Here is a 72089-nt window from a genome sequence, read left to right on the forward strand (position 1 = left end):
CTTTGTCATGAGTCTCAGCTGGTAGGGCACACAATTCTACCAGGAAGAATGAGTTCTGTGGGATTTTTATGCCTTTATTATAGAAAATAGAAGTTTGAACTTGGGGATACTTTCCCCTTTTTTATGACATTGTAATGTTCTGGACAGATAAATTCCAAACCCTAAGGAGCTATCTAAAACCTTTGAAACATAAAGACGGAAAGTAACAGTAAGTTACAAACAAAAGGAGCTTTGTAAACTCTACAGTGGGAAGTCAGTTCATCACATTACCTTTCATATTTCTCTTCAAAGCAGACGAACCTTCCCAGTCTGAGTATATTGTTAAAAATATACAGCACAAATTCCCATGACAGTTATTGATCCACACTCACCTCTATAATTACCAAAAGAGTTTTCAGAAAACTTAAAGCCCTGGTGCAACATGATGATGGTGATGGAGGTGGGAACTGGAATAAACGGAAATGTGTAGGAAGTAATAAAAGCTCTGAACAAGGACATGACTTATTCATAAGTTAATATTGCCCAAAGCAAATTATAAGTCTAACAGGATATATTAAGAAGCTTCTTAGTACAATACAGTATACCTCTACTGGTATTTAAGGATGTTGTCACATTTCTCTTTGGAATAGGAGGAATTGGTATAGGTATAAACAGATCTACTTCTGGAGGTAACAGACAAATGTTTTTTGGGGAAAAGGCCATTTCCAGAGATACGCTAGCCCCTCAATTATTGATTACTTTTGGAATGGCTAGAAAGCATCTTTGGCAACAATCCAGCATTCAAGAAATAAGAGAGAGAAACATTGATGAGAGAGAATCATTGATCTGCTGCCTTCTGCATGCCCCACACTGGGATTGAGCCACAATCCAGGCATGTGCCCTGACCAGGAATTAAACAGTGACCTCCTGGTACATAAGTCAACACTCAACCCCTGAGCCATGCTGGGTTGGCACAGGTAACAGGTTCTTGACTTGGTATATTCAGAATAGAAAGCATCCTTTTTGGAATTACCAGATTTAATAAAATTACAGATTTACATTTAAGACTTGTAAGAATAGAAGCAGGAAGACCAGTCTGAAGGCCACTGCAATATCCACTTGGAAGAATGTGGCAGCATGATTCAGAAGGGTTGCTGTGGACATGGAGACAAAGGAATAGATTTAGGATGAATTTGCACATAAAATTAACATGATTCTCTGATGGATCAATATGTGGTGTTAGAGACACAAAGGGACCCAAAATGACCCTCCCACACACACATTTTTGTATCTGAACATGTAGGTGAATGGAGGAATCTCACATGGAATTGAACACCATCTGAGGAGGAGGAGATTTGGGAGAGAGAACATTCAAATATTTTGTTTCAAACATAAAGTTTGAGATGCCAGTTACAGATTTAAGAGAATATGTAAGCAGGTAGAAATATGAATGTGGTATCTGGTGATAGGTAAATGGTGATAGGTGGAGACTAGAGAGAGATATTTGAGTGCCATCAGAAGAAAGATATTTATAGTCATGAGACTGAATGATAATAGGAGAAAGTTTGTGGTAAATACTTTAACTTGTGAGTCAAAACCCTGCCATGAAAATCTGTCACAAACACGAACATTGCTACACTTCCCCAGTACCAGTACCAGGCTGATAATTCTGCTGTAATTCTATTTTATAATCTCTAATGGTGTATTTTGTTTTTCTTAACTGAATACAATTTTATTCAACAGGTAGTCAAAAACTTTAAAAATTAGCCAGCAGTTTTTCAAGTAAAGCCTCATAAGCAGAAGTCAACTTTTTATTGATTTACAGACTTGGGAACCTGGCCATATCCAGATACATCTGAGATATGCCCATGTTGAATTACCTTCAGACCTCTAGGAAACCGATGTCTCTCCTAAACAATGAAATAAGATCAAGGGTTTAGGGCCCTGTCATTGACTTCATGAAAAGTGAGCTGATTGTCCTCGCAGAGTGGCTTGGGTGGTTGGAGTGTTGTCCCATACACCAAAAGGTTGTGGGTGTGATTCCGGTCAGGGCACATATCTAGGTTGTAGGTTTGATCCTTGTTGGGGTGCATACATGAGGCAACCAGTTGGTTTCTCTCTCATATCTATGTTTCTCTCTTTCTCCCTCCCTTCCTCTTTTTCTCTCTAAAAATTAATAAAAACATATCCTTGGGTGAGGATTTTTTTTAAAAAGTGAGCTGCTTGATGTTATTTACCTATTGCCCACTCTACCTGAGAAGGTTGGAGACATGCGGAACTAGGAAATAATGTCTCCCACCACATCTTTTTGGTATAGAAATAATGCATTTCATATGAGTGGAATGGGGAGGAAAAGTAATTTCCCCTCTTTCCCTTTAAGTTTATGGGATTTATTAATCCTATAATAAAAGGCAGATTAATAAAAGAAAAATGTAATTTTGTTAATATGTATACCTCATGTATACATGGAAGATACCCCAGGAAAATAAGCAACTCTCCAAGGTAGCTTAGAATTCAGGATTAAATATCATATTAATAGGAGAAGGAGAGGGGGGATATAGGACTGTAAAGGGAGAGTAAAGGATTTTTAGGAAAAATGAATGGGCTCCTAGAAGCATATATGGGAAATATGATAGTTTGTGACAAAGTTTTTCTGGGTGTGGTGTTGACTTTTAATCTCCTGTCCTGGTATAAGAGTCAGTCTCCCTTGTTGATAAAACTCATACAGAGAGGATTTATGACAATTGAGTTCCTTTTGGAAGATCTATCTTTAGGTCAATAAGGATAGTTTAGAGAAAGCCTCTCTCTACATTTACTATTTTTTGAGTGATTACAGCTTTAAAAAAATCAGTATATCAAAGCTGTGTATTTTTGGGTGGCATGTCCTGATACCCTTCAAGGTTACCAGAGTTACTGCTTATATACAGTGTCTGAATGGCTTTACCTGTATGCCCCATATAGAAAGGACTTCTGGGAGCATCAATGTTGGTGCTAACACTTACCAGTGTGCTGTATGGTAAATGTTTGATGTTCAATGTCTGAGCTCCCATAGGAAAGTGCTCTGAGCATCTGAGCATGAAACATAAAGACACTTTGATTCAAGACTGGGCTTACTTCTATTGTGGAAAACATTTTATGGTCCTGCGCTTACATTGTCTAGGAACTGAGACTTTTAGTAAGTTTTCCTGGTTCTCTATTACTGTAGAACAAAATGCCACAAAAATTAGCTGCTTAAAATTTAACCCTTTTATTAAATTCTACAAATACGTGGTCAAGAATTTGGGAAGGGTTGGCCAGGTGATTCTTTGGCTCCACATGGCATGAGTAAGTGTCACAGACTAACCTGGATAGTCACAGGTCACAGATTGAGAGGTACTAAACAAACAGCTGATAGTAGTAATGAAGATTCTGGACTTTGAGCTGATAGTATAATGAGACTTCTGGGGACCTTGAAAGGGGATGTTTACAATTGTAAAGGACACAAATCGTTGGAGGCCAGAGATTAGACTGCAGTAGGGAGGCACTTAATATTACTTCCAATGATCTCCCCTTCCTATATTCCTGCTTCTGTGTAATCTCCCTTTGAATATAGGCTGGAACTAATGATTAGTTTCTAACAAATAGAATATGGAAAAAATATGCAATGTCATGTCCATGATGAGGTTTTAAAGACTATGACTTCTGTATCTCTGTTAGACTGTCTATGTTGCCTTCTCAGCATCCTATATAATAAAAGGCTAATACGCAAATCGACCGAACGGTGGAACAACCGGTTGTTCATTTGTTATATAGGGGGCAGACGTTCAATGCAGGAGCTTCCCCCTGGTGGTCAGTGCTCTCCCACAGGGGGAGCACCACTCAGCCAGAAGACGGGCTCATGGCAGTAGAACATCCCCTGAGGGCTCCCAGAGGGTGCAGGCTGGGCTGAGGGACCTCCTCCCACCCCGAGCACATAAATTTTGTGCACCAGGCCTCTAGTGTTTTTATAAAGCAAGCTGTTTTCTGGAGAAGCCCATGTGGCAAGGAACTGAGTGTAGCCTATAGCCAAGTAATGAGACTGTCATTTCAATGACCTTTCAGGAATGGAGTTCTGCCATCAATCACATGATCCTGGAAACAAGTCTTCACCAGCTGAGATCTGAGATGACTAAAGCTCAACTGACATCTTGCTATGCCTATGAGAGGTCCTGAAATAGAGGTCCAAGAAAACTTTCACCAAATAGTTGACCTATAGCAACTATGAGAGAATTACTGCATGTTCTACCCTTCTAAGATTCGAGGTAATTTGTTATGTAACAATAGATAACTAATACAGAACCTACTATCTTCAATATTTGGTTGTCTCTGATTGTTGGCTTAGTTTTTATAGTGGTTTGGCTTCCTCCACATGGTGGGGGACATGAGCTCAAACTACTTTTGAGTTTTACATACATAGTTTTTGCTACCAGAGGACTAACACATTGTGTCTTTGACTAATGAGGATAAGCATTTGGATATGTAAACCAAGTCATATAACAAACCTTCTAAAACCCCTCATTCCAAGTAGCTTTCCAATTATACTTTAAATGAAATATAAATGTTCCATAGACAGAGACCTTACATGAGCTGGGTATTGTTTTTCTCACTCTTCATTTCATATTTTTTTTTATTTCCCCACCCCCACCTAATCCTGTGAACTCTGTCCTAAACATTTTCTGTCCTATTGTTGTCCTTGTTTTCCCCCCTCAAACATGCACACTCACTCAACCCTCTCCCACCACATTAGACCATCTGAATATCTACATAACTGCATCAATTGCTGTTTTTCTCATCTTTGCTCAGCTGGATTTTTCCATCCTTCTGGTCTCAACAAAAATGTGGCCTCCTTAAAGAGCTGTCCCCACATTAAAGCTAAAGTAGTACACAATTCCAGTACAATCTGTATATATTTTACATAATTCAATTTTCTAGATAATATTTAACTGCTATGTGAAATAATATTATTTGTACACATATTTGTTACTTGTTTTTCCCCTATTAGACTGTAAATTCCACAAAACCAGAGGCCTATTTCTCTGAGTTTTATTGCTATGAGTTCAAGATTTGTTGAACAATGAATAAATGAATGAATATTGCAAGTAATATTGTGCTTACAATGATATTTACTCTGAGTTCAGAGAGTTATTATTTTTTGCATAAGAAGGGAAAGTTTGAGAAGCCAATATAGGATTAGAAGTGACCTGTCATGGAGATTTGTTAAAGGGAATATGATAGAGAGGAATATTGTCTGAAATATATCTTCTATAGAGTTCATAGGGATTCTCTTTGTGTTGGATAGAATTCCTTTTTGAATAGTACTCAAGTAATGCCGATTTGCACATCATTTTGCAATCCATTTCCAATGAAAAAGATTGCAAGTTCACTTTTGGGCATGGAAGCTTTAAAGGGCATTGGAGACATCCATATATATGTATATATGTGACAAATAATAGTGGTATGAAGTTTCTCATACGCAGAGGAGTAGTTTGGGATAATATTTGTTTGTGTGTTCGGTGTAGAGAATGAAACTGAAGCAATGGGATAAATGAGATCTCCTAGGGAGAGAGCACAGGGAAACCAAAAGTAGATAAGGGCCAACCTGTGATGCACACCATTATGTAAAGGTCTGGAGGAGGGAGAAGGAGGCTGAAAAGAAGACAGAGATATCCAAAGAAAATTATAAATGGAAGCTGGGGGAAATAATATTTCAAGAAAAAAGTAGCAGCAACATAAATTCACAGCTAAGATGGCAAATAAGATAAGGATAAATTGTTCATTTACTTTAAAGTCATAAAGGTTAGTGAAAGAAAATTCTGTGAAATGGGGCTAAAACCAGACTGAAGCGAACTGAAGAAATGGAAAAATGAGAACTAAAATTTTGTATCTGAAGAAACATTGAGAAAAGTGGAGATCAATGTGTTGGTGGTGATAATGTTATTGACATGATTCATATGTACCATCCTCATCTCTCCTTCAGGAGAAAGTCTAGCCATTTTATTTAATCTAGCATCTGAAGTATATTTTCACCTGAATTTTTTATTTGGTTGCATTTATTAGTCTTTCTTTCCCAGCATCTGTTTCTTCTTCTTTATCTATAATATAAAAGTGTAATATGCTAATTAGACTGGACAGCCAAATGACCATTCTGGTTGTCCTTGCGGGTGAAGCCCCTGCGGCAGGGGCTGAGGCAGAGGTGGTTAGGGGTGAGCAGGCAGGCAGGCAGAGTGCTTAGGGGCAATCAGGCAGGCAGATGAGCAGTTAGGGGAGATCAGGCAGGCAGACAGAGTGGTTAGGGGCGATCAGGCAGGCAGGTGAGCAGTTAGGAGACAGTGGTCCCATATTGTGAGAGGGATGTCCGACTGCCAGTTTAGGCCTGATCCCACAGGACATCCCCTGAGGGGTCCTGGATTATGACAGGGTGCAGGCCAGGCTGAGTAACCCTCAACATCCGTGCTTGAATAGACTGAGAATATAAATCATCCAGGAACTGACACAAAATTAAAATAAACCTAGAGGTGAGACTCTACATTCAGCTTTAATATAAAAACAGTGTTCCTTTGAAGAAATTACCCATAAAATAAGCAAATTTTACAAACTCTCTTAGCATTCTTCATTCTTCCCAATTCCTTGTGAATATTTGAAACCACATTTTACTTATAAAGACTGTGAGTAATTTGCATTTTTAGTTGTGAAGTACAGGTATAGATAAATAATTATCTAACCTTATAAAAAGCTTTTTAATTTAATTATTAGTAATATATTCACTTATTTGTTTTCAACAGAAAAATAATGAAGAGATGTTATATTTCTCATATAGATTTTAATTTTCTACAAATAAGTTTGACATTCTGTCTAGGTATACATCACAGGCATATCAAGATGAATTAATTCAAAGCATTTTAGAGTGTATTCTCTTTTAAACTAAATAATATATAGTTAATATTTTGTTTTAATATGTCTAAACCTCTCACTTCCTACATAGAGAATACTATTAAAAAAAACTGACATATTTTTTAAACGTAAAAGTTAAACCACAAAGTTGTCTTAACATTCAACAAAGAAATTTATCCCTAATTATGTTTCATAACAATTATTTTCTCCTGTAAGGAATAGAGACAAAGAAAGACTTGTGAAAGTACAGTTCAACATTTTTTAAATAAGTTTTTCAGTATGAGAGAAGAAAGACAATGCAGCCATCTATTTTTCCTGACACCCGCTGTGCTTTCCAAATGAGGATTTTTGGCATTTGTGTTGTTGTAGAAAAATAATAAGTAAAAGTAAGGTTCCGATAAGGTCTAATTCTATGATATAATCTGTAACTGGAGGCCCAGTACACAAAATTCTGCATAGTGGTGGTGGGGGGGGGAGGGGGGTCCCTCAGCCTGGCCTGTATCCTCTTGCAATCCGGGACCCCTTGGGGATGTCCAACTGCCAGTTTAGGTCCAATCCCTAAACTGGCAGTTGGACATCCCTCTCGCAATCTGGGACCGCTAGCTCCTAACCACTCACCTGCCTGCCTGTCTGAACACCCCTAACCACTCTGCCTGCCTTCCTGATGCCCCTAACTGCTCGCCTGCCTGACTGATCACCCCTAACCACCTCTGCCTCAGCTCCCACATCTGGGACCCAGGCTTCCCTCCTCCAGCTAGCAACAGGCAACCAGGACCTGGGCTTCCCTCCTTCTCGCTGGCTGCAGGCACCCAGGACCACGGGTGGCTTCCCTGCCTCCAGTCCGAGCCACAGGCACCAGGGACCATGACCGCGGGGTGGCTTCTCTGCCTCCAGGGTGGCTTCTCTGCCTCCAGGGTGGCTTCCCCTGGGCCTGGCCCTGACTTTATCCAGAAGGATGTCAATCCAGTCTAATTAGCATATTACCCTTTTATTAGTATAGATTTCTAAATGACCAAAATAAGGCAGAAAAATGTCCACATTAATATGTGACACCTAACTCATAATTTCTTCTCTAGACTCGATGCTGTAAAGATGGCACATTTTAGAATCAAGTCTTTTTATTACATTTATGCATATTAAGAAGATGTTTAGGTGCGTTAATAAACAAAAATCAAGAAATCTTGCTTGCAGAGTAAACGTAGATTATGTTATCTCTTTGATAACTTTAAAAAATCATTTTATATGATAGTGCCATAGCAAGAGTATTACAGCTCAATAATTTACTATAAACAAAGTTAAAATGTACCTTCAGTAAATACCTAGTTTATCTACCCAACTTCACCAATATAAAGGAAAAGCCTAATACTTTTCATAACTTTCTTGGGACCACACAGTTTTCTTGGAGCACATTCAGACGTTGTTCCAAATCTGAATCTTCACTTGGTCATATTGTGTATTACATATCAACATGAATTGTCCAGCAGAAGTTGATGTTATCCTTCAAAATACAAATGTCAGCCCGGGGTGGTGTGGCTCAGTTGGTTGGGCATTGTCCCATGCACCAAGAAATTTCCAGTTAGAATCCCAGTCAGAGCACATGCCAGATTTCAGGCTCAATTCCCTGTAGGGGGCGAGCAGGAGGCAGCCAATTGATGTTTCTCTCTTTATCCCCCCCTCTCTCCCTCCCTCTCTAAAAATGATTTTATCAAAATGTTAAAATATAAAATTTTTAAATTTAATTTAATTTAATTTTTTTTCACAGATTATTTTTGATTTTTGGAGAAAGAGAAAGGGAGAGTGATAGATAGAAACATTGATGAGAGAGGGACGTCATCGATCAGCTGCCTTCTGCAAGCCCCCTACTGGGGATCATGCCTGAAACCCTGGCCTGTTCCCCAACCAGGAATTGAACCAGTGACCATTTAGTTTCTAGATCAACACTCAACCTGAAGAACCACACAAGCTGGGCTGTTGTTTGTTTTTTATTATTGACTCTATTACAGCTGTCTCCCATTTCCACACCTTTGTCTCCCTCCACCCCGCCTCTGCCCCTCCTATGACTTCATTAAATTATTATCTGTGTCCATGGGCTATGTATCCTATAAAAGCCTAATATGCTAAGTATCTGACCATTCATTCAACTGTTCCACCAGTTGCTATGACACGCACTGACCACCAGGGGACAGACGCACTGACTGATACATTAGCTTGCTGCTGGGTTCTGGCTGATTGGGACTGGGCGAGATAGGCCAGACACGACCTGGAACCCTCCAGCAGTCCCTCCCCGGCCCTGATCATGCACCGGTGCAAGGGACCCAGCTAGGGCACAAATCGATGCACCAGGCCTCTAGTATATGCATATGTATTATTTGGTTAATCTCTTCCCATCCTCTCTACCTCTTGCCCTCTGAGATCTTTCAGTCTATTCAATTATCCATGCCTCTGGTCCTATTCTGTTCATCGGTTTATTTTGTTCTTTAGATTCCTCATATGAGTGAGATCAATGTGATATTTGTCTTTCTCTGACTGGCTTATTTCCCTTAACACAGTGGTCGGCAAACTGCGGCTCTGTTGACTAATGAGTTTGTCGACCACTGACCTAGACTCTCAATTCCAATAATTACAGGCTGTTGTTGTTCCTTGTGATTAAGCCCCTATCCCAGTGGTCGGCAAACTCATTAGTTGACAGTGGCAAACCGCGGATGTGGTTCGCGAGCCGCAGTTTGCCAACCACTGCCTTAACATAATAATTTCCAAGTCCATGCATGGTGTTTCAAAGGGTAAGAGTGCCTTCTTTTTTACAGCTTCTTAGTATTCCATTGTGTAAATGTACCACAGCTTTTTTATCTCCTCATCTACTGATGGGCATCTGGATTGTTTCCAGATCATAGCTATTGTAAATACTGCTGCTATGAACATAGGCCTCCCCTGATTTGTGTGTCTAGATTCTTAGGATATATACCCAAAAGTGGGATTGTCAAAAGGCAGTTCCATTTTTAATTTTTTGAGGAAACTACATACTGTTTTCCACAGTGGCTGTACCAGTCTACATTCCTACCAACAGTGCATGGGAGTGTTCCTTTTTCCCCATATCCTTGCAAGCACTTGTTGTTTATTGATGTATTGAGGGTAGTTATTCTGACAGGTGTGAGGTGATAGCTTATTGTATTTTTAATATGCATCTCTCTGATGTTTATTAACCTTGAGCAATTTTTCATATGTCTATTGGCCATCTGTATGTCCTGCTTGGAGAAGTGCCCATTCAGGCCATTTGTTCTTTTTTTTTTTTTTTTACAGGAATGTTTGTCTTCCTGGTGTTGAGTTGTATAAGTTCTTTATATATTTTGCAGATTAATCCCTTATTTGATGAATTATTGGCAAATATGTTCTCCTATATGGTGGGTTCCTTTTTGTTTTGTTGATCGTTTCTTTTGCTATGCAGAAGCTTTTTAGTCTGTTTCCCCACCCCCCCCCGCCCCTATTTGTGTTTACTTTTCCATTGGAGACATATTTTCAAAAATATTGCTCCAACATATATCTGAGATTTTACTGACTATGTTTTCTTCTAGGATTTTTATAATTTTACAGCATACACTTAAGTCTTTTTATCCATTTTGAGTTTCTTCTTCTGTATGGTGTAAATTGGAGGTCTAGCATTTTTTATTTTGCATGTTGTCCAACTTTTCCAACACCATTTATTAAAGAGACTGTTTTTACTCCATTGTATGCTATTACCTCCTTTGTCAAATATTAATTGAGTATAATGGCTTGGGTCGGTTTCTGGGGTCTTTGTTCTCTTCCATTGCTCAGTGTAATTGTTCATGTGCCAGGACCAGGCTGTTTTGATTACAGTGGCTTTGTAGTGTAGTTTAATATTTGGTATTGTGATCCCTCCAACTTTGTTTTTCTTTCTCAAGATTGCTGAGGCTGTTTGGGATCACTTTTGGTTCCATATGAGTTTTTGTAATATTTGTTCTAGATCTGTGAAATATGCCATTGGCATTTTAATAGGGATTGCACTGATTCTATAGATTGCTTTGGGTAGTATGGACATTTTATTTTTTTATTTTTTAAATTTATTTATTGATTAAGGTGTTACATATGTGTCCTTATTCCCCCATTACCTCCCTTATCCCCCCCACTCACCCCCCCCCCCCCGTTATCTGTGTCCATTGGTTAGGCTTATATACATGCATACACGTCCTTTGGTTGATCTCTCCCCCTTAGCCCCACCCTCCCCTACCTTCCCTCTGAAGTTTGATGGTCTGATCGATGTTTCTCTGTCTCTGGATCTGTTTTTATTCATCATTTTATATTGTTCATTATATTCCATAAATGAGTGAGATCATGTGATACTTATCTTTCTCTGACTGGCTTATTTCACTTAGCATAATGCTCTCCAGTTCCATCCATGCTGTTGCAAATGGTAAGAATTTCTTCTTTTTTACCACAGCATAGTATTCATTGTGTAGATGTACCACAGTTTTTTAATCCACTCATCTGCTGATGGGCACTTAGGCTGTTTCCAAATCTTAGCTATTGTAAATTATGCTGCTATGAACATAGGGGTGCATATATCCTTTCTGATAAGTGTTTCTAGTTTCTTGGGATATATTCCTAGAAGTGGGATCACTGGGTCAAATGGGAGTTCCATTTTTAGATTTTTGAGGAAACTCCATACTGTTCTCCACAGTGGCTGCATCAGTCTGCATTTCCACCAGCAGTGCACGAGTGTTTCTTTTTCTCTGCGTCCTCGCCAGAACTTGTCTTTTGTTGATTTGTTAATGATAGCCATTCTGACAGGTGTGAGATGGTACTGCATTGTCGTTTTGATTTGCATCTCTTGGATGATTAGTGACTTTGAGTATATTTTCATATGCCTCTTGGCCTTCCTTCTGTCTTCTTTCAAAAAGTATCTATTTAGCTCTGTTGCCCATAAACAACCCAATCAAAAAATGGGTAGTATGGACATTTTAATGATGTTAATTATTCCAAACTATGAACATGGTAAATGCTTCCACTTGTTTGTATCTTGCTTTATTTTTTTTCAGTGACCTATAGTTTTCTGAATACAGGTCTATTACCTCCTTCATTAAGTTTATTCCTAGGTACCTTATTATTTTTTGTTGTTGCAATGATAAATGAGATTGTTTTCTTATCTCTTTCTGAGAGCTCTTTATTGGTGTATAAAAGTGCCATTGGTTTCTGAATATTAAATTTGTATCCTGCTACTCTGCCAAATTAATTTATTAAGTCTAGTATTTTTGGTTGATTCTTTAGGGTTTTATATATACATTATCATTTCATCTGTGAACATTGACAGCTTTACTTCCTCCATTCTGATTTGTGTGCCTTTTATTTCTTCTTGTCTGATCACTATAGCTAGCACTTTCAGTACTATGTGGAACAAGAGTGGTAAAAGCAGACATCCCTGTCTTGTTCCTGTTCTGAAGGGAAATGGTTTTAGCTTTTGCCCATTGCATATGATGTTGGCTGCAGGTTTGTCATATATTGCCTTTATTATGTTGAGGTCTGATCCCTCTATTCCCGCTTTGCCGAGAGTTTTTATCAAAAATGGGGTTTGGATTTTGTTGAGTACTTTTTCTGCATCTATTGATATGATCATGTGATTTTTATTCTTCACTTCCTTTATGTGATGTATTACATTTATTGATTTATGAATATTCTACTATCCTTTCATCCCTGGAATAAATATTGGTCCTAGTTTATGAACTTTTAAATGTATTGCTGGATCTGATTTGCTAGTTTTGTTGAAGATTTTAGCATCTATGTTCATCAGGAATATTGGCCTATAATTTTCTTTTTGTGAAGTGTCTTTTTCTGGCTTTGGAATTAAGATAATGCTGGCCTCATAACAATAATCTGTTTATAGTCTGTTTTGGTTTATTTGGTTATTCCAAATAAATAAAATACCATAGCCCTAACCGGTTTGGCTCAGTGGATAGAGCGTCAGCCTGCGGACTGAAAGGTCCCAGGTTCGATTCCGGTCAAGGGCATGTACCTTGGTTGCGGGCACATTCCCAATAGGAGGTGTGCAGGAGGCAGCTGATCGATGTTTCTCTCTCATCGATGTTTCTAACTCTCTCTTCCTCTCTGTAAAAAATCAATAAAATATATTTAAAAAAATAAAAATAAATAAATAAATAAATAAATAAAATACCATAGTTTCTGCTTACTTTTTAGGAGTATAGTTTCTTATATGTTTAAAAAAAATGTCAAAATCTTACAGTAGTCCTGGCCACTGTGGATCAGTTAGTTGGGCATATTCTTGTGCACCAAAAGGTCACCAGTTCAATTTCTGGTTAGGGCACATGGCTAGGTTGTGGGCTGGATCCTAGTTGGAAGTATGCAGGAGGCAGCTAATTGATGTTTCGCTCTGGCATCAATGTGTCTACCTTGCATCAATGTTTCTCTCTCTGTGTTCCTCTCCCTTCCTCTCTCTCTGAAAGCAATAAAAAAACTTTTTAAAATCTTATAATATAAATTTTAATTATTTAACTCACCTTTTTTTTCCCCTCACTGCTTTTGTTTTCTCTTCTTATGCTTATTTTTTAATGTGTAATATATGGTTCTGTGGCTTGCTGTTTTAAATTCACTATCCATATACAAGAAGTTGAAGAGACTGAGCATCTGTAATTAGTTAAGTAGCTTCGATCTCTTAGAGTATGAAACAGGCTGGTTTGAAGTATACCTGACCTGTAACTTAGTAAACATGTAGGAATTGTAGCTGGAAAAGCTAACTCAGGGAGTGTGGGTGAGATTTCAGCATAATCTGAATTACTGATGCCTCAGTCACTTCCATGGAGTTAGGTTTCCTGGTAACTTACTGTGTATTATTGAGAGTTGCACTAAACTTCTTAAAGAGACATTTCCTTTATAAGACAGATAGTAATTTTAGGGAGAAAAAGAAAAGCTGCTCTACTGAAGTTTGTCTTGTAGGTGTAAAACAAAAAAAAGCAATCTCACACACACACGCGCACACACACAAATATATCAAAAAACAAAACGATGATGCACAAATATATATTCACTGTGATATATGGTTAAAAAAGAATTAAAGCAGCAGAGTAAGATCTATTTCAAGGTTTTATAGAATTTATTTTTAACATTTTTAAATGAAATGTTAATAAAATTGTTGATACAACCTCATTGGGAAAATGTAAAAATTCATATACATAGCGTGAAATTATTTTGGATTCAACAATAACTCTATTTGAATTTAGTTGACATTCCTGGTTCTGACCATATTAATGTCAGTTTAATACAGTGTCTTAAATGTAGCATTTAGTCTTCCTTAATTCTTAACAGGGAAAGTCTCTTTATTCCCTTCAGAGAAGAAATCTTGTGCCACTTAACCTATGAAAGAAAGAACATCTTGTAAATCAATGTGTGTCTTATATCTGTTGAGGAAGCATTTCTGCAGGCTCCATAAGGCCTTTAGTGGGAGAGGATTCTATAAGCATCATGTATAAAAGTTTATAGTTGAGGGCTTTATAGCTTGAATCTCTTGAGGTCTTTTTCTGAAGCCAAACACTGTGACATAATTTTCTCAGCCCTTTAAAGTGAATTTTTCAATGGCCCAATGTGCCCTTGATGAACAATAAGATAGTATATTAAATCACCCTGATCAAACCTCCTAGAGTTAATGGGAAGGCTAAATATGAACACTGACCCATCCAAGCTTTGATCCTCCAACCTTACTTTTCCCCATTCTCTGCAACAATACAAACTTAGCTACTGTCTTATTTGATGGACAGTTAGGTAATTTTCAACTAGTAAATAGCACTTATTAACAAATTAAATGGTTGGAATGAGTCATTAAAATATATAAAAAATATTACTGGCCTCATAACAATAATCTGTTTATATTCTGTTTTGGTTTATTTGATTATTCCAAATAAATAAAATATACACACATATATATATCCTATCTAATAAAGAGGGAATATGCTAATTGACCGTCATGCCCTCACAAATATGGCGGCACCCACAGCCAATAAAGAAGGAATGTGCTAATTGACTGCTACGCCCTGAAAGATGGCGGCACCCACAGCCACAAGATGGTGGCACCCAGTCCTCTCAGCCCTGCAGGGCGGCAGGCATGCGGCACAGCCAGGCCCGCCCCCAGGTAGGTCCAACCACGTCATGCACCTGCCTCTGGAGTACCCCAGTCCCCTCAGCCCTCCAGCCACCCAGAGCCAGCCTGAGGCACAGACAAGCCTCAGATGTTGGCTGCCCAGCCGCCCAGGGTGGGCCTGAGGCATAGGCAAGCCTTGGATGGGGGTGTCGCCTTCCCCTGATCGCTGGGTCACCTCCCATCCCTGAGAGCTCCCGGACGGTGAGAGCGGCAGGCTGGGCTGAGGGGGACTCCCTCTCCAGTGCATGAATTTTCATGCACTGAGCCTCTAGTATATATATATATTCTAGAGGCCCCATGCACGGATTTGTACACCAGTGTGTCCCTTGGCCTGGCCTGTGAAGATTGGGCTGAAACCAGCTCTCTGACATCCCCTGAGAGGTCCTAGATTGTGAGAGGGCACAGGACAGGCCAAGGGACCCCAACAGTGCACGATCGGGGCCAGGGAGGGACCGTGGGAGGACTCCAGGGTGTGTTCGGCCCACCTCGTCCAGTCCCAATCAGCCAGACACCAGCAGCCAGCTAACCTACCATATGGAGCGTCTGCCCCCTGGTAGTCAGTGCACATCATAGCAACTGGTCAAAAGGTTGAAGGGATGGTCAGGCACTTAGCATATTAGGCTTTTATTATATAGGATATACACTTCTTTGTTCTTATGAATAATTTGAAGATTGAGATTTAGCACACAGAAGACACTGCAAACTCTTTAACTTCTAATTGAAGGAACTTCTGTAGGGGACTGACTGCATTCTGGAACATATTTCCACTTCTACAAATTTTCATATCTTATTAAGCTTCAAACACATAGCAATAAAATATTTTAAAAATATATTATTGTCAATGAAAAGTTATAGCTTAAAACATAAAAAGAGTAAAGGAAGGGAAATATTCAAGTACTGAAAGTGACTTTTTAGCTGTGGCAGTAGGGTGGAAGTGGAAGCCACATGACTTACAGAGGTATTGGGGCTGGTACAGACCTGAGAGCCTAGGATGGTAATGTACTCAGGGATCCTGAGTTGTAATTTGGTATGGCAGAACCGTATATGGTCTTTCCTTATTGAAGCCAGTAGCTTGGAAAGCAATTCATACTCTCTGAAACTTCCAACAGCTGGTTCAATTATACCTATGAGAAAAATTTGATCTGAGGTATGCCATTCAAGGGAGTGAGTACAGTTTCACGATACCTGTGCAACTTGTATTAACATATTTTTGGTCAGAAGGGAAGACTTCATAACTCATGAATGCATTTGGAATTTTGGATTTTTAATTTCATTTTGTTTTATTTGTTTTTATTTTTGTTTTTGTGCTAAATCAAAAGAACACTGCTTAACACTGTGAAGGGACTATCCTAGAAGAGATTACCACTCAGGGTGCAGTAAGAACACCGAGCCACAATAAGTAGAGAAAGATCTGCATCTGTTCAGATGTTATCTTCTCAGAGAAGATTTTTCTAAAAAAAAAAAATTATATATATATATAACAATGGCTATATTATATAACGATGCTGTGTCACCTTATATTCTACCCTTCACCATGTGTTAATTTTATGTTCCTGGAATATATCCACCTGATATATTTCACATTTGTTTATCTCTCTTCCCTCATTAGAATATAAGCATCACACATCAGTATTATTGCTGGTTTAGACATTGCTACATATTCAGAATTCAGAATCTATGGCTGACATCCAGCATTCACTCAATAAATATTTGTTGAAATTATTGAATGAAAGTTTGAGCCAAAAACAGTGACTATAAAACATGTTGCCAGCCAGTGTTGATTGTAAACCCATGAAACAGAAGGTCACTGTTCAATTCCAGGTCAGGGCACATGCCTGGGTTTCAGGCTCCATCCCCAGTAAGGGGCATGCTGGAGGCAGCCAATGAATGATTCTGTCTCATCATTGATATTTCTATCTCTCTCTCCCTCTCCCTACTTCTATGTGAAATATAATATTGAATCAAAGAAAAAGATAATGCTCAACACCTGTATGTAGCTCTCTATGTTTTTCAGTATATAACATAGACTTGCAAAATAGGCAGAGAAAGGAATTGGAAAATTACACAAATTTAAATTAAAATGAAATTGGCATTTTAATGGGTATTTTCAAGTATTAATCACCTAGTCTGAGTTTTCATGTAACATGAGAATTGAGAATAGTCAAAAGAGCAGGTGAGAAGCTTTTGCTATGGAAAAAAAAAAAAAAAGTGATTTGTCAAACCTAGCATACATGGCTAAAAAGATTTCTCTAACATATTTTTCACCACAAAATGAATTTTTAAGCTCAATATGTATTATCTAGAGGCCTGGTGCACAAAATTCGTGCATAGGGGTGTGTCCCTCAGCCCAGCCTGCACCCTCTCCAATCCGGGACTGCTGGTTCCTAACTGCTGGCCTGCCTGCCTGCCTGATTGCCCCCTAACCACTCCCCTGCCAGTTTGATTGACCCCCAACTGCTCTACCATGCCAGCCCAATCGCCCCCAACCGCCCTCCCCTGCTGGCCTGGTTGCCCCTAAATCCCCTCCCCTGCAGACCTAGTCCCCCCCAACTGCCCTCCCATGTAGGCCTGGTCTCCCCCAACTGCCCTCCCCTGCAGGCCTAGTTGCCCCCAACTGCCCTCCCCTGCAGGCCTGGTCACCCCCAACTTCCCTCCTCTTCTGACTTGGTCACCCCTAACTGCCCTCCCTTGCAGGCCTGGTCCCTCCCAAGGGCCCTCCCCTGCTGGCCTGATCACTCACAACTGCCCTCCCTTGCAGGCCTGGTCCCTCCCAACTGCCCTCCCCTGATGGCCTGATTGCCCCCAACTGCCCTCCCTTGCTGGCCTGGTCAATCTCAACTGCCCTCACCTGCAGGCCATCTTGTGGTGGCCATCTTGTGTCCACAGGGGGACAGGATCTTTGAACACATGGGAGCAGCCATCTTGTGTGTTGGAGTGATTGTCAATTTGCATATTACTCTTTTATTAGATAGGATAGAGGTCTGGTGCACGGGTGGGGGCCAGCTGGTTTGCCCTGAAGGGTGTCCCGAATCAGGGTGGGGGTTCCCTTGGGGTATGGGGTGGCCTGGGCAAGGAGCCTGTGGTGGTTTGCATGCCAGCCACGCCCCCTGGCTACCCAAGCGGAGACCCTGGTATCTGTGGTTTATTTATCTTCTACAATTGAAACTTTGTAGCCTGGAGCAGAGCCAAGCCTTCTGCCTGCTCTGAGGCGGCAGCCATTTCTGTTTGGATTTATGTATCTTCTATCATTGAAACTTTGTAGCATTGAGTGGAGGCCTGGGACGGCAAGGGCAGGTGGAAAGCTTGGCTTCCTCCATTGCCAGGGAAACCCAAGCCTCTCTCCTGCTCTCTGTGGCCATAGTCTTGGTTGGGTCTATTTGCATATTCACTCCTGATTGGCTGTTGGGTGTGGCTTGTGGGTGTGGCTTGTGGGTGTAACGGAGTGATGGTTAATTTGCATATTACTCTTTTATTAGATAGAACAAGAGGCCTGGTACACAAAATTTGTGCACAGGGAGGTGTCCCTAAGCCCAGCCTGCACCCTCTCCAATCTGGGACATTCCTTTCACAATCTGGGACCACTGGCTCCTAACCGCTCACCTGCCTGCCTGCCTGATTGCCCCTACCCACCTCTTCCTGCCTGATTGCCCCTAACCCCTCTGCCTGCCAGCCTAATCTCCCCTAACTGCCCTCCTCTGCCTGTCTGATTGCCCCTAACTGCCTCTGCCTTGGCCCCCACCACCGTGGCTTTGTCCAGAAGGAGGATCGGACAACTGGAAGATGTCTGGTCTATCTGATCTAATTAGCATATTACCCTTTTATTAGTATAGATTCCCTATGCTGTACCTTACATCCCTGTAACTATTTTGTAACTGGCTATTTTGAGTTTTTAATCCCTTTACCTTTTTCACCTAGCCCCATAACCCCACTCACATCTGAGAACCAATAGTTTGTTCTCATATCTATGAGTTTGTTTCTGTTTAGATTGTTCATTTATTATGTTTTTCAGATTCAACATATAAGTAAAATAATATGGTATTTGCCTTTGTCTAATATATTTCACTTAACATAATATCCTCTACATCCATCCATATTGTTGCAAATGGTAAGATTTTATTCCTTTTGATGGACCAGTAATATTTCATTGTATAGGTGTACCTCATCTTCTTTATCCATTTGTGTAATGATAGGCATGCCGGTTGCTTCCATATCTTGACTATTGTATCTAAAAAAATCTCTCTTTGTCTCTAGCCTTTGTTTGAAAGTTTATTTTGTCCAATATAAATATTGCTACCCCAGCTTTATAAAAATTTTCATTTGCATGAAATATCTTTTTTCATACTTTTACTTTTAGTTCTTGTATGTCTTTCAATCTGAAGTGGGTCTCTTGTAGACAGCACATGTAAAAGTCTTGTTTTTGCTTTTATTCAGCCATCCTATGTCTTTTAATTGGATCATTTAAATCATTTATATTTAGAGTAATTATTGATAGGCATATATGCAGTTATTGTCATTTTTGTTCATATTTTTATGTGTTTTTTGTCTTCTTAAATAAGCCACTTTAACATTTTTCATAATACTGGTTTAGATACTGTTATAATAACCTGGTTATTAAATAACAGGAAGGCAAAGGGAAGACTAAATAATACAGACATTCCATTTATACAGTTTTGCCAGAAAGCTGCAGTTAAAAGTTTCCAAGTCTGTTCCCTGCAGATTGCTGGGGGAAGGGAATGGACAATAGATGCATACCCAGTAAGGTCTGGGTGACATGGGAAGATGCTTCTCTGTCAGTCACACCTGGAAGCAAGTCAGTGGCCAGAATCAGCATGGCCACTACAGAGGCATGAAATCTGAAATACTTAACTCCTGAACAAAGGAACCCTCTCCCTCTCTCTTGCAAGGGTCACACTCCCCTACATTGGTCCATGTGGCTCATTCCATGTGGAACCCATGTGGACTGAACCTAGCCTTATGCTATACAGAACAGAAATTCTGTACACTAGCCCTACTTTTGGCTCTGCTGGAGCCCAACTACATACTGTCCAGGACTGGTTTAGGGACAATGGGGCTTTGCAACCTGAGAAATATAATTCCACACCAATAAAAGCCATTCATTCTCCTATGTGAGTTTTATAAAATTCTTTTTCTGAAGCTATCATAAGAACCCCACTCTCACTAGCAATGGAGAAATCTATTTCTCTGGCAACAGCTTGGTGATGATGAACTCCTTTAGCTTTTTGGTATCTGAAAAGCTATTTATCTGTCCTTTATTCTAAGTGAAAGCCTATCTGGGTAAACTAATCTTGGTTTTAGGTCATTGCTTTTCATCATTTTGAATATTTTGTGCCAATTCCTTCTGAACTGCAAAGTTTCTATTGAGAAATCAACTGACAGTCTTATAGGAGCTCCCTTGTACATGACTACCTGCTTTTCTCTTGCAGCTTTTAAAGTCCTCTCTTTGTCTTTAACCTTTGGCTTTTTAATTATGGTGTCTCTTGGTGTAAGCCTCTTTGGATTCATTTTGTTTGGGTCCCTCTGTGCTTCTTGGGCTTATATGTATATTTCCTCCAAGATGTTAGGTATTTTTTAGTCATTATTTATTCAAATAGGTTTTTAATCCCTCATTCTCTCTCTTCTTCTGGCACTTCTATGATATGAATATTGTTATGCTTGAAGTTATCCTAGAGGTCTCTTAAACTATCCTTTTTTTAAAATTATTTTTTTATGTTTTGATTGAGTATTTATCAAATTGCTGATTTCATTCTCCATTTATCTAATCTGCTATTGATTACAGCTAATGTATTCCCCATTTCAGTTATTGTATTCCTCATTTCTGACTGCTTTTTTTTTAATGGTTTCTATTTCTATGTAATAAGTTCTCACTGATTCTATCAATTCACTCCCTAAGTTCATTGAACATTCTTATAACCAGTGTTTTAAACTCTGTATGTTAGGTTAATTTCCCCTATTTTGTTTAGTTCTTTTTCTGGACTTTTGTCTTGTTCTTTAATTTGGGATATATTTCTCTGTTTTCTCATTTTGGCTGCCTCCCTGGGTGTTTCTATGTATTAGGTATATCTCTTACAGGTCCTGGTCTTGGCAGGGTGGCCTTATGTAGTAGGTGTCCTAGAAGGCCCAGTGCTGCAGATTTCCCAGTCACCTGGCCAGTTGGTCCAGGGGTATCCCTTCTATATGCTCCAGTTGTAGTTGAGTCTTGATTGCTATTGGCACAGCACGTGGAATTGACCCTCAAGTTGATCGTGACTATGGCAGATGAGCTGTAGCGTAGGGACTGACCCCACATAGTGGGATTCACTAGCAGGTCTCTAGAGCCTGTCAAGTCCACCCTTTGGGTGTGCCATTTGTGGAGCCAATTGGGTGGTTCTCTGACATAGTCTAAATCCAACCACCAATTGTGTTGGTTCTGGGCCTCTTGGGAGGGGCTCTGGTCAGGCACAGGTCTGCCACTGTCTTTGCCCAGCCCAGAGCCACTGAGGCAACAAAGAGATATAAACTGGTACCTGCTTGTGCTGGACTTGGAAGTGCCTGGGAGAGGCTATACTGAAAACTGAGGCTGACTACCATTAGTACCAGGAGCTGCTTGGCAAGAGGTGCAGGGAAAGCTGAGGCCATCTGCTGACTAATGTTTAGGGAACTTTGAGAGACTTTTAGGAAAGTCCTGAGCATGGGCCGTGGTCAAAAGCTTGTGAGGAACTGCTGCTAAAATAAGTGTGGGCTAGTGTATGAGTCAAGTAGGGCAGGTGCTCAGGGAATCACCAGGGTGGGGAAAGTTTGATGGAGACTCGGAATTGGTGCCCACCTATGACTGCAGGCTAGATGGTGGGAAGGCCCAGCAAAGGAACAATGACACCTGCCTGCTCACTGTGTGGGGGATGGCTCAAAAAGAAACAATGGTACCTGCTGGCAGTTCACCAGACAGAGCTGCCCCTCAAATCCTCACTCTGAAGCCAGACATTTTAGTTCCTCCTGTACGTCTCCTGCACTTTTCAAACTGCGATGGAGCCTCAGCTGTGGAGCTCAGAGTGAGTCAGTAGCAACTAAATCTATGTGCAGGCACTTTAAGAGGAGTGCCTGGGAATCCAGCAGACCTTCACCTCACCCACCCCAATGGAATCACTGTTGGTTTTCATAACTAGATATTGTGGGGACTCCTATTCCTGGTACTAGTTGTCCAGACTGGGGAGCCTGGACTGGGGCAGGGACCCCTTACTTCTCAAAGAGGACCTCTACAGCCAAGATATCCCTCCTGATTTTTAGGTGTGGGACCTGTCTGTTTCACACCTCCACTCTTCTACCAATTTCAGTGTGGCTTCTTCTTTATATCCTTGATCATAGGAGTTCTATTCAGATAGTCTTCAGGTGATTCTTAAGAGTGGTTGTTTAATAATTTAGTTGTAATCTTTATGTGTTCATGGGAGAAGAGAAACACAGTGTTTACCTACTCTGCCATCTTGACCAGAAGTCTCCACCATTTATTTATATTTATTTTTCTTCATTATATTAATTGGCCCACATTTTTTGTTAGGTGTTATTTAATTTTGAGATTTTTAGATATTATTGTTCTTAATGCTGATTTCTATAGATATTTTTGCATCTAATGATCTTCCTCCTCCTGCCTCTTCCTTATCACTTAAAAGTTTCTTCACTATTAAAATGCATAATCCCCTTAGTTTTGCCAGACATTCTTTTATAAAATGCTTATTTGAAATATCTGCATTTTTATTTAGCTGAAATTAAGGAGCACCATCTATTTAACCTTAATTATCTTCATAAAAAATGTTATGAAAAGCTAAAACTGAAAAAAAATCAAAATATTATCTCTCAGGAACTTCTTCCAATTTGCCTTATATTCTAAACTGAGGGTTTCACACCCTTTAATAATGGGTCTCAGTGTGTGATTCAAGGTTAAACAGCATGAGAATCATCCAGTGAAATGTTGACAATGTGATGTCCTATGTCTCATCATTGGCCTACTGAATTGGAATCTCTAGAGGTGGAGCCTATAGTGATTTTAAAACATACTATATAGTCATGCAAACCTGATGGGAAAATGTTCTATTAAATGCATTGTTGCGTGATTTTTTTGTGTGAATCATTGTGTGCACTAACAGAAAATTGGATGGTATAACCTACTATACAACTAAGCTATATTATATAGCCTATTGCTCCTAGGCTGTAAGTATGTACAACATGCTACTGTACTAAATACTGTAGGCAATAGTAGTACAATGGTAACTATTTGTGTAGCTTAACCATATCTAAACATAGAAAAAGTATAGTAAAAATACAATATAAAAGATAAACATGGTATATGTGTATAGGGCACTACCACAAATAGAGCTTATAGGACTGTAAGTCAGTGAGTGAGTGGTGAGTGAATGTTAAGGACTACAGTACAGTAGACTTTATAAACACTCTACTATATACTTAGGCTACAATAAATTTATAAAACAACAAGATATTAAATCAAACAAAAAAGAATATAATATAATCAAGAGATGTGGCAAACACAAAGTACATGAGATTGATGCCAGCATCACACAGCAAACTTTTCTTAAGTAGAAAAAGTAAAAGCACACTATAAAAGGAGTAGTATAGTAAATACATAGACCAGTAACAAAGCTAGTATTTTCATTATCAAGTATTTTGTATTGTACATAATTGTATATGCCTGGAAGTGCAGTAGGTTTGTTTACATCCACATCATCACAAATTGATGAGTAAATTGATGAGATGGTATTGACATCTCTAGTCAATAAGAATTTTTCAGCTGCATTATAATCTTACTAGTGGCTCGGTAAGATTGAAAGGGAATTAATTAGAAAAAATATTTTAATATTGCTATTTGCCCTTTCTCTATAATAGAAGTTTCAGAGATAAAAGAAAATTGTTAAAATGTATATGAAAATTATATATAAATTTATTAATAAATAAATAATAACAACATGAAATAACAACAACAAAGACATGGTATAAAATCAACAAAAACATGATATAAAAATAACATTGGTACAAACAATAACTGATAAATTGATTAAACTTATTCTAATATTTCCCTATATACCACATTAAGAGTAAAAACACTTTCAGAGTGCCTGACTAATTTACTTTGTGATGAAGTATTTACAACTTTAACTTTAACATCACACACTCTCCAAACTCGAGAGAAAGCAACATATAACTGAACATGTCCGAAAATAGGTTCAAGTAGGAATATTCCTACTCTGTCCAGAGCTTGTCCTTGTGATTTATTAATAGTTATTGAAAATGCTGGCATCATGGGAAACTGTCTTAGAATTAATTTAAATGGGAGGCCAGTGTCAGATGGGGACAAATCAATTCTTGGAATCAGAACAACCTCTCCTTCTGCAGATCCTGTTAATACTTCAGCTTCGATAATGTTAGGTCACAATCTTTTGATAATAAATCTAGTACCATTACAAAGACCCCATTTACTATTAAGATTTCTCAGTAGCATGATGATTGCATCTACTTTCAATTCTAATTGATGACACAGCATTCCAGAAGGAGTAATACTATTAAGAAATTCAATGGGAAAATTTTCCCTTTCAGCATCATTGTTGAATCCATGGAATCATCACTCAAATATGTATGAAAATCTCCATTGAGTATATCCAAAATTTCTTCATTTAATTTATGAATGTACTCATTTTTTTGGACAAAGAATTGCACGTTTAGATATATTTTTATATTATCTATAGATATACTATTTCTAAAGGTAGCTTCAATTATAGATCCGTTACAAATCATTTCAAGGAGGACTTCAATAATATCCATTCCTAAACAAAAACTACTATCAAGTTTGCCATCTCCGAGTTTTACTAACGATTTGCTATAAGCAGAATCCTCTAATCCAGCCGTGGACAAACTACGGCCCGCGGGCCGGATCCGGCCTGTTCGGCTGTTCTATCCGGCCCGCGGAGCCGAAAGAGAGGAGGGTTCTCTTGCTCTCCCCTCCGCTCCTTTACTTTGAATTTATATTAGTTCACACAAACACTCCATCCATGCTTTTGTTCCGGCCCTCCGGTCCAATTTAAGAACCCATTGTGGCCCTCGAGTCAAAAAGCTTGCCCACCCCTGCGTAATCTCATGTTTGTTTTTAGAGACAAATTTCTGAAACATCCCCAACACTACAGTACTTTAAACTCGTTTGTACTATGGCCAATCACGTAGCATGTGGCACAACACTGAGATATTGTCGAAAATCCCCTCCAAGAAGAACTTTCCCACCAAATGCAACATTCAAATTCATAATTTCTCTTAGTAATCTGTCTATGGCGTTTATAGCATGACTGGATGCCATGGTGCATTCATCAATAATGAGAAGTTGGGCATTTTTAACAGTTTTAGCAACTTCAGTCTTTATATCGAGTCTAGAAATTGAAGTTTCATTTAATGGAATTGGTAATTTATATTGGGAATGAAAGGTTCTTCCATCGTGAAGTAAATTTGCAACAATTCCTGTAGATGCTGTGGGTAAAACAGTACCACCACGACCTCTAATATAATGTACTAAAACTTTATAAAGATATGTTTTTTCACTACCACCTAGACCATCTAAGAAAAAGATTTGGGGTGTGCAGTTTGATCTTCGATGGTGAAACTTATGGTCTGAAAGGCTGCCAACTGTTTGTCATTCAGAGAATTTATCAAAACTTCTGCCTGTTGTCGCTCTTACGATTCATCACATGTATTTGTATCTGTTAATAAAGGATAGTCTGGAAGTTTGAAATGTGAACATTTCATTCCATGCAATGTGAATACCTCCTGAATTTCGTTAAGGGCATGCATTTCACAGTTCACACAGGCACCTCCTCTTCAGTGCAATTTCCAACAAAAATCTTCAATAAAATGAGATTTATTCTCATCCTATAATTTTTCTGCAGCAGAAAGACATCCAAACACACATATATATGCAGAAAGTTGCCTCAGTTCTTTGGGCATATTAAGGATGATTGCATCATCAATCGTATCTTTCCAGATAGTGTCATCGATTAATAATCGTCAATGTTTAGCAAAATGTATCATAAATTAAACCTCCTATAGTTCTCAGATCAGCAAAACTGATCGCACCTTTTACATGCAGAAGCAAAAGTCTAAGGCAATATTTTTCTGGTTCTCTAAAGCTCACAGTGAACAGTCTACCTATACTTTATTACTGCCCTTTCAGCATTTTCTCCACGAAGAATTATCAAACACATAATGTTGTGGAATCTCCTAATAACAATAATTACATGCATTGGAATCTTCTCTGTTCAATAAGAACCAACCCATTAAAGTGGAGTTATGCCTTTTAGCCCTATCTATAACTTCAGCAAAATCATCAGTATGAAAATACAAATTCTGGTCACTTGGCATGATTTTATGAGATTGGTCATGGAAAAAGTCTCCAAACAGCCTCAGGAGCACTCACATACCTGGAGTCAATGAAGTCCTGTACTTTTTCATGACTGAGAGTATTTTTCTCAGAAATTTGAATATTTGCACAATTGTGCCCTTTATAGATATATTTAAATAAATATTTGACACTTTTAATCGATGCACAGACTTCAACATTTATATGACAGTTATATTTAAGGCACAAATATGGGTTATAAAGGACAATCCAAGTGTTATGGACAACTTTATTTCCAATAGACATGGTGCCACCAGATCTTCATTTGTATTTGGGATATCCATCAGTATTTTCAGTGTTCGCATTTTGAAATTCTTTCTGATATCCCTTTGAACATTTTCCATTTTCCATACATGGAATATTTGGATTTTGTATTCTACATGGTCCATGTACCATATTTGATTTTATAATTTGAAAAAGTCAATGACATTGGTATTCATCCAGAATTTCTGCCTTAACTATATGGTCAAAGTCATCTTCCATTAGTAATTTGGATTCACTATCTAATGTCAATAATATGTTAGCATGAGGAAGTCTGGATTTCTGAAATTCGATGACATGAATTTTAGCTATTACTTTGCCAAATAAATCAAATTTACATATATCATTTAAAAGAGCATTCAGCTTAATATTAAAAACCCTGGCTAGCAAGTTTGGTCTGTTTTCAACTTTTTTTCCTGGTTTTGAATAAATTGGGGCTTGCCATACTTAGTTATAATTGCCAAAGCATCTCGATATGCTGCTGCATATTTCTGGGACTACCCTCAAAGGAAGACAAAAGTATTATCATTTTACCAATCAGCATATTGTCATTCTCAGATCTAGATGTGAGATAATCCATCAAACCACTATATTTTTCAACTCTCAACTTAGATCCGTTTGCTTTCATGGAATTTACCTGATTGGCTCCCATTTTTTAATATGAATTGACAATATACTGTTGAGTTAATTTCCCTGCATTTAAAATAGGATTGAAGGTGTGCCGGATGGAGAGTTGAAATCCATAGTACTGCATTTGGGTGACTCGTGTCCTTACATTTCATCTAGTATTATTGTCTATTACACTGTTGTCTCTGAGTCTTAATGCAATATCTGTTCCCCAGCCTTTTTCACCATGTGGAAAAAGAATAGGATACGTCATTGCATCTAATGTAGGAAACAGGATACTGATTTGTTTCATTTTAGTGGCATTCAGATTATTAAGATCTGGTTTACAATGAATGAGCAAGTCCCTCTCCAAAGGAGGTTCTCCATCTTCATTTCTGATTATGATGGCAACTTCGGTTACACGGGGAGAATAATATCTACCTGGGTCACTGTTATGATCATATTTAATCGCCATTGTTACTTCTGTAGGAGCAATACCTTTCGCTGCTGCTTCAGATTGGGCTTCCTTTTCTACCTCATGTAGCATCTTGTATGATTTTGTTAATTCATTTATTTCATGCATGAGGTTGTTGATGTTGATGATGAGTCTTTCTGACCAAGCTTGGTTTTCTGGCATTGCTGATCTTTTACTTGTCACTTTGGCTGTATCTAAAATATAGAGTTGAGCAAACTTCCAAGAAACACCATCCGAAGGATGTAAAGTTCCAGTACGGTGATAAACTTGTCTGTGTATTCTAAAGCAGTATGGCTCATATCCTGATGGTGATGCAATATTTTCACCCATTTAAACAAAAGCAAAGGAACTGTTTCTTGAACGAATATTTTCCATGGAATGTTTACTGTCAGAATCTTTTTTTTTAATATATTTTATTGATTTTTTACAGAGAGGAAAGGAGAGGGATAGAGAGTTAGAAACACTGATGAGAGGGAAACATCGATTCAGCTGCCTCCTGCACACTCCCCACTGGGGATGTGCCCGCAACCAAGGTACATGCCCCTGACCGGAATCGAACCCGGGACCCTTGAGTCCGCAGGCTGACACTCTATCCACTGAGCCAAACCAGTCAGGGCCAGAATCTTTATTTATCTTTTTTTTTTTTTAATATGCCAGGTATTCTGGAAAATGTATATCATTTAGACAAGCTTTACCTTTGCCACAACATGGAGTTTGGTTATATCAGGATATCCAAATTTTCCACCAGATGGTTTTTCATCAGAGAAATTTAGTGATAGGCAAAATTGACATGTCACAATCATTCCACCACAGCTATGTTCAATAATTGCATCCTCATTTACTTAATTTTCACTGTGAAGGCAGTCCCTACCAGTATTGGTAGTACTTGTTTATGACTATTTAGACAGATTCTGTTGATGATGCCACTTCTTTTGGTTTCAAAGATACATTGTGTTAATAGCTGGTCTTCAGAAATATTCCCTCCTCCCTCCAGTCTGGGTTCATGGTGTGGCTGAACCAGATTCAGGGCTGTCAGGGCCCGAGCAGCAAGTTCTGGATCAGTGTGTGTCATAGCTACCGGCCAGTCACCCGGTCGTTCCGGTTGTTCCAGTTGTTTTGTTGTAATGGTCGCTTAGGCTTTTATACGTATAGATGGGACCACTGTCTTCTATGCGATTTATCATTGACTGAAATGTTGCTTTATGGCAAATAACTATACTTAGAGAACCTATGACTCTAGCAGCTCTAGAATTTTCACACAAAAAGGAATAAATGAGAAGAAAATTAGCATTTGGATTACGATAGAATTTTGCTTTCTAGTGTTCTATACAGAACTAAAATTGAGTGAAGAGATGAATGTTTAGCCTTCACAGCCTACCATAGCAAGATGATCATTCAAGTCCCAACTAGGTATGCAGATACCGTTAAACATGAGATAAAATTCACCAGATCTTATAACAAGGTAACACTTATTTTATGATAAATATGTCATAATTAATTTAGTAGGTCAACTGAATATTGTGTGCTCTGTAAGTCTGGCATATTATGATTGCTTTAGAATTTATTGTTACAATAATTGTGGATATTACAAGTAGTATCAGGAAAACTAGATAGCATTGTTAAATCACAGATAATAATGAATGAATAGTAGGTATTTTCTTGGTAAAGAAATATTTTAAAATATTTGAATCTCACCAGAAATTGGTATGAAAACTAATGTTTCATAGACAAAAGTAGAATTTGTAGTAAATTCAGAGTTTTTAAAATTTACACATTTAATTGGTTAAATATTCTCCCAAACATTTTCAAAAGACAGTGTGGTGGAATTAAAACTGTCCAAATATGGCATTGAAAATCAAAAGACATTATTATTCACTCATGACTGAAAGAATTCCACAAATTATGATAATTGAAAATGGCTTTGAGCTATACCTTGGGAGTTTAGCTTTCTCCTAGGGAAATTAATGTCTTATTTGTTCACGTAGGGCCATAAGACATGGAATCTAGTGTAATTAATTATGACATTTATTAAATACTAGAGGCCCATTGCAGGAAGATTCCAGCAAGAACAGGGCTTCCAGTGGGCTTCCCTCCCACCACCGCCACCCCCCCCCACACTTTCCCTCCCACCGCCACCGCTGCCTCACTTTCCGCTTTCCCTCCCTCTTCCTTCCATGCTGTCTTCAATGTTCACTCCATCTGCATATGCAAATTAACTGCCATCTTTTGTTGGGTTAATTTGCATACTCGCTCTGATTGGCTGGTGGGCATAGCAGAGGGATGGTTAATTTGCATGTTTCTCTTTTATTAGTGTAGATGTGTTTTCATAGACATTACATGATAGAAGTAGGTGAATGTGGTTTACCTTAGCTACAAAGGATTTTCAGAAAAGCAAAAAGGATTAATCTGAGGTTGTAGCTGTGCTGATGGCAAACCAACTCCATGAAAAGTATGGGAATGCCCAGCTGGTGTGGCTCAGTGGTTAAGTGTCGACCTGTGAACCAGGAGGTCACAGTTCTATTCCTGGTCAGGGCACATGCCTGGATTGTGGGCTTGATCCACAGTGGGGGACTTGCAGGAGGCAGCTAATCAATGATTCTCTGTCATCATTGATGTTTCTATTTCTCTTTCTCCCTTTCCCTTCCTCTCTGAAATCAATAAAAAAAAAGTATGGGAACAAATCTTAAATGCATATACTTATATTTTAAGGTAAATTTATTGGGGTGACATTTGTTAATAGAAGTATATAGGTTTCAAGTGTACAATTCTATGATACATCATCTGTATATTGCATTGTGTGCCACCACCCAAAGTCAAATTTTCTTCTGTCACCATATATTTGATCCCCTTTACTCTTTACTACCCCCCTGCCTTCCTTCTGATAACTGCCACACTTTTGTCTGGGTCTATGGGTTTTTGTCTGTTTGTTTTTCTTGTTTGTTCATTTGTTGCTTTCTATTGTATAGCCCTCATATAAGTGAAATCATATGGTTCTTTACTTTCTCTAGCTGACTTATTTCACTTAGCATAATATCCTCAAGATCTATTCAAGTTGTCATAAATGACAGTATTTCATTTTTTCTTATAACTGAGCACATTCCATTGTATATATGTACCACTTCTTCTTTATCCAATTATCTATCAAAGGACACTTCAGTTCTCTCCATGTCTTGGCCACCAGGAATAAACTTCAGTGAATATAAGGGTGCATATATCTTTGTGAATAAATGTTTTCAAATTGTGGGGGTAGGTACCTAGAAGAGGGGTGGCTGGGTCATATGGTAACTTTATTCTTAATTTTTTGAGGAAACGCCATACTGTTTTCCATAGTGGCTGTACCAGTTTATATTCCTACCAGCAGTGAATGAGGGTTTTTTTTTCTCTCTCATAGTGTCTCCAACACTTGTTATTATTTGTTTTGTTAAAATGGCCATTGCCCAAAAAAAATACAGATTTAATGCAATCCCCATCAAAATTCCAACAGCATTTTTTAAAGAAATAAAAGAAACTAACAAAAACATCAGATTTTTATGGAACCACAAAAAAAAAAAAAAAAAAAAAAAAAAAAAACTTAAGGAAAAAGAATGAAGCCAGAGGTATCATAATCCCTGACTTTAAATTATATTACAAAGCGACAATAATCAAAAGAGCATGGTATTGGCAGAAAAATAGACCAATGGAAGATAATTGAGAGCCAGACATAAACTCACATATATATGGGAAAATATTTCTTTTTTTTACAATGGAGCAAAAAAATGTATAATGGAGAGAAAAAAACATCTCTTTAGTAAGTGGTGCTGGCAAAATTGGGAAGTCATATGCAAAAGAATGAAAATAGGCTACTGTTTGTCTCCATATACAAAAATGAAGTCAAAATAATCAAAGATCTAAATATATTACCTGAAACAATAAATTGCATAGAAGAAAACAAAGTACTAAATTTATGGATATTGGTCTTAGAGAGGATTTTATGAATTTAACCTTAAAAGTATGGGAAGTAAATGCGAAAATAAATGAATTGGACTATATTAAACTAAAAAGCTTCTGCACAGCAAAAGAAACCACCAACATAACAAAAAGGCAACCTCTGAATGGGAGAATATATTTGCAAACAACAGCTCAGACAAGGTGTTAATATCCAAAATGTATAAAGAACTCATATAACTCAATACCTAACAAACAATCCAGTTAAAAAGGGCAGATGACCTGAACAGACACCTCTCCCAAGAAGACATACAAATGGCCAAAGGATTTATGAAAAGATGCTCAACTTCACTGGCTAGCAGGGAAATGCAAATCAAAACTACCATGAGATACCTCACACCTGTTAGAATGGCTGTTATCATACACTTGCTTTATTTTTATAATTTTTAAAATACATTTTGTTAATTTTTTACAGAGAGGAAGGGAGAGGGATAGAGAGTTAGAAACATCAATGAGAGAGAAACATCAATCAGCTGCCTCCTGCACACCCCCTACTAGGGATGTGCCTGCAACCAGGGTACATGCCCTCGACTGAATCAAACCAGGGACCTTTCAGTCCGCAGGCCGACACTCTATCCACTGAGCCAAACCGGTTAGAGCTATATACTTACTTTTTGAGAACCCTCAAATGCTCAATTTAAAAATTTTACAACCCAAACACTGAAGGCTAAATTCCATTACTGAGGTTGGTTTAAAGAGAAGGAAGGAAGGGAGGGAGGGAGGGAGGGAGGGAGGGAGGGAGGGAGGGAGGGAGGGAGGGAGGAAACTCCAGAAGCAAGTTTTTTGGCTCTAATGTTTACTATGTCAAAAACTAAAGAAAGCCATTATTTTCTTCCCAACCAAATCTCCCACCAGACTTTTTTTTCCCCCTTTTACTGTCCCTTTGTAATGTATAAGTAGTAAGAATTACATCTAGCCCTAACCGGTTTGGCTCAGTGGATAGAGTGTCCACCTGCGGACTAAAGGGTCCCAGGTTCGATTCCGGTCAAGGGCATGTACCTTGGTTGCGGGCACATCCCCAGTAGGGATTGTGCAGGAGGCAGCTGATGGATGTTTCTAACTATCCCCCTTCCTTCCTCTCCGTAAAAAATCAATAAAATGTATTTTTTTAAAAAGAATTACATCTAGAACATATTTTGAATCAGCTTCAGCATTGAATTAATTAATATGTAATTAATTATGTATACGAATTAATATGTAATTTAATTAAAGACAAAAGAAAGGTAAATATGTGATTTGAAAAAATCATTTACACTATAACTTTATTGAGTATCAGGTACTAAGCTAAGTATTGGGGTAAAGAAATAAATGCTACAATCCCTGCTATTAATGATCACCATCTAATGAGGGCACAGGACAGTTATAACTAGAGGAATATCAGGAGAAACATTGTGGATGAAGAGAAATTTTAGTGAAGTTTGAAGAACAAATAGGAACAAAGGAAAGACAGTCAGATAGCATATTCCAGAGAAGGTCATAGCAAGTGTATAGACAGTTATACATACAAATCATGGCACATTGGTCACATTGGTGAGAATTTAGCTTTGGTGCTATGCTCTAAGAATAGTCTTAGAACCCATGAAGATGAATCAGTACCATTAGTATTTTTTAAGTTCCTGGACAAAAAAAAAAAAAAAAAGTTATATGAAATTAGATTGCACAGCCCAAGGAAAAAGACATTTCTACTATTAATTTGTTTATGTCCAATAAATATTTACCAAAATATTAAAAGTGTATCATAAATTTAAAAGCACAGTCAAGGTTTTATTCACTAGGTTGTTAAATTCTAAAATAGAAATTTGGTGCCTCATACTGTGGAGAAATGCATGGATGTTCTTTTTCCATTGCTCATGGGAGTGGGGTCCTTGGGGAGCCATGAGAACAAGCACTTTTGGATGCTCCCAAAGGAGGATGAGATGTGGTAGGAAGCTTTAGGTTTACGGACTTACGTGCCTGTATTTCTAAAGTCACATTTTCCTTAATCCAGCCCTGAAGGGTGTGCAGCTGGGGATTCAGTGGAGCCAGAAGCAACACCAGTGTCCAAAGTTTTCATTCCATGGTGGAGCTGAGTCCGGTACAGCATTAGTCTAGTCAAAGTCCATCAGTCCATTGTGTGAGGTCCACATGGCTGTGGGCCCTGTAGGCAAATGCAGGAGCTTAGCTCACAGCCAGGAGTGGGAACCAAGAAGCAAGAGCACAAGCGATAAAACTCCTTTGTTTAGGAGATTAAGTGTCTTAAATTTTCCCATGCTTGCCATGGTCACGCCTACTCTGGCCAATGATCTGTCCCCAGGTGTGACTGACAGCCAAGTCCCTTCCCTATGCTGCCCAGCCTTTACTGTGCACGCATCTGTTCTTTCCCTGTCCAGTCTCTTCCTCCGTGATCTGCAAGGAATAGACCCAGGTAGTGTTAAACTGCAGCTCCCTGGCAAAACTGCACGCATAACGCCAATATTATTTGTCCTTCCTTTTGCTCCTTTCCAGTTACTAGTAAACTAGGTTAATTGCAAAGATATCAATACTAATAAAGTATTTAGGATAAATACCTTATTTTGCCATATAGGTTTCTATATTCTGGGAGTTTTTAAGAGGAAAAGAAAGAATGGTGATCACAGCATTATTTTAGCCTTTGTTCTGATACTTAAAAAATCTATAATAATAAAATCATAATATGCTAATTAGACCGGGCAGCAAAATAACCTTCTGGACATCTTTCCAGACGAAGCCGGGGCTGCAAGGGCCCAGCCCCTTGCATGAATTTTATACATTGGGCCTCTAGAATATATATAAATTGATTCAATACAGAACACTAGTTGTGTAATATATGAATCAATATTTTTTAAACTAAATAGATACATTTCTAATGAACCTATAAATCTGAACTGTGTAGTGTGAAGATAGGGAAAAGTATAAATAAAAGAAGGAAAATAAGTCAAGCCAAACGTGGAAATTAGATCATGAATGAAATAAATATATATGATCCTTGGAATTCACAAATGTTAGTAAGGGCATTGGATGTAGGGTGGCTTACACCATGAGTTACATGATCAAAAATGTTCATAAAGTTGCTATTTAATTATCTTAGCCATGCAGACCTGAAATAAATTATTTTATGACATATAAATACAATTTATAAATCATTTTATAACAAATATTTATAATCATTTATAACAGATATAGATATATCTTTATAATTTATAAATTATTTATAACAAATATCTATAATCATTTATCACAGATATAGATATATGTTTATAACAAGCTTTTAGCAAATAGAAAATAAGGTCAATATTTTGTTACATGGGACATTAAATTCACCATATCCCTTACTGTAAAAACACTTTTACCATAAGCAATGAATTTCACTTGTGAGAACTAAATATTTTAGTAATGGAGCTAATGACACTGGTAACAGTGGGGTGCTTGCATGATGTGAAAATAAAAGTAATCTTATAGCTGGGTCTCATTTGTATGGATGACCAGAAAGTATTTGAGTAGCTTCTATTTTGAGGATAAGTGTATAGGAGTCTATTAAGAACACAGGGGGAAAAAAAAAAAGCAATTAAGGGAGCTGACAAAGGCATTGTCCTGCATAATTTTCACATATATTGCAACAGTAAATTCTATTCACTGTCTTGAATAACATTTTAAATGTCCCTTATGACACCTTCATTACTGTAACTAGCATTTAAAAATATTAAATTCATCTAAAAATCTAATTTGAGACTCTTAGAGTAACCTCTATTTCTACCATTTTTAAGTACATATTATTACTTTATATACAATAAACTTACCCTTTCCTTATGATTATATTCTCTAGGATATTTAATCTCTAAGACAGTTTTATAACATGATTATATTTTTTTTTGTTCATTAAATACAATTTTGCTCTCTCTTGCCTGACAAAGAAAGTGTTCTCATAAACTGTTCTCTGTTCTAAGTGATGAGTTTAAAACACACTTGCTGAGTGGATTAAAAACCAAATAGTCAAAATTAATTTATTCTTCAGCATTCTGAACTTATTTTTAGAAACACACTAAGCCATGAGTGTCCTGATGGAAGGAATTTCTGCAGACTTCATAAAATTGAGCATTTCTATGAACTCCATTAAAATATTTTTAAATGCTTACTTTTTAACAGTTTACTCTTATAAAGGAATTTTTTTAATTTACATATTTAGTTATGTAAGAAATACGAAGCCTTAAAAATACATGTGCTCTTATACCTATAAAATACTATATTGAAAGGCAAAAATCAGTTCAATATTTAAAATTGTTGTCTTTTGCTAAAATAGAAAACCCCATACTATTTTAATTTTTATTTCAAGAGACTGCATATAGACAGAAAAATCTTGAAATAGAACAGAGTTGGAGGACTCACATGGCTTTATTTTAAAACTTACTTAGTATCTGTAGTAATCAAAAGTGTGTGAAACTTGCATATAGACCAATGGAATTGAATAGAGAGCTCAGAAGTTAATTCTTACAAATATGATTAAACTAGTGGCCCGGTGCACAAAATCCGTGGACAGAGGGGGTGTGTCCCTCAGCCTGGTCTACACCCTCTCCAATCCGGGACCCCTCGGTGGATGTCCAACTGCAAGGAATCGGGCCTAAACCGGCAGTCGGACATCCCTCTCACAATCCGAGACCGCTGGCTTCTAATGGCTTTCCTGCCTAACTGATTGCCCCATAACTGCTCCCTTGCTGGCCTGATTGACAACTAACTGCTCCGCTGCTGGCCTGATTGCCCCCAACTACCCTCCCCTGCTGGCCTGATCACCCCCAAGGCTTTTATTCTATAGATATGACCTTTCACAGAAAATTTTACTAACCCTGCTTTACAATAAGGGCTTGAAAATTGAATCATTGGGACCAGACACCAAGATTTCCTTTCTTTGAATAGTGGAGAGAATAATTATCTTTTCTTTAAGTTGCCCTGAAATTAAAATGAGATAATGACTTAGAAAAGTATAAAAGCACCATATGAAGACAACTGTCTTTTTCATGTACTGAAAATACAATAAAGTGGTAAAATGAAAAACACTATTTTTATTTCCCTCTTCCTCCCTTTACAGCCTTTATTTAAACTTTGAAATTTATAAAAAAATTCACTCCTATTTTCATTTCTTTACATTCAATATTATTTTGTATTAGTTTCAGGTTTTATATTAGTTACAGAATAGTGGTTAGACAATCATATACTTTAAAAAGTGTTCCCCGATATTTCCAGTACCCACCTGGCATCATACCATCATTACAACACTATTGACTATATTCCTTATTTAAGTGACATGGGTTTACAGGTTCCTTCCAGTCTTTCTTTTGTGTTATTCACCTTTCCTTTTCTTTCTCACTTCTTCCCTCACTTTCTTTATATAATAACTCAACTGGCCATCAAAGCTCAGTGAAGGCACTGGGACACGCTTAATCCATTTTACAGACCAGGAAACTGAGGCCAATTCCAGTTGGCTGTGGAACCTGACTCAGCGTGCAGGGAGCCCTCAGAGCCATGCTCTCTGCCCTTCCTAAGGGGCAGCCGCCGGGCAAACAGAACAAACCTCCCCGTGAGGCTTCGAAGCCTCTTTCTCAAGCCCCTCTTCATTGCGGACGCTCCACATTCTTTCCTCTCCCTGGTCCCTGGCCCCCATTCTTTACTGCCCCCCCCTTCTCCGGAGCAGGTGGAAGGCTTCGCACTCACCGCCTAGGCATGCTCTGCCGTGGGGCAGGGCGGTGCAGGCTTGCTTTTGGGCCAAGGCGGGAGCAGGAGTCACCGCCTCTGAAGTGCTAAGGCCGCCTGGGCGAGGCCGGTTAGCACTGGGAGCTTCTCTGAATGGAATCAGTCAGTCCGGAACCCTGCAGTGCGGCACCCCTCCACTGAGGTGGCACTGTCCCTCAACCCCCGCCTCAGGGGTGCGGGTCCTTGCCCCTCCGCCCCGGTGTCCTTCCATGCCCCTTTGATCCCTGGCCGGGCCCACCCGCATCTTGGGGCCACTGCAGAACCTCTCTCTCTGCAGGCGAGGCAGATCCCTACCAGCCGGTCCCCTGCCCCAGCCCCAGCCCCCTCTGGTGCACCTTGCCTCACCAGGTTTTTGCCTTTGATCTATGGCATTGGTGACAGCATATTCCTAACAAGCCTGGTACCCAGAGGGGCACAGGGTCAGTTCTTTGCCCAGAATGCTAGAGGTTACAGTCGCATTTGCAGATGTTGCCCAGAGCCTGCTGGCAAAAGCAGCGCCTGTGTGGGGTGTCCTCGGAGGGATGGTGAGGTGCTGCTCTGCGTCCTTGGAACCCCCGCCTCCTGGCCTGCTGCTCCGCCAAAGCCTAGGCGCTCGCCCTGGAGCCACCCCTCAGGCGGCCCCACAGTCGGGCCTCGCGCCTCTGCTAGGTCTCCACCCTCACCTGGGTCACCTCCTTTCTTCCACATTCGACCTTCATCCATCCCTCTCTCCTGCAGTGCTTGCACTCCAGGCCTGAAAGAAAAGGACCAAGACCAAGAAGGACAAAGCCCAAAGGAAGTGAGTCTTGAACCCCCACATCCCATTCTCTGGATTTCCTCCCGCACCTCCTCTCTGTGTCACATCTTGAACAGGCACCCTGCGGCCCAGTCACATGGCCACCAGGTGGCCTGGTAGCGTAGTCTCCGTGAAGCTGTGAATCTGTGAATCTGTGGCCAGAGGCCTGGCCTGGGTCTCAGCAACCCCATGCCTGGGATGTTCCCAGGGCCCCAAGGGTGTGGCTAGGCCGCCACCCCTCCTGGGGCCTCTGATGGACCCTGACCTTGCCGGTGGCATCTGGCACTGCCCACCCCACCTTCATATGCAAATGTGCCTTCCATCTTTGTTGGGTTAATTTGCATATCACTCCTGATTGGCTGGTGAGCATAGTGGAGGTACAGTCAATTAGCATCTTTCTCTTTTATTAGTGTAGATGGTCTTCAACAATGTTGCCAAGACCATTCAACAGGGGATGGGGGAGAAGGTTTTCATCAAATAGTTCTGGGAAGAATGCATATTCATGTACAAAAAAAATTGGACCCTTGGCTCACAGAACATACAAAAATTAACTCAAAATAGGTCAAAGACCTAAACATAAGAGCTAAAACTATAAAACTATTAGGAGGAAACACAGGGTAAAGGATTCACTAGATCCAGTAATGATTTCTGGGATATGACATTAAAAGCATGGACAAGGAAAGACAAGAAATACATAAAGTGAATTTCATGAGAATGAAAAGGTGTTTTTTTTTTTTTGCATCAACAGACACCATTAACAGAGTGAAAAGTCAATCCACAAAGTGGACAAAAACACTTGCACATAAACATATGATGAGTTTAATATTCAGAGTACATAAAGAGTTTCTAAAATTAAACAACCAAAAACAAACACCCAATTTTTAATATGAGATAACATTTAGTATTCACTAGGATAGCTAATATACATATATATACACATATATATACAGTATGATTTTACTTATATGAGCTAAATAAAATAATCAAATTCATTGAGACATAAAATAGAATAGTGGCAACCAGGGGCTGGGGGCAGAGAGATGTGGGATTTATTGTTTAATGTAAAGAACCAAGAAGTTCAAAAATCCCAAACAGAAGAAACATAAATAAACCTCACTAAGACACATCATAATCATATTTCTGAACACCAGTTACAATGACAAAAATCTCATAAGAAGCTAGAGAAAAAAAAAGACACATTGTATTTGTTAAAAAGAATAAAAATAAAAATAAAAGAATGACATCTTACTTTTACTCAAACTCATAGAAGCCAGAAACCAATGGAGGAAATGTTTCCAAAGCACTGGAAGAAAAGAAACAAACAAACAAAAAAGTGTCCACCTAGAATTCTATACCCGAAGAAAACAGGGTTTTTTTTGGTGTGTATGTGTGTTTTCAGAGGTCAAATGATGTCATTTTTTTCAGACAGAAAATAGTAGTAAAAATCCATCGCCGCTAAATTGCACTGCAAAATACGTTATAGGAACTTCTTCAGCCAGAAGAAAATTATATTGATAGAAATTTATATCTACCTAAAGAATGAAGAGTACCAGCAATGGTAATATAGATAAAATAAAGTACATTTTATCAGTTGTTTTTTTTCAAAAGAATAAATTGGTCAATTTTATGGTATGTATATTTACCACATTTTTGTTGTTGTTTTTTAAGTATGGAGGAAAAATCTAGACTGTTAATTATCTGCAGTTATGATAAAGCAAGGAGGAAAATTTGCTAATATTTGTAGAGATACCATTGTTAGCCAGATACTATCTGGGTCCTTAAACTAAAATTTTTTTCATGTAAATCTCATAAAAATCTACATGACATATTATGACTGCCTAAAAAGGAGGATGTTGCAGCTAACAATTTGACTCAAAGTCACATTACTTGTAAGTATCAGATGGAAGATTCAGAAGAATGCTTCTTTGACCTCAAAATGTATAGTCTTTCCAAGCATATTTTTACAGCCTTAAGGGGATATATTTTCCAACATTTAAGCCATAAAAGGGTTTTCTCTACTTCTGTTCATTTCGCAGATGAAATGGTTTATAATCATAGCAAATTTGTGCTATCATGAACAACTAAACTTCCACAAGCAAAGAGATGATTACAATTTATTTATGATAATTATTTTGCATTTTCTATATGTACCTGATAATTATAGCAAATTTATTATTTGTTATACTATGATAAAGTATACATATTTAAATTTATTTAATTGCATATACTTAAAGATCATTGTTTTTCTAACACATATAAGAATGTTTTAAATTTCCATAATTTGGCACTTGATATCTGCTAGAAGCATACCTAGTAACCCAATCATACAGTGTTATAGAAAAAAACATTTTTGACAAATGCATTATTTTTGTAAATGTGTATTGTATTCAATTTACTGAATGGATACTTGAGAATGATTAAGTCTGTTTGTCACTATTAATTATTAAACAGATCATAAAGTGATCATAATCCATGGAGGAATAAATGTTTAATAAATGTTGATGAACATAGATTTCTAAGTAGGGGTCTTAGAGCATAATATACATATCTAAGTATATGGGGACTAATATATTATCATTGTAAATCACTTTCTAAATAAGTCACTGGATATCCTATTTTCTTAAACTATCATGTTAAAATAGGATGTCAGGAAAAGAAGAAAATTCTTAAAAGGTAACTAGAAGATGATATTCAAGAAATATTTTTTTATCCACTCATCCTACTGATGGGCACTTGGGCTGCTTCCAAATCTTGGCTATTGTAAATAATGCTGCAATAAACAAAGGAATACATATATTCTTTCGAGTGCTTCGGGTTTCTTTGGATGTATTCCCAGAAAAGCAATTGCATGGTCTTAAGACAGTTGCATTTTCAATTTTTTTAGGTAACGCCATACTGCTTTCCACAGTGGCTGCTCCAATCTACATTCCCACAAAGATTGGTATACAACTCTCTGCAAAAAAGAAGGACATTTTAGTTTTTGTGACATCATGGATGGACCTGGAGAGCATTATGCTAAGTGAAATAAGCCAGTCAGAGGAGATAAGTACCATATGATTTTACTCATATGTGGAATCTAATGAACTATCAAACAAAATAGAGACATATCATAGAGAGAGAGAAGGCTAACATCTGTCATTGGGGTTTTGGGGACTGTGTGGGGAATGTGTAAGGACTGAGGAGGAAAAAATAGAAGAAACTCATGGACACTGACAGCAGTGTGGGGATTGCAAGGCAGAAGTGGGTAGGAGAAGGTGGAGGAGGGTAGAGAGGGGATAAATGTTGATAACAGAGATTTGACTTGGAGTGATGAATACACAGTACAGTGTACAGATGATGTGTTGTGGAATTCTGCATCTGAAACCTATATAATTTTATTAACCAGTATCACCTCAATAAATTCAATACTAAGAAAAAAATATATATATTTAGGAAATTATATCTATAGTCATCAGGACCTTTGATTTTCAACTGTGTATAATTCAATCTTTCTCTCAAATTGGTAGTAGATCAGATGGCTTTTGTGGCACATTTTAATTTTTTAAAGGATTAAGTAGTACATAAGGGTTATGGTTCCTTTTGAAATTAAAAATAAATTGTCTTATTAAGGTTTTAAATGTCCCATACATTTAAGCTATGTGCTATTTTCAAATATACTTAAATCCTATATAATAAAAGCCTAATAGGCTAAGTGTCTGGTCATCCGCTGACTGGTCGACTGTTCAACCAATCAAAGCATAATATGCTAATGATATGCTAAGACCACTCAACTGCTTGCTATGATGTGCACTGACCACCAGGGGGCAGACACTCCAACCAGTAAGTTAGCTTGCTGCTGGGTTCCGGCTGATCGGGGACTGAGCGAGATGGGCCGGACATGCCTGGAGCCCTCCTGGGGTCCCTCCTTGGCTGACCAACCTCCTGCGTCCCTTCCCAGCTGGACAGACCCTGATCAGCCCACAAAAGAACTGGGTGAGATGGGGCTGGACATGCCCTGGAGCCCTCTCACGGTCCCTCCCTGACTTGAACGTGTACCAGTGGGGTCCCTTGGCCTTGCCTGCCCGCTCTCACAATCCAGGACCCCTTGGGGGATGTTAGTGAGCCAGTTTCAGCCCAATCTTGCAAGCCACTCCCCTCTGGAGGGCACCAGATGCAGGGCTCACTGCTGCTGAGCGTTGCTGTGGCAGCACGAGCCTCTCACAATCAGGACTGATTGGGCGCAAGCCCGTGGTAGGTACAGTGGGGCCGGGATGAGTGAAAGCCGCAGGTAGGAGCTGCAGGTGGTGTTGGACTGTGGGTTTTGGCCCCATCTCGCTTGCCACCCAGAAGGACCCCACTGGTGCACAAATTCTTCACACCAGGCCTCTAGTCTATACTAATAAAAGGGTAATATGCAAATTGGTCAGGACACCCTCACAGTAACGACAAGACAGCATGCTGCATGGGGCGACAAAGCTGGCAGGGGGGTTAGTGAGGGACAGCCAAACGACTGAACAGCAGGTTGTGTGGGGTGACCATGCTGGCAGGGGGGTTAGTGAGGGATGACCAAAAGACTGAACAGCAGGCTGTGTGGGGTGAGCAGGCCAGTGTGGAGCAGTGGAGGGGCCACCAGGCTGGCAGGGGAGGCAATAAGGGGCAACTAGGCAGGCAGGCAGGTGAGCAGTTAGTAGCCAGTGGTCCCAGATTTTGAGAGGGATGTCCGACTGCCAATTTAGGCCCAATCCCAGGGATAGGGCCTAACCGGCAGTTGGACATCCCCCAAGGGGTCCCGGATTGGAGAGGGTGCAGGCTGTGCTGAGGGGACGCCCTCTCCTGTGCATGAATTTCATGCACCAGGCCTCTAGTATAAATATAAGTGAATATGTATTCTCACATAAAGCCTGCTGAAAAAGTGAGTTTTGAAACAAACTTTGGGTGAATATTAATCAGTTATGTTTACCAAAACCATTACCAATTGACCAATAGAGCAGAACTGGGTTTCACTTCCATTTTAAACTCTGGATCAGAAACAAGACAAAATTCAAGCTGAGCATTTCATTTCCTGATGAGGAGCAGCAGTGGCAATTCTTTTTTTTTTTTCTTTTTTTTTTAATATCATGGTTTTTAAATTTTTTTTTCTTTGTTGATTAAGGTATTACATATGTGACCTTATTGCCCCATTGCCCCCAACCCCCACTCATGCCCTCACCCCCCTGTTTTCTGTATCCATTGGTTAGGCTTATATGCATGCATACAAGTCCTTTGGTTGATCTCTCTCCCTTACCCACATCCTCCCCTACCTTCCCTCTGAGGTTTGATGGTCTGATTGATGCTTCACTGTCTCTGGATCTGTTTTTGTCCAGCAGTTTATGTTGTTCATTATATTCCATAAATGAGTGAGCAATTCTTGTTTCATTACCTCATCCTGCTGGAGAAGAGGTTTTCTTTATCCATATGATTTTTTTTTTTTTTTTTAGGTTCTTACTGGTTAGAAACATTGCTATTTCATTTTGATCGAAAGACTGAATTAACAGAAGGGACTAGAGAGATATTAAAAACAAATAAGCAAAAAACAACAATTAAAACTTTATTTACATTTAAAAACCTAAGTGTAATAGGCTGGATGACAAGAGATATGTTAGATAATATAACATAATCTTTCCTCCTTAGCAGAGAGGGCCTCATATAATATTGATATTGTTAAGTGTTTATCTAATGCACACAAAATCAAATTTCTTCACTAGGTTATATTTTTCTTTTTAAAGCGTTTAGGTCTTTGACACTTTAAATATCTATATATATAAAACCCTAATATGCAAATAGACCGAACGGTGGAACAACAGAACAACCAGTCACTATGACATGCACTGACCACCAGGGCGCGTGCGCGGAACATGGCAGGCATCAGCCACAGGGGGATGGTGGAGCAGGTGAGCGGTGTGCCAGACCAAGACAGGGTGTGGTCGCTGTCATCAGGATGAACATCTGGTGGTTACTGAAAATTCTTTGCTCCCACGTGCTGCAGTCCCGCCCGATGCTCACACCTGCTGCCAGCGCTGGCCCTGGTGCCAGTCCCAATCACTCAGCACCATCAGCAGGTAGAGCGGTGGCTGCTTGCCCTAATCGCCCCTGAGTGCTTCTCCACCTACCCCTGTTCCTGAGGGACAATTGGGGCAGCAGCCGCCACTCACTGCTCACACTCACTGACAGCTCCGGCCTAGCTCATATCCACTGATGGTGACAGCCCCAATCGCTCCGCTCTGTCAGCTGGTGTGAACAGTGCCAGTGCCATCAGCGCATGGAAGCAGCGGTGGTGGGAGTGGGGCTGCTGGCAGAGAGGGGACTGAGAGCCACTGCAGGAGGGGCTGGGTGGGAGGGCCAGACGGGGGTGCAGAGGATAGTCTAAGACCTGCCCCTGTGCCCTCAGCAGCCTTGTGGCCTAGAGTTCCATTCAAGGTCCACGAATTTGTGCACTAGGCCCCTAGTTCACATATAGAATCAAATCTTCATCTGAAAATTGGGAATAAAAGTGAAAAACAGTTGAAAGAATTTGGCAAGAAGTCAGGTATTAAAATGGAGAAGAAACAAAGCAGGTGGCAAAATGCAAATATAGCAGATCGATCTGGGAAGTAGTGGAGACAAAGTGGGAAGTAGAAGGAAAATGGGGAGTTGCTGTTCAACAGGAAGTAGTTGCAATTATGAAAGATGAGGAAGTTATAGAGCTCTGCTGCACAACATTGTGTCTATAGTTAACATACTGTATTGTGCAGTTAACAATTTACCGAGGGTAGATATGTTCTTATAATAATAACTAGAGCTCTGACCGGTTTGGCTCAGTGGATAGAGCATCAGCCTGCAGACTGAAGGGTCCCAAGTTCGATTCCGGTCAAGGGCATGTACCTTGGTTGCGGGCACATCCCCAGTAGGGAGTGTGCAGGAGGCAGCTAATAGATGTTTCTAGCTCTCTCTCCGTCTTCCTCCCCCTCTCTCTTCCTCTCTGTAAAAAATCAATAAAATATATTTTTAAAAAATTAAAATAAATAATAACTAGAGGCCCAGTGCACTAAATTCATGCACAGTAGGGTCCTTAGGCCTGGCTGGCAATCAGGGCTGATTAGGGCCTTTCTTCATTCTGCACCACCTCCTGGTGGTCAGCACACATCATAGCAAGCAATAAAACTCCCGGTCAAACTTCCAAGGGGATATGTTGCATATTAGCCATATATATATATATATATATATATATATATATATATTATAATAGAATTAGAAGGCAATGAGTGATACAGATTAATGAATAGCGTAGCTCATTAATGGCTAACAAAGAGATAATCAACAAATGAAAAATAAGATGGGTGATACATTATGTAGGTGCAGAGGAAAATAAAAGTTTGTTCATATACTGATTTTATTATTTAATTTCTAAAATTTAAAATAAATTAAAGTATAATGTTGTGATATGTGAGAAAATATGATAAGCAGTTTATAGTGGAAGATGTATCAAACACATAACAGAATGGGATTGCTCTGTTAAAAAGGGAATGATCCCATTTCTTGTGTATATATAATCCCCTTCTTGATTGCATCATAATTTCCCTTTTGCAAATGCCATAGCTCTTGTTACCAGAGAGAGAATTATCAGCACAGGAATAAATTGTGCTCTTTTTTAAATTTGAGATTGTTATGTAAAAGTTTTTCCACAATGAAAGTTATTCAAAGTGTGTTTATACAAATTTACATTGAAACTCAGATTGATTTAAAAAATAGTTTTATATGTTGTGAGTCCTAAGCAAAGTCATTGTACCTGCTATTAACCTTGGTAACAGAAGGCTAAGCAATGCTGGACTCTTGAAAAGTTCTTACTTCATTTTAAATATCGTTAAAATTGTTTGTAGTCATTGATTTTGCAACAAAGAAAATTGATATATGTTGAAGATGTAATAGAAAGCCTCAAATTTTTATAACTTTGTATGATGATATTCCTTAGCTCAATGAAATCAAAAGATCAGTGATGCTGTGCATCTCTGTCATTCTTGGTCAGAGGCAAATAAGAGGACATGGGGAAATTGCTATAATCCTTCCTAAGGTTGTGGTGTGGCACACTTATAGGTCTGCATGAACAGTCGGATGCTTTCTCAGTTCATCATTCATGAGTTGTTTCACCAGCCCTGTCAACAGTTATTTCTCTGAGGGGCCATCATCCATATCTTGCAATCCTCTAGGACTACAAAATCATCTTGCAACTAGCAGATAGATTGATGCTGCTTACCTGAGCCTCAAAATGGCACCTGTATTGTGATATAACCAACAGTTGCCAGATGTAAATAGGGTCCAGTAGTAATTGGGAAGCTCCAAATGTTTGGCACGGTAGTACTGTATTCTCTAGTCTAAGCATTTGCCTTATGCCATTTCCCCATATTTTAAAAAATATTAATACTTATCAAGATTTATAAAAATATACATATTAATGAGCAAACTGAAGAGGTATTCTAATGTTCTGAATTGATAACCTAAAGACTGAGATGGGCTCTACAAAGGTGACACTTTTTAAATGGAACATAATGGCCTCTGGAGATACTGATCAGGACAGATAGCTCTTTCTTCAGGTCTACTAAGACACCAGAGATTTATTATATGAATCTATTAGGATATATTTCATCTGCTCCTTAAATTTGAAACAAAGAAGTGCCCTTGATTTAAAAAGGAAATTTTTTAAAAGTCACATCAAAGTGAAATAGATGATTTGGACATTTCGCTGACACTTGAGAATATTTGGTTTGATAAGGAGCATTCTTCTTACTTCAAACTCAATAGCCATACCCAGTCACTTTGACCAAGTGGCATGGAATATTAATTTAGGGAATATAATTTGAAGCTAAAATCTATCTGTTTGGTAGTGATAAAGTAGAGGCTACTGGATGTCCTCTAAAATCTCTTCTCTGTGTCTTCAATAGTAACAGCAGCTGGACAGATTGACTTTGTCAGTCTTATTTGAATCTAAGCATGATGTGATCATTACCTATGAATTATGGCTAATGGGAAATAGGCAGTGTGATGTAGCATTTTTTAAAGTCTTTGGATGGTAGTTGGCAGAGATCTTGGGCTCTCTTGTTTGTCCCTTGTCTAGCCATAGCATGGGATACAAACGTCACTTTCTTGGACCATTAGGATGAGACCTACACCTAATTGTGATTGAGAAATGAAGTAGATGAAGCCCCGTCCTTGAAGAAGTTGAAGAGCAAAATTCCCCCATACCAGCACTGAATAGTTGCTGCTGACACTTAAATGTATGAGAGGAAAATAAACTACTTCAGCCATTGCTGTTTTAAATGTTATAACATATGTTGCTCTATTTAGCCCTAAAACTATAGTTTATTAAGTATAAATAAATGTACAATTGCTATATACAATTATAATTATAATGGCTAATTGAGCATTTATCATTCATTATGCAGGGACCCTCACCTTCCCTAATATATATATATATATTATATATTAAGGAAAAGCCTACTTTTCTGTAATAATATATCCCCTCCAGTTTTCTGCTCTATCCTTTATTTTTGAGACTTCATGCTTTGTTGTATGTTTCATGTGAACAGCACCTTGTGGAATGTTGTTTGGTTATCTAATTACACTTTCTTTGTTTTTGTTCTAATTTACAAATTTAGTAACTTTGATGTTTGTATATTTTTACTTCATTCTTCATCTTAATGTTCCATGATTCTCCCTCATTTTATGACATTTTTCTCCTTTTATTTTACATGTCAGTTGAAAATATTTATTGTTTTCCTACTTTTCATTGATTTTTATCTTGTGAAATTAGGGAACTTTGAGCTTAGGCCTTCATTTTTCAAGCATCTTTCACTATTGACCATTATCCTATGAACGATTCAAATACCTTCGGACTCTTCCACTTAATCAACTCTAATGTGTTTCACAGATCATTCTGGTTGTGCTTTTACTTTTCTTCTTCTTAGTGAAGCACAGTTGATATTATTATTGTTGTTGTTATACACAGATAACTTTTATTTAGATTTTAATACATCTATGCCATTTTTGTGACTTAAATAACAGAAATGTGTCTCACAGACTTGAAGACTAGAATCTCAAATCAAGGAGTCCTTAGAGTTGATTCCTTCTGAGGGCCTTCCAAGAATCTGTCCTAGAACTCCCCAATGGATTTATAGATGGCACCTTCATGCCCACCTGGCATTCTTCCTATATGTTCATATCATCTCTCCTATGCCATTCCCCCCATTCTTTCTTGCATCTTAGACCATCCTTTTGGTATTTCCCCCCAAAACATAACATTTAAAAGTTTATCTGGGAAATAATTATTTATGGTAAAATTCACTGTAGTTCATTGGAAAGTATCATTATTTTACCTTAATTATTATAGATAGTTTTGTTGAGTGAACAAATTTAGGTCGATGTGTATTTTGTCTTGTCATCCACAGTCTCTTGCTTCCATTGTTGTTAACAAGTCTGCCATTCATCTATTAGTTTGTCATGTCATCATTGTTGCTATTTTTATGGTCTTCGTTTTATGTTCTTTTTATCAATGGTCTCTTCCAATTTTCTTTTTTTTTTTTTTTTTTTTTTATCTGGTCCTAACGGCACTTTATTTTTTTTTTTTTAATATATTTTTTATTGATTTTTTACAGAGAGGAAGGGAGAGGGATAGAGAGTTAGAAACATCGATGAGAGAGAAACATCGATCAGCTGCCTCCTGCACACCCCCCACTGGGGATGTGCCCGCAACCAAGGTACATGCCCTTGACCGGAATCGAACCCGGGACCTTTCAGTCCGCAGGCCGACGCTCTATCCACTGAGCCAAACCGGCTTTGGCTCTTCCAATTTTCTTATAATTTATTTATATAATTTCATACATATTGTGGACCTTATAGCTATGAGTTTATCTCTGATAATTTCTGGGAATCCACTTATTGAATTTTTAAAGGCAGTAAGTTTTAGTTAATATTATTGAAATCTTAATATTACCATACATTTTCCAAATAGAGAGGATTTCTCCTCACAAAGTATGATGGTGGGTAAAAGGATATTTCTGTAGTCTTTAAAAATGTATTTATGTAAAATGATAAAAATCATTTTGTGGAGAACAAAAATGGTTTTGCATAAGAATATATCATTCCTCTATTTTCCTTAACTAAAATTTGCTGAACTTTCTTTCAGCTTTAAGTAAGTGATAAGCTTTTAAGTAAGTGATAAGCCTTACTTAGCCAGGTAAAGGGAAAAAATGTCACAAAATAAAAAGAGACATGGCCCCTCTTCTCATGAGCATATCCAGGTTGCTACATTATTTCTGACTTATTAACTTTAATTTCATTATTTTCCCCCCACCCACCAAAAGAAAAGCATATGGGAAAGCAAGTAATATTGATGGTGTAGGAATAAGTATTTTAACCAATACAATTAAATTACTTGCTGATTTTCAGCTTAAATTTCCCCTTAAAAATAACACCTACATCTAAAACCATTGCCTTAAAAAGAGTCTGAGACCAGTTTGTTCACTCGTTTATTATGCAAATATGTGTTTAACTAATAATGTAGATTATTTAATTATGGTTCCTCTCTTGAATTTTTCAACACTTGATAAAGAAATGAGCTGTAAAATATAATGGAGAGTCACCTTAAATTAAAAAGAAAAGGGGAAATTGTAGCTTTAGTATATGCTATACTGTAAAGTAATTATTATTTTAGAAAGTATAATGGGGGAAATTGTTGTACATTCATGTATAATGGCATCCTATATTTTAAACTCTCATATCTTTAGATCTCTTTTAGAAACCAGAAGTAGATTAAGTAGAACTCAATGCTGTCCTTGAAATACCTATTTTGTAATTGTAAATTAGTGCAAAGCTAACCCTTATCCACAATCATTCAGGCTATTCATATAGGTTCATGTCTTATTGCATCTTTATTGTACTGAGCTCAGAAATAACCCAACTTCTTACTTTAAATCCTTCATGAGAGTGATTTTTATCCTTAGTCTTCCACTGTAAGCTGTTCTTACTAATAATTTATTTCACTGATAATGTTTTAGCTTATTCTTCTTTAAAACTAACACATGCCCTAGCCAGTTTGGCTCAGTAGGTAGAGTGTTGGCCTGTGGACTGAAGGGTCCCAGGTTAGATTCTAGACAAGAGCACATGCTTGGGTTGCAGGCTTGATCCCCAGTAGGGGGCGTGCAGGAGGCAGCCAATCAATGATTCTCTCTCATCATTGATGTTTCTATCTCTCCCTCTCTCTTCCTCTCTGAAATCAATAAAAAATATATATATGTATATATATTTTAAAAAGTAACAATTATTTCATGTTTTTATCTATCTTTGATATATTTTTGAAGACTTGTACTAAACAAAGCAATGATCATTTTTCATTAAATGTTTAAACTATCAATATGTAAGATATTTAAAATTCCTATGAATTCATTTTTAAGTTAAGTTTTATGATAGTAAGTAGGAAAATAGTTTAAAAAGTATTTAACTTATTTTAGTTTTCATTAAGGATATCAGAGTCTAACTCAGAAATTAATATATCTGTTACACTAATGTTTAATGCAGGGATGCGGCTGTGAATTAAAGAAAATAATTACAATTATTTGTATTGGCAATTTTTCATTTAAAATAAGGATCTATATCAACAGGGCCAGATAATTAAATTACTCAAAAAACATATTCTGTCTTAAAGTTTACCATATAAGACACATAAAACTATATTAAGCAAAATTGGATTAAACAAAAAATATTCAGTGGTTTAAAAATAAGATCCTTGAATTAGTTCAATGAAAAGGACAAATTCTTACTTCCAAGTTGTATAGACTTTAGATTTCAAATCACATTCAAATAACAACTCAACTTGAAATGCCTTTGGGCACATTTCCTCATTTTTTAAATCCTGCCTTTTCCCACCTCTTCCCCTGTGCGCAAGGTTTTCTTTTTGTAACATGTAGTTTTGATATAATCCCTAACACAGCCCCTGGCACATGTCTTAGCTACTTCCGAATATTTAGTTCCCCTCATATCTTCATTTGAGACAAGAATATTGAGAAATTGGAATAGTGAGTTAAAAATAGGTGAGAAAAAAAAAAAATCAGTGAGTCACCCTAGGATAATTTTACTTTTCTTCTATATGACAAAAGAATTTTGGATAATTATCTTTTTAAAGTACAATTTATCTTACTCTGGCTTCTTTCCAAAAATCAAGTCTTCAAGCAAATATTTGTGTTCAACTGAGAGGTTTTTGGAAGCTCAGGGCTATCATTTCACTCAGGCTGTAGGAGTCATGGACTTGATTTGGAATCACAGACATTCTAAACCCATGCATTCTGTGTTTCATATGATAAATTATGGTAGTAATACCTAAATCACAAGGTCATTATGAGGATTAAATTTAAAAATACATATGATGTGCCAGGAAAGCAGAAGCAATTCAAAAGATGACAATTACTTGTGTATGTTGGTTAGAAATGGGTGGAGAGATCATACCTATATATGGAAGTGGTCTTAAAAGATTTATTTTCTTTTTTTTAAAGAATTAAAAATAAAATAAATATAGAATTATTTATTTTTATTTTTATAATACTTTACTCATTGTAGAGGAGAAATATTAATGTGAATTATGTTGAAATACATAAAGGGATTTATATTCTGAATAAAATTCACAATAGTGCATGATCCTTCCTTACATAAAAGATTTCATCATTTTACTATCCCTGTATGAAGATGAATTGATAGTTTTATAATTTCCATAAAGTGGGAACTACACAGTAATGAAGGCTAATGCTTATTGAAACCTTACCGTGATGCTCACCTATCAAAATGCTATTATCTTTACTATCTAATTTAATTCAAATGGTACAGAATTCAATTTATGTGTAGAAGTAGAGATGGAGAAAGACAGTGAAACTGAGGCACAGAGAACTTAAATTATCAAGGGCTAGAAAGCAGATGTGAGGAGATAAACATGGTCTGGTGACTTTAGAGCCAATAGCCCTTTGCAATACTGTTACCCTTTACTAAATATATTGATAAATAACAAGTGAAATATTCTCCATATGCTAGACAACTTAAACATTTAAAAGTAAATTACCTATATTATTTATCTCTATTACCTAATTATACTGAATATTTAATCAAGCCTCTGTTTTGTATATCTTATATTATGTGGATATAGAAGTAAATTTCAAAGTAAATTTTTTTCCTAGCTAAAATTAAAAACCTATTTATTTTGTCTTATTTTTAGGACTAGAGGCTTGGTGCAAAAATTTGTGCCAGGGGGGGTGGTCCCCTCAGCCCAGCCTGTGCCCTCTCCAATCCAGGACCCCACAGGGATGTCCGACTGTCTGGCCTAAACCGGCAGTCGGACATCCCTCTCACAATCCTAGACCACTGGCTCCTAATCGCTCACCTGCCTGCCTGCCAGGTTGCCCCCAACTGCCCCCTCCCTGCCAGCCTGGTCACTCCTAACTGCCCCCCTCGCTGGCCTGGTCACCCCTTGCTGTCCCCACTGCTGGCCTGGTCACTCCCAACTGCCCCCCTGTGCCGGCCCTAACTGCCCCCCCCTGCTGTCCTGGTAGCCCTCAACTGCCCCCAACCAGCATAGTCACCACTCACTGCCCCCTCTGCCAGTCTAATTGTCCACAACTGCCCCCACTGCCGGCCTGGCTGCCCCCAACTGCACCCCCTCGCTGGACTGGTTGCCCCTATCTGCCCCCCCCCCCACCGGCCTGGTTGCCTCTTACTGCCCCCGCTGCTGGCCTGGTCACCCCCAACTGCTCCCCTCTGCTGGCCTGGTCAACACTAACTGGCCCCCCTGCTGGCCTGGTTGCCCCCAAGTGCCCCCCCCCCGCTAGCCTAGTCACCCCCAACTGCCCCCCTTTGTCAGCCTGGTCACCCCCAATTGCCCCCCCTGCCAACCTGGTCACCCCACGCAGCCTGCAGTTCAGTCATTTGGTCGCCCCTCACTAACTCCCCTGTCAGCCTGGTCACCCCACGCAGCCTACTTGTTCAGTCGTTTGGTCATCCCTCACTAATCCCCCTGCCGGCTTGGTTATAGGCAGCCATCTTGTGAAGGCATGAGGGTTAATTTGCATATTACCTCTTTATTAAATAGGATGATTAAAATATGTATATTTAAATTGGAAATGGAAACTATGTTTAAAATACATTTGGAATTTTAATGTAAATAATGGCTAAGATAAATTGGAAATTCTGATTCCAACTTACTATGATTGAACAGTGGAAAGAATAAAGTTAAGTCTGTACCCAGGCTGGTGTGGCTTAGTGGTTGAGTGGGTGATCCAAGAACCAAGAGTTAGCAGGTTCCATTAGTCAGGGCACATGCCTAGGTTGTGGGCTCGATCCCCAGTGGGGGCCGTGAAGGAAGCAGTGGATCAATGATTTCCTCTGTCATCGATGTTTCTATATCTCTATCCCTCTCCTTTCCTCTTTCTCTAAAAATCACTAAATATATATATAGTAGAGGCCCTTTGCATGAAGAGATTCATGCAATAGGCCTTTCTTCCCTTGGCTTCCAGCACCAGTTTTCCTCCAGCACCCGGGACCCAGGCCTACACTCTGGCCGGAATCTGCCGCCTTTGCTGCAGACTCCGGCCAGAGTCTGCTGCCTTCATCTTCGCTGAAGACTCCGGCCAGAGTCTACCGTCTTCGCTGCAGACTCCAACCGAAATCTGCCATCTTCATCTTCGTTGCAGACTCTGGAGAATGCAGTCTTCATCTTCGCTGTGGTCAGAGTGCCGCTCCTATAGATCCCTTTGCCCCCCGCCCACCCTCTCATAGCAGGCATCCTGTCCTGCCCAGCCACTCCATGCCTGGAGCTGCTGGGCGGTTGCCATCTTTCTCCTTCTAATTTGCATATTCTCTCCTTATTGGCTGGTGGGCATAGCGGAGGTATGGTCAATTTACATGTTTGTCTATTATAAGGTAAGACTAGAGGCCCGGTGCACAAAATTCATGCATGGGGGGAGGTGTCCCTCAACCCAGCCTGCACCCTCTCCAATCTGGGACCCCTTGAGGGATGTCCAATTGCTCATATAGACCTGATCCCAATGGGCCTAAACGGGCAGTCAGACATCCCTCTCACAATCCAGGACTGCTGGCTCCCAACCGCTCGCCTGCCTGCCAGCCTGATCACCCCTAACTACTCCCCTGCCAGCCTGATAGATGCCTAACTGTCCTCCCCTGCAGGCTGGGTCCCCCTAAATGCCTTCCCCTGCTGGCCCGGTCACCCCTAACTGCCCTCCCTTGCCAGCCTGGTCACCACTAACTGCCCTCCCCTGCTGGCCTGGTCACCCCCAACTGCCCTCCCCTACAGGCCCGGTCCCCCCCAACTGCCCTCCCCTACAGGCCTGATTGCCCACAATTGCCCTCTCCTGCTGGCCATCTTGTGGTGGCCATCTTCTGTCCACATGGGGGCAGCCATCTTTGACCACATGGGGGCAGCCATCTTGTGTGTTGGAGTGATGGTCAATTTGCACATTACTCTTTTATTAGATAGGTATATATTTTAAAAGTTAAGTCTGTAGAGTATAATTTCAGTTCACTTTTTATATTTAGATTTAGATTATGGTAATTAAATTCTTTTTTACCTTTTTAATGATTTTTCTTATAAGAATGAATATGACAATTAAATTTATTCAATAGGATTTTTATACATTTTATTGCAAAATATATTATTTGAAAGACTTTTTAGTAGGTTAACAGTAAATAAATAATTATGGAAAAAATCATTACTGTTACCTGGTAAAGAAAATAGAGCTATTTGATTGAGTTCCCGCTTTCACACTATTGTAACTGACTACAATTTGAGTAACATTGTTTGTACATTTTATGCTTAGAAGAAAAATGTTCATGTTCTTTTTTGGATTAAACATGTTTCAATAATATCTCAATAAATGACAACTTAATTTTCCTGATTAAAAATATTAGACTTATTTGCTTCATATTAAAGATTCTCCCATTTAAACCACAGAATCTGAACTTACAACAAAAAGTGCACTACTTTAGCTTTGGAGAGGCTCCAAAACCTTTGGAGTCATTCAATCCATTTAGCACTTGAAAACTAAACCTGATTGAAGTCACTAGGTGGCCATACTCTAAGTGAATAACATTCTCTCCAGGTTTAACGCCAGTTACAATTTTGCCTCAGTATAGTGCCCCGGGGCACAGATACATGGTGGCTTTAATCACACTTACTTTTAAAGTAATAAAAATAATCCTGAATATATGCAAATGAATAATAATGGGAGTATCACAGACGCACAAGAAAGGGAAAACTGAAACAAAACTCTTGGTAGATAAAGTGTTTTCATTAGGAACCAACAAATGTGTTGGTTCAAAACAGTAATAAATAGAGTGATTTATTTATTTATTTTTTGCTAGCATAATAAAATGTTTTGAGCACAGAAGTCATAGAAAAGGACACAGAAATGAATCTGCTGCTCCTCAGTAGTGTAACACACAGGAACTTAAAGGTATTTGTCTGATAATGAGGAGATTCTATGCTAATGAAAGCACATTTGCAAAACTCACTTGCCCTAGCAAAATCTTTATTTGTGGGGTTTGTCCCCTAATTTTTTTAATGCTCACTGGAGGATATTTTTTTTTTCCATTGATTCTTAGAGAGAGTGGAAGGGAGTGAGGAAGGTGGGGAGAGAGAGAGTGAGAGAAAGAGAGAAACATCAATGCTAGAGAGACATCAATTGGTTGCCTCTTGAACACCCTTGACCAAGGCCAAAACCCAACTGCAACCAAGGTACCTGCCCATGCCCTTGAAAGGAATCAAACCCATGACTCTTTGATACACAGGCCAACACTCTAACCACTGAGCCAAACCAGTCAGAGCTTCCCCCAATTTTTTGAAGAACAATTGACAAATACAACTGTATATATTTAAAGTACACAATGTGATGATTTCATATCCTATCTAATAAAAGAGTAATATACAAATTGACTGTCACTCCAACACTCAATTGGCTGCCCCCATGTGGTCAAATATGGCCACCCCCATGTGGACAGAAGATGGCCACCACAAGATGGCAAGCAGGGGAGGGCAGTTGGGGGCAACCAGGCCTTCAGGGAAGGGCAGTTGGGAGGGACAAGGCCAGCAAAGGAGGACAGTTAGAGGCAACCAGGCTGGCAAGGAAAGGCAGTTAGGGGTGACCGGGCTAGCAGGGGAGGGCAGTTGGGGGTGACTAGGCCTGCAAGGGAGGATAGTTAGGGGCAACCAGGCTGGCAAGGGAGGGAAGTTGAGAGGGACATGGCCACCAGGGAAGGGCAGTTGGGAAAGACCAGGCCTGAAGGGGAGGGCAGTTGGGGGTGGCCAGGCCTGCGGGTAGGGCACTTTGGGGTGATCAGACCTGCAGGAAAGGGTAGTTGGGGGGGACCAGGCCTGCAGGGGAGGGCAGTTAGGGGCAATTGAGCTGGCAGGGAAAGGCAGTTAGGGGTGACCAGACTGGCAAGGGAGTGAAGTTACAGATGACCTGGCCAGCAGGGGAGGGCAGTTTGGGTGACCAGGCCTGTAGGGGAGGACAGTTGAGGGGACCAGGCCTGGAGGGGAGGGCAGTTAGGGGCGACCAGGCCAGCAGGGCAGGGCAGTTAGGGGTGACCACGCTGGCACAGGAGGGCAGTTAGGGGGAATTGGGATGGCAGGGGAGCAGTTAGGCATTGATCAGGCTGGCAGGGGAGTGGTTAGGGGGTAATCAGGCTGGCAGGGGAGTGGTTAGGGTCAATCAGGCAGGAAGGCAGGCAATCGGTTGGGAGCCAGCAGTCCAGGATTGGAGAGGGTGCAGGCTAGGCTGAGGGACACCTCCCCATGCGCAAATTTTGTTCACCAATCCTCTAGTATACATATAAATTGGTCCAATGATTACCAAGATCAAGATAATTACCACATGCATCAGCTTACAGAGTTAACTCTTTTGTGTGTGTAGTGAGAAAGCTTAAGGTCTACTCCCAGCAACTTTCAAGGATATAATACCATTTTATTGTTATACTAGAGGCCCGGTGCATGAAATTCATGCACAGGAGGGGGGTGTCCCTCAGCCCAGCCTGCACCCTCTCCAAACTGGGATCCCTCTCACAATCCAGGACTGCTGGCTCCCAACTGCTCACCTGCCTGCCTTCCTGATTGCCTCTAACCGCTTCTGCCTGCCAGCCTGATTACCCCTTAACCACTCCCCTGCCAGCATGATTGATGCCTAACTGCTCCCCTGCCAGCCTGTTTTCCCCTAACTGCCCTCCCCTGCAGGCCTGGTCCCCCCTAACTGCCCTCCCCTGCAGGCCTGGTCCCCACAACTGCCCTTCCCTGCAGACCCAGTCACCCCCAACTTCCCTCCTCTGCCGGCCGGGTCACCCCTAACTGCCCTCCCCTGCAGGCTTGATCGCCCTCAACTGCCCTCCCTTGCAGGCCTGATTGCCCAAAACTGCCCTCCCTTGCAGGCCTGGTCCCTCTCAACTGCCCTTCCCTGCTGGCCATCTTGTGGTGGCCATCTTGTGTCCACATGGGGGCAGGATCTTTAACCATATGGAGGCAGCCATCTTGTGTGTTGGAGTGATGGTCAATCTGCATATTACTCTTTTATTAGATAGGACAGAGGCCTGGTACAGGGGTGGGGGCCAGCTGGTTTGCCTTGAAGGGTGTCGTGGATCAGGGTGGGGGTTCCCTTGGGGCGGCCTGGACGAGGGGCCTGTGATGGTTTGCAGGCTGGACATGCCCCCAGCGACCCAAGCAGAGGCCCTGGGATCTGGGATTTATTTATCTTCTATAATTGTAACTTTGTAGCCTGGAGTGGAGCCAAGCCTTCTGTTCACTCCGTGGTGGCAGCCATTTCTATTGGTATTCATTTATCTTCTATAATTGAAACTTTGTAGCCTTAAGCAGAGGCCAAAGCAGGCCAAGGCTGCAGAAGCTTGGCTTCCTCCATCGCTGGGGGCAACCTTAGTCTCCTGCTCTCTCCAGCTCCATGGCTGCCGCCATTTTTGTTGGGATTTATTTATCTTCTATAATTTAAACTTTGTAGCCTGGAGTGGAGGCCTGGGCTGGCCAGGGTGTGTGGAAAGCTTGGCTTCCTCCATCGCCGGCGAAACCCAAGCCTCCCTCCTGCTCTCTCTGTGGTCGCAGCCATCTTGGTTGGGTTAATTTGCATACTTACTTCTGATTGGCTGGTGGGCGTGGTTTGTCGGTGTAACAGAGTGATGGTTAATTTGCATATTACTCTTTTATTAGATAGGATTTTTTAAAATATATTTTTATTGATTTCAGAGAGGAAAGAATAGGGAGAGAGAAATATCAATGATAAGTTTGATCGGTTGCCTCCTGCACACCACTTACTGGGATTGAGCCCGCAATCCTGGCATGTGCCCTTGACCAGAATTGAACCCGTGACCCTTCAGCCCACAGGTCAACGCTCTATCCACTGAACCAAGCCTGCTAATGTACCATACCATATTATTAACCATATTCACCATGCTGTATATTAGAAACTCAGAACATATTCTTCTTATACTCAAAAATAGTACCCTTCCACTTATACCCCCCACCCCACCCCATTCCCCGGGCAAGCATTATTTTTTTGGATTTGTTTTTAGATCACATATACTGTAAGTGATACCATATTGGATACCATATTGTATTTTTCTTTCTGTCTCTGGCTTATTTCACGTAGCATAATGCCCTCCAATTTCATCCGTGCTGTCACGAATGGCAATATCTCCTTTTTTATATGGCTGAGTAATATTCCATTGCATATGTATGCCATATTTTACTTATTCATTCATGTGTTGGAGGAAATTTAGATTTTTTTTATACTTTGGCAGTTGTAAACTTTGTTTATGTTTCCACGCAGCTTCACTACAATTTTATTTTAAGTTTTAGTAAAACAACAACACTAGACTAAAATAGGTTTATGGGGTGTGTGTGTGTGTGTGTGTGTGTGTGTGTGTTACTTCTAGCAGTTCACACTAAATGTGATTACAAATGTTTAGAATTAAATGAAGCACTTCCTTCTGAAGCATTAAGATGTTACCTTTTTTGGAAAATAATTAGACCTTTTGTGACAGCATGCATACATAGATAGCATTGCAATGAACCAGTGTTTTCCAATCTGGGGCCATTTTGCCCCCAGAAAACATTTGCCTCTTAGGAGACACTTTTGGTTGTTGCAACTTTTGGTAGAGGTTTATACTAGCATCTAGAAGCCAAGGGTGTTTCTAAGCATTCTACAGTGCACAGTATAGCCCCACACCAAAGAAGTATTCAGCCTATAATGTGAGTTGTGCTAAGGTTGGGAAACCCTGCAATAGACTATTTCATGGGCATGCAACTTAATTATATATGTTAAAACATTTACTGATTTCAGACTATAGATTGTTGAATTCTAAGTCCAGAATATATCTGAAATGTTAACCACGCATTGTTATATACCCATATTGTTATTATGTAATGTAGGTGTCATGAGAACTAGTTGTTCATAAAGGGCTGAATTTGAAGGCTCCCAAACATCAAAAAACATTACCTTCATAGTAAGTAAATCAATGATGAGTAACTTTTCTCTTCCATGAGCAGGGGAGCAATTCATTCATATTTCTAGAGACTTGATTCATCTAGCATAACTGGAATTTTTATATTCATCTTTTAAAATGCAACATAATCTCATTTAAGAGTACTGAAAAGCAAGAATAGCATTCATGTTACATTCTGTTTGTGTATTTACGGAAACAAACACAGAATGTTCACTCTGCAGGAAACTTTAGAGATCATCTATTCTAATCCTCATATTTTATATATGGAGAGAATAATACTCAAAAAGGGGAAGTGTCAATCAAAGATTGCACAACTAGTTAATAGTGAAACCAGATATACTATAAGGTTATATATCGCTATCAAAATGAGGTCATGATTTGATGACTCTGTAAAATTGAATCTATGCATATTGAGATGTAACAGTGAGATGATTTATAATGGAATTGTGTTTGCTGAGATAGTTTGGAATTGTCCTTCATGACTGGCATGACCTCTTTTGCCATCTAGATAAGATGGAACTTACCACATAATGATTTTTTCCTTCTCCAGATTGTACTTTCTTTCTGCTAATATTACATTCATACTGGAAATATAATTTTCAAGTCACAATGTGCCATATACAACATTCTATTTTAAATCCTGTTATGCCTTTAAAATTGTACAAGTGTGTGTCTGTATCTCAGAGAGATTAGGAGGTGTGTCTAAAAATGCATTCCTATCCACAATTCCATTAATATTTTACATTTTTATGGAAGAAGTCTGTCCTTGAACAAAAAACAATAGACTTACAGTTTTTTCTTACTTCCTTTCTTTATTTTTTTTGCCTTATTGTTGAATGATTCTCCTGGGTTTTGTGCCTTCATATATTATTGGGATCATATGACCAAATTATTTTTCTAGTTTTAATTTTTACCTTAAATTTAAGAGTACTGATTTTGTCTTTAAATTAAGGTTATAAAATGAATGAGAAGTGCATAGCATATGTCTTTAAAGTAGGGTATACAATAATCTATATGTCATATCAGTTTGAAGTGAAAAACTTTACAGAAGTTTGACCTACATATTAAAAGGTACTCTTTCAATTGTATTCAAAGTCTCTTTTTAACTTATCACCACAACTTATGACCAGTTGATATAATTTTATATAATATTTATGTTATCTATACTTTCTTTGGGGCATTTTAGCAAATTAAAGCTTTATGGATAAGGAGCTCCAACAATACATATTGGCAAAATGAACTCTTTCTATTTCATACATTCTACTGAGATAGTTTATAATAAGGTTCATTTAATGATCCAGTAACTAAAACTTCTTAAGAAAGATCCAACGTGTTATGTTAATGCTACAGAGACTTAACACGAAGGCCCTACCTTTTAAAAAGCTACTTCATCAAAGAATAAATTGTCACATCCTCAGAATTTTTCATTGTCATTTTACAACTAACTGCTGGCTATAGATAATGTTAGAAGACAGTATTCATTATATAAAATACCATGACAATATATAAAATTGTTCCGATATGATGTCATCATTTTAGGTAAGCTGCAAGGTATTTCAAAGTTGGTAACATTTAGCATAATTATATTGACCAGAGTTTCTCAGAATGTCTTAGACATATCTTGAGGATCAAGGGTGTCAGTATATAATATTCCTTTCTTTCCCTCATGATTTAGAAACATTTTGAAAAATAAGGTGCAAGGGACAACGAGGTGGATATGGAAATTATTTTTAAAAACAACGTATAGAAAGTCTCTTTAGATTTGTGTCTAAAAGGGATTGACTATTATTCTTTCGGCCACATCACCTTATTTTCCTATACTTGTAAATTCCTCGGAACCTCCCACCCCCATCAGGAAAGGCTCTGTCTACAAAGCAATTTGACTTTTCAAGACTACTCCTGGCTCTTCAGGTTGAGATGGGTAAATGTAGAGTGAATAACCAGAAATTAAACTTTCAGGGTTTTAATTTTACAAAGTCAGGAAAATGTACTAGACAGTTTCTTCTTACCAACAAGAGAGAAATAAAAGATAAGGAATGTAGCAAGGGGGTTTATTCTAACACAAGTATATCTTCATCTGAAAAAGGTGATGTCTGAGAAAGGGGGTGTTCTCATCAACATAACATATTCTAATAAAATGTATTTCACTTAATTGACTGGCTATTCCCTGATAAGATACTTTTATCCTCCTGATGGTGACTTATTAGTTTTCCATCCCTTCAAAATGATGAGGGGAAAATGTCCATGCATCCTCAGGGATTCTGTAGGTCTGCTGTTAAAAAAGGAAAGGAAGGAAGGAAGGAAGGAAGGAAGGAAGGAAGGAAGGAAGGAAGGAAGGAAGGAAGGAAGGAAGGAAGGAAGAAAAGACAAGAAGGGAAGAAAGAAAGAAAGGTTTACCTACTTGTATGGTATATGGAATTATAATAGAAATATTACCAAAATATTGAGTTGATTATGAGATGGGAAATATTTACAGCAAAACACTAATTTTTTCTTCTCATTTAAGATTTATGAAAAGAATTAAGATTAGTCTTAAGATTCACGTTTGTTTAGATCTTAAAATGTTTTTTGTTATTAACTCTATATTTAATTATGCTAATGAAACTTATCATTATGAGGTGCTTTTGGGTTTTTGGGACTTAGAGGTTGAATTTAAGTATTTGTGTTTTATTTAGTAGTCATAGACATTTTTAAAATGTTTATGATGCTGGAAGCATGGAACAGAGTATGGAATCTCAGAGGGAAGGCAGGGGATGTGGGTGGGTGGGATGTAATCAACCAAAGACCTTCATGTATATATGCATAATGCATAATCCATGGACACAGACAATAGGGCGGGGAGCAGGGGTGAGCTTGATGGGGGAGATGGCAGGGAAAAGGGGGACATATGTAATACTTTCAACAATAAAGATTTTTTAAAAAGAAAGAAACAAAGAGAGAGGACCCAGAATAAAAACAGAAACAAAAGCGGAGAAGTAACAACTGACACCACAGAAAAACAAAGGGTTGTAAGAAAATATGAGCAAGTATATGCCAACAATGTGAATGAGATTGACAAATTTCTAGAAACATACAGTCCTAGGGAATGGATAGCAATTCATAGATGTTCCTTATCAGTGTTTTCTACCACTTGTGGATAAATTTAGCAATTACCTCAGGATGCTAGGGTATAGACTCATGGTGATATAAGGGAAACTAGCTTTTTGTTTTCCCTTTGGTCTGTCATTAGTTGATGCCTTGAAATCTAGACAACATATACGTCTGCAATGATATAAAGAAACAAATAGCTCTTTTAATCACTTTTTTATTTCAAAGTACTACATATAATCAATTAAAAACAATTGAAATAACACATTTCCTTTGTCTAAAACTTGCTTATTTGTGTCATATCTCACCTTCTTTATCAACATGACATAGATACTTTTTTATCAATATGCATGAATAAGAGATCATGTAAACCATGAATCCCAAATTTCACTACATTGTTACCACCTATTAACTATTATCTTCAAGACAGTTTAACAAAAAGTTTAGAAGAATCCATAGGCAACAAAATATCAGACATATCTTGTAGCAATATCTTTACTGATACATCTTCTAGGACAATGGAAACTGTGGAGAAAATAAACAAATGGGACTATATCAAAATAAAAAGCTTCTTCACAGAAAAAGAAACCATCAACAAAACAAGAGAGCTGAGTGCACAGGAGGACATATTTGCCAATGTTACATTCAATAAGGGTTTATCTTCTTTTTGTTAAGTTGTCTGAGTTCCCTATAAATTTTGGAGATTAAACATTTATTTTTTTCCTTTAGCTTACATATGTTATATCTAAATTTTAAATATATATATATAGAGAGAGAGATATGATTGATAGAAGACAGAGGCAGTAGTCCTCCCTTATTCATGCTTTTACTTTCCACACGTTCAGTTATTTGTGCTCAACAGCAGTACAAAATATTAAATAAAAAGTTCCCAAAATAAATAATACATAAATTTAAAATTTAAATTGTGTGCCATTCTGAGTAGTATGATGAAATATCATGCTATGTCATTCTGTCCCATCTGAGACATGAATCATCCCTTTGTTCAGTGTACCCAAACTGTACATACTACCCACCCATAAGTCACTTAGTAGCCCTTTGGGTTATCAGATCAACCTTAATGGTATTGCAGTGCTATGTTTAAGTAAAATTTGCTTTATTTAATCATGGCTATTTGCATAACTTTTATCACATTATATTATTACTAGAGGCTCGGTGCATGAAATTTGTGCACAGGGTTGGGGGGTTCCCTCAGCCCGGCCTGCACCATCTTGCAATCCAGGACCTTTCAGAGGATGGCTGACTGCTGGTTGAGGCCTGATCTGCAGGGATCGGGATCGAGATCAGGATCGGGCCTAAACCAGCAGTCAGACATCCCTTTTGCAATCTGGGACCACTGTCTCCTAACTGCTCACCTGCCTGCCTGATAGCCCCTAACCACTCTGCCTGCCTGCCTGATCGCCCCTAACCACCTCTGCCTGCCTCCCTGATTACCCCTAACCACTCCCTGGGGGTTGGGGCTAGCCAGGGTGAGGGCCCAAGGTGTTCTGGTCTCTGGTCATTTTGGTTTTTCCACCATTTTGGTCGCTGGGTTTTTATTATATAGGATAATTGTTCTATGCTATTATTAGTTGTTATTAATCTCTTATAGTGCCTAATTTGTAAATTAAGCTTTTTTATAGGTATCAGTGTATAGAAAAAACACACACTATATATATAAAGAGTGAGGTACTATCTGCAACTTCAGGCATTCAGAATCTTGTGGGGAAAATCCCTCCAGATAAGGGAGCTACTGGATATGGATATTGATAGAATAAATTAATATTACTTACCTTTCTTTACATATACATATTTGACAGATAAACATCTATACTTGGTAGCTAAATTTTTGCTGATGAAAGATCAATATGATCCCTAGGGGAAATAGTGTTAGATGCATTAAGAACATGCATTACTATTCTTTCTCTCTCTCTCTATCTATCTATCTATCTATCTATCTATCTATCTATCTATATCTTTCTTTCTCTCTCTCTCTGTACCTCTCTCTCTTTCTCTCCTTGGCAAAGTTCTCTCTGTCATGCTTCTGCTCAGGACAGTGGAAGTTCTAACCAGGCTAAACAAGAGTGAGTTGGCAAGGCCATGACCTTGTTAGAAAACTCTGTCTGAAATCTCACAAGACCTGAATATCAATGTTGAATTTGCCTGTCTGTGCTCCTTATTTCTGCCACAACATTACTCAGGAGTGCTCTGTCAAATTTGGTGCTACTGATAATATGCTAGTCTCTCCAACTTTTGTATTAAATGCAAGTTCTCAGGAAACCTTTTAAATTGAAAAGGAAAAATATGGAGAAAATTGAAGACCAAAGGGAATATGTTTTTGTTCTACAGCAATACATTTACTCTGTAAAGCAATGCATTTATCTACACTTATGCTCTTTACTTCTATCCTTATTAACCTCATCTGATTTATGCTAATTTCTGGTCAAAATGCAATATAAGCCCAAAGTTATAGAGTCACATAGAGCATTTGCTTTACTATTACTCCACCTACTGGAATTGCCCTTTACTGACCATAGATTCTAGGGCAGAGACTCAAAAATGAGGAGAAAAAGGGAATTGGAATTATGTATATGTACAGACAAAACTGCTTTCTGACTATTGATTTATTTAATACGTTTATAATTTGAAATGAATAATTTTATTGGAGCATGAGATGAGACTGTTCAAAATATGATACTTTTTTTACTCTTTATTATTTTTATATTATCTCCCCTCTGAGTTCTAACCATATCTGTCAAAATAGTGTTGTTTTCTTGCTAAAATACTGCATTATATATTATTATAATATGTATCATTTTCTTATAAAGATAAAATGGAAATTAAATGTAGGTTTACTGATGTTTCTGAAATGTATGCAAACAAAACAATTTTAGGAGAACATTGAAGTATTTTGTTCAGTGCAGTCCTACATATCATGGTAATTAAAATATCTTTTGCTACATATAATATATAGAAGACTTCAAGTTAGTGCAAATTATATATTCTATACTTTGTCTTATTTTCAAAAAACCAAAATCAGATGAATTTATTTTATGAAGCGAATTTGAAAGTGACTTCCCTTCATGATAATGTGAAAACAAATTGATACTAAACTAATGCTGAATTGTGTGTGTGTGTTTATAAATGTGAATACATATTATATGTAGGGGCCTTGTCAATACCCACATTTACGTTAACTTTTCTTGAATGTACATAAATAAAAATAATAGGACAGACAACTTTATATGAACATCTAATTTTGGTTTGGGGCATTTTTCAGTAAGTCCCATCAACCATTGACAATGTAGAGGCTGTTACCTCTATATTATAAATGATATAATAAATCTTGGATTAAATACTTCTATTTTCATATCCAAAAAAGAAAAAATGTTTATTTTAAATTAGTCATGGGCTAACTTAAATGACAGTTATTTTGTGTTTAATCATTCATAAGTATCTTTGGAACTTGGCAAAAATCAGATGATCTGACATTGTTTCTAATGGAAAATACCTTTGTCTGAGCACAAAATGAGATGAAGTCCTTTTTTGTCAGCAGCACAATAAAAGCAAGTACTAGAAGCAAGTGAATCAACACAGCTGGCTGCTAGCATTATGATTAGATGCACTAGTTTGTATAAAATAAGAACTGGCCTGAATCTTGGCCCATAGCCTGAACTGAAATGACCCTGAAATAAGTTAAATACTTTGCCAGACTTTTTCGGCCTTCCAGTAGCTTTAGTGCCCTGTTTTTATCATGAAAGACTGGGGACATCCTATCTCTTGATTAGCTTTACTAAGGAAGTTGTAAATATACAAATTACCAAGCACTAATACAAGTATACAACAAAACACATGACAAATTTTAATTAGCCAAATGTAAAACCCAAAACTGAGTAAAAATAAATCTTCTTTAAGTGAATTCTCTTTTGGGTCTTTTTTTCAAGTAAACATTAGAAGATTTTTGGTTTTACTAATAGAAAACAAAAATGAATTTTTAATTTCCCACAAGATTTTAGAGGAATGTTTTATGTCAGTGTAAATTTTAAGGTATTTTATGTTTCTATGATCATTATAGCTCTGTTCTGATGACTCATGTTCTAAATAGACTAAGTAAATATGGGTTACAGTATAGGTAAGAATCTTAATAAAAAAGAATGTGATTCAAGGCTGCACATTATTGTCAGGAAGTGAGATATCCAAGTGGAATCAATGTTAAAGTTGCAGATAGGCACTGCAGAGGAATCCTATCTCCCAAATATCCTACATTCTCAGGAAAATGCAGATATTACTATTAATGTTTTCACACTGGCACTGGCATTGCACTTCTCTTAAGCTGGTGCTCAGTAATAAACCATAAACTAGGTCATAACAGGTTAGTTTTTCCCACTTACTAAATAGTATCTCAGAATAGAGTGACATGATTTAAGGCCAATCAGCAGTTGAACGTGAAGATTGGAGAGTGATGAGTGATGAGTAAGAAGCAAAAATAAGGGAGAACAAAGAACAATGAGGAAGAAATTGGAAGAGGGGATAAGGGTAGTGGTTTCTGTCTAGTTTCCTTTATTTTTTTGGTAATATCTGTTTAAGGCTGGGAAATAATCCTGCTCTGAGAGAGGCCTCGCTGCTCCTCACACTCCAGGTCCCAGTCAAGTAGGGCAGGCCTCCCTCAGGAAGTTCTTCATGGGCACTCAGATGCAGAGAGGTCACTGTGCGGAGATGCTTTTGACATTCTCATCAAACTTCTACCCTTGTTTTATCTTGTGTGAATAATAAATCTCAAACTTAGTGACAAACTAATTAGAATGTTAAGAAAATAATAGGCTTTGCAAATACAACGTAACAAGCATTAGCTCAAAGATAAATGTTGATTGTTTGCTTTATAAGAATCCTTAGCCTAAGGAATTAAGATCAAATATTCCGGTGGTCTTCAATCTTTTGAAAGGAAATAAACTCTTTAATTCATCAGCCTTTCTTCAAACTTATCATTGGATTGCTTGGAACTTACTCTACTGTGATATCCTATCTAATAAAAGAGTAATATGCAAATTGACCGTACCTCCACTACACCCACAAGCCACGCCCACCAGCCAATCAGAAGCGAGTATGCAAATTAACCCAACCAAGATGGCTTCAGCCACGGAGTGAACAGGAGGCTTGGGTTTCCCCAGCAATGGAGGAAGCCAAGATTCCTGGCCAGGCCAGGCCTCTGCTCAAGGCTACAAAGTTTCAATTATAGAAGATAAATAAATCCCAGGTACCAGGGCCTCCACTTGGGTCACTGGGGGGTGTGCCTGGTCTGCAAACCATCACAGGCCCATCGCCCAGGCTGCCCCATGCCCCAAGGGAACCACCATCCTGATCCAGGACACTCTTCAGGGCAAACCAGCTGGCCCTCACCCATGCACCAGGCCTCTATCCTATTTAATAAAAGAATAATATGCAAATTGACTATCACTCCAACACAAGATGGCTGCCCTCATGTGGTCAAAGATGGCTGCCCCAATGTGGACACAAGATGGCTTCCATAAGATGGCCAGCAGGGGAGGGCAGTTGGGAGGGACCAGGCCTTCAGGGGAGGGCAGTTAGGGGCAATCAGGCTGGCAGGGGAGCAGTTAGGCATCATTCAGGCTGGCAGGGGAGTGGTTAGGGGGTGATCAGACTGGGAGGCAGAAGTGGTTAGGGGCAATCAGGAAGGCAGGCAGGTGAGCAGTTGGGAGCCAGCAGTCCTGTATTGTGAGAGGGATGTCTGACTGCCCGTTTAGGCCCAATCCTACTGGATTTCATGCAACAGGCCTCTAGTTATGATATAATAAATATATATAGTGTGGTCTTTCTCCAGGCTCCTGGCCAGTTCCTAAAACCCTTGTAATTTCCTAAGTGATTTGTAAGTGTAACTTTTTCAAAATTTTCTAAGAACAATAGGACTATCTTTTTGGTTTTCATTGCTAGTTCCTGATTCAGCTCCAGAGGCATAGAAGTGAAATGAGTGTAATGATAAAATTCTCAAGTTTATAGTTCTTATACATTTTTCAGATCCATACAGGTGTATACTCATAAAACCACTTAAAAGCTAATAATCAACATACATTTCATGTGATGAATAATATTTGTAAAAACGTAATGATTGAAACATGAATTAAATCTTGGTTTGTCTGAGCATGTTGTTTTGAGTTCAACATGTCACATACTAATTTAAACTTTATTTTCATTTTAGATTTCACATATAAATGAGGTCATTTGATAGTACTTTCTCTATCTGACTTATTTCACTTAGCATAACTTTCTCAAAATCCATCCACATAGTTGCAAATAGCAAGATTTTCATTTTTATGGCTGAATATAATATTCCATTGTGTACATATAATGTTACATTTTCTTTACTTACCTATTGATCACAGATTCTTTCCATATCTTAGCTATCCTAAATAATGTTTCATTGAACATGGAGGTCATATATCTTTCTGAATTAGTGTTCTTGTTTTCTTTGAATAAATGGATCTTTTCTATATTGAGTCACTATTGGTCTTTCATTTAATCTGCAGATTCAACCAACTGTGTATCAAAAACAGTATTTTTGTATTCCCAACTTTGGTTTCCCAACCCTGTGTTCCCATTGATTGAAAATACTGCTTTTGATCTGTAGTTGGTTAAATTCACGGATGTGAAGGGCTGACTGTAGTTAAGATTTGGGGGAGTCAAGTGTTATATGCAAAAAAAAAAAACAACAAAAATAAAACCTTATATATAGATTTTCAACTGAGTGGGGGTCAGCACCACTAACTCCTGTATTTTTCAAGGACAACTGTACTATTTTCTATCTGCACTTGATTGAACCCACAGATTAAAAACCTATAGATACTAAGGGCCAACTGTAATTAAGTTTTTAGGGATTAAAAAGGCATACATGGATTTTAAATTGTGCCAGGGTTGACACTTCTAATCACAGCATTGTTGCAAAGTCAACTATACTCTAAGTAACCAATATTCATTTAAATGTGCATAACCAGAAGCACCTGTTTTTTCTATGCAGACAGTTTGATAGCCATGATTTGAGCTTTCTTTATTCTGCTTTTATATGTAACAACTTAGTAGCAGCTCTTTTTTCAAATATCTGAATTTCACCTAGTATTTTAAAAATGTTATCAACTCTACCATCTATAACTATATATATATATAAAATTTGTTTATAAAAACAGATGTCTAGAAAACTAGTTATGAGCAGTTTTTCTATTTACTTCTTTTGCTAAATAATTAAGATACCAGGTAAACCAGCATATTCTTTGAGTGTATGTATATATGACCATAAATTTAATTTGATGTACATCCATTCAGAAATTATATATTAAGTTTCTTTGGATTTTAGACATTATATAGAAACTTATATATGTTATTAAATAATGTGAAAAATTCACAATCTTAATAATAAAAAGCTGATAATTAAAAAGATCATCATTCCCTGGTTATATATTTACAACTAAAACAATTTACTCAATCAGGTATCTCTCAAAAGCCACACCTAGCTGAGGAAAACAAGATACATTACAAAAAGCTCAGTGTACTAAAAAAAAACACATTTCTATCCATGTGTACTTTATGGACATTTAATTTCTTAGTATATGTAGTGTTTTATGAAAAAAAAAAAGAGTTTGATGCTCAAATAAGTTTATGAAATCATAGGTTGAACCCAGTTAAATAGATTAACGTTGAATTTATCCATGTATGCCACATAATTAGGTGCTTCATGACTTTCTGCTAGGAGGCACTTTCCTGCAGAGTTATACAAAAGTTTTTGACAAGGTAACCCTTTACTTTTCTACAAGATCAATAAGAAAAAAATATAAGAAAACATCTAATTTTGTTGTTATAGTATTGAAATCAGATGTTGATAGTATTATTTATTGCATAGGTAACAGATTTTCATCAATAGTTCTACAAATTTTTGTTTTCATGCCAATGACAAACATAAAATTATATTTTCATTGTTTATATTAAAATATTTATATTTGGTTTTATGTTTTACTAGAAGCCCAGTGCACAAAATTCATGCACCGGGGGGGGGGGGTGTCCCTCAGCCCAGCCTGCACCCTCTCCAATCTGGGACCCCTCGAGGGATGTCTGACTGCCCATTTAAGCCCGATCCCAGTGGGATCGGGCCTAAACAGGCAGTGGGACATCCCTATCACAATCCAGAACTGCTGGCTCCCAACTGCTCGCCTGCCTGCCTTCCTGATTGCCTCTAACTGCTTCTGCCTGCCAGCCTGATTAATGCTTAACTGCTCCCCTGCCAGCCTGTTTTCCCCTAACTGCCCTCCCCTGCAGGCCTGGTCACCCCTAACTGCCCTCCCCTGCAGACCTGGTCCCCCCCAACTGCTCTCCCCTGCAGGCCTGGGTCCACCCCAACTGCCCTCTCCTGCAGGCCTGGTCACCCCTAACTGCCCTCCCCTGCAGACCTGGTCCCCCCCAACTGCTCTCCCTTGCAGGCCTGGTCACCCCTAACTGCCCTCCCCTGCAGGCCTGGTCACCCCTAACTGCCCTCCCCTGCAGACCTGGTCCCCCCCAACTGCTCTCCCCTGCAGGCCTAGGTCCCCCCCAACTGCCCCCCCCTTGCAGACCTGGTCAACACTAACTGTCCTCCCCTGCAGGCCTGGGTCCCTCCCAACTGCCTTTCCCTGCAGGCCTGGTCCCTCCCAACTGCCCTCCCCTGCCAGCCATCTTGTGGTGGCCATCTTGTGTCCACATGGGAGCAGGATCTTTGACCACAAGGGGGCAGCCATCTTGTGTGTTGGAGTGATGGTCAATCTGCATATTACTCTTTTATTAGATAGGATAGTGGGCTGGTGCACAGTGGGGGCCAGCTAGTTTGCCCTGAAAGGTGTCCCGGATCAGGGTGGTGGTTCCCTTGGGACGTGGGGCAGCCTGGATGAGGGGCTGTGGTGTTTTGTAGGTTGGCCATGCCCCCTGGCGACCCAAGCAGAGGTCCTGGTATCTGAGGTTTATTTATCTTCTACAATTGAAACTTTGTAGCCTGGAGCGGAGCCAAGCCTTCTGCTTGCTCCGTGGTGGCAGCCATTTCTGTTGGGATTTATTTATCTTCTATAATTGAAACTTTGTAGCCTTAAGCAGAGGCCTGGGCCAG

Source organism: Plecotus auritus (assembly GCF_963455305.1).
Source record: "Plecotus auritus genome assembly, chromosome: 2".
Classification (NCBI taxonomy): domain Eukaryota; kingdom Metazoa; phylum Chordata; class Mammalia; order Chiroptera; family Vespertilionidae; genus Plecotus; species Plecotus auritus.